The 71655-nt window shown below is 31.9% G+C and overlaps 7 protein-coding genes, 1 non-coding gene and 1 pseudogene across 11 annotated transcripts; 2 read left to right on the top strand and 7 right to left on the bottom strand.

Annotated features, from left to right (window-relative positions):
* Positions 1–3126: 3126 nt before the first annotated feature.
* LOC114416155 lies at positions 3127–7476 on the bottom strand. Its single transcript, XM_028381026.1, has 2 exons — positions 7328–7476; positions 3127–5991 (listed from the first exon to the last, which is right to left on the bottom strand). Exon 2 carries the CDS (start codon positions 5807–5809, stop codon positions 3428–3430), a length of 2382 nt encoding a protein of 793 aa, XP_028236827.1. The 5' UTR covers positions 5810–5991; positions 7328–7476; the 3' UTR covers positions 3127–3427.
* A 6189-nt stretch (positions 7477–13665) lies between these two features.
* TRNAR-UCG lies at positions 13666–13739 on the top strand. Its single transcript has one exon. It is a non-coding gene; the product is annotated as a tRNA-Arg (tRNA).
* Positions 13740–14505: 766 nt separating this feature from the next.
* Positions 14506–18601, bottom strand: LOC114416152 (protein NUCLEAR FUSION DEFECTIVE 4-like). Its single transcript, XM_028381023.1, has 3 exons — positions 18174–18601; positions 16059–17017; positions 14506–15464 (listed from the first exon to the last, which is right to left on the bottom strand). The coding sequence occupies exons 1-3, from the start codon at positions 18507–18509 to the stop codon at positions 14990–14992; spliced, it is 1770 nt and encodes a 589-aa protein (XP_028236824.1). The 5' UTR covers positions 18510–18601; the 3' UTR covers positions 14506–14989.
* A 3914-nt stretch (positions 18602–22515) lies between these two features.
* On the bottom strand, positions 22516–24213 carry LOC114416150 (thylakoid lumenal 17.9 kDa protein, chloroplastic). The gene is made up of 4 exons (XM_028381021.1): positions 23840–24213; positions 23488–23602; positions 23232–23301; positions 22516–22932 (listed from the first exon to the last, which is right to left on the bottom strand). Exons 1-4 carry the CDS (start codon positions 24100–24102, stop codon positions 22709–22711), a joined length of 672 nt encoding a protein of 223 aa, XP_028236822.1. The 5' UTR covers positions 24103–24213; the 3' UTR covers positions 22516–22708.
* Positions 24214–27478: 3265 nt separating this feature from the next.
* Positions 27479–31339, top strand: LOC114416148 (mediator of RNA polymerase II transcription subunit 30-like). Of its 2 annotated transcripts, XM_028381019.1 has the most exons (4): positions 27487–27591; positions 27739–28058; positions 30186–30275; positions 30809–31339. In XM_028381019.1, exons 2-4 carry the CDS (start codon positions 27741–27743, stop codon positions 30905–30907), a joined length of 507 nt encoding a protein of 168 aa, XP_028236820.1. In that variant the 5' UTR covers positions 27487–27591; positions 27739–27740; the 3' UTR covers positions 30908–31339. The 2 variants fall into 2 exon arrangements, with proteins under 2 accessions (XP_028236819.1, XP_028236820.1); XM_028381018.1 differs by having other exon boundaries at positions 27479–28058.
* A 1126-nt stretch (positions 31340–32465) lies between these two features.
* On the bottom strand, positions 32466–35730 carry LOC114416147 (non-specific phospholipase C6-like). Its single transcript, XM_028381017.1, has 3 exons — positions 34322–35730; positions 33623–33799; positions 32466–33153 (listed from the first exon to the last, which is right to left on the bottom strand). The coding sequence occupies exons 1-3, from the start codon at positions 35403–35405 to the stop codon at positions 32855–32857; spliced, it is 1560 nt and encodes a 519-aa protein (XP_028236818.1). The 5' UTR covers positions 35406–35730; the 3' UTR covers positions 32466–32854.
* A 5097-nt stretch (positions 35731–40827) lies between these two features.
* LOC114415841 lies at positions 40828–48635 on the bottom strand (annotated as a pseudogene).
* Positions 48365–54836, bottom strand: LOC114416141 (F-box/LRR-repeat protein At5g63520-like). The gene is made up of 10 exons (XM_028381011.1): positions 54555–54836; positions 54365–54472; positions 54191–54283; positions 53980–54114; positions 53329–53430; positions 53177–53216; positions 52571–52729; positions 50481–50656; positions 50220–50338; positions 48365–49157 (listed from the first exon to the last, which is right to left on the bottom strand). The coding sequence occupies exons 1-10, from the start codon at positions 54789–54791 to the stop codon at positions 48716–48718; spliced, it is 1611 nt and encodes a 536-aa protein (XP_028236812.1). The 5' UTR covers positions 54792–54836; the 3' UTR covers positions 48365–48715.
* A 1874-nt stretch (positions 54837–56710) lies between these two features.
* Positions 56711–61871, bottom strand: LOC114416138 (squamosa promoter-binding-like protein 13A). 3 transcript variants are annotated; one of them, XM_028381007.1, is made up of 5 exons: positions 61634–61871; positions 61426–61495; positions 60374–61316; positions 59062–59195; positions 56711–57666 (listed from the first exon to the last, which is right to left on the bottom strand). In XM_028381007.1, exons 3-5 carry the CDS (start codon positions 60835–60837, stop codon positions 57014–57016), a joined length of 1251 nt encoding a protein of 416 aa, XP_028236808.1. In that variant the 5' UTR covers positions 60838–61316; positions 61426–61495; positions 61634–61871; the 3' UTR covers positions 56711–57013. The 3 variants fall into 3 exon arrangements, with proteins under 3 accessions (XP_028236808.1, XP_028236809.1, XP_028236810.1); XM_028381008.1 differs by having other exon boundaries at positions 60374–60909; XM_028381009.1 differs by having other exon boundaries at positions 60374–60783; positions 61634–61867.
* Between the last annotated feature and the right edge of the window lie 9784 nt (positions 61872–71655).

Genomic DNA, 71655 nt, shown 5'->3' with positions numbered 1-71655 from the left:
TGCTAGTTGTTTGGCCCTCCATGCCCTGGAGCATGTTATTCCAGTTGAGTAGTTAGTCCTTATTTCACCAATAATGACCTTTATAGACATGTCAACATATGTTGTCTTCATCTTTTATACTAGGACTTTGGCTATCCAGGTAGACTTAGCACTTTTATTATTGAATACCTTACCAGAAGTGTGTTTAGGCTGTAAGGTATTAAGCCTATATGTGTTAGTCTGACCTACCTTACTCACATATACCAAATAGTCAATGCAATGCTTACATCTTGCTCTTGCCCGTCTCTCATAATTCAAATCAAACTTGATTTCTCTCCCAATTAAAACATCGTATTCTAGTATATCTTCTTTGAACTCCTTCAAAGAAGCAAACTCCAATCCCAACCTCCATTTAAATTCCTTACAAAGCAACTTGGGATTGAATCTTTCACACTTATTCTTCAAAACATCTTCATCTCAATTATCATTGCACAACTATTCACTAACATAACCATCTTCAATATCTTCTTCAGGCAAACTGGGTGACACCAAAAAACTGTTATTGATATTCAATAAATTATGTTCAGCCATCTTACCCCTACCAGTAGGCTTGTTTCCTACACCAATACCCTTGTTACCCCTCTCAGTAGCCTTTTTACCCCTTCCAGCACCCTACTTACCCCTACCGCCAACAACCTTCTTGCCATCAACATCTTTGTTCACCTGCCTAAAATGTGCATCCCTCCGCACTTCACTTGGTAGGTTTAAGTTTTCATCTATGTTGAAGTAATCATTAGATACTTCAATTACTTCAACACGTACACGTTGGTTGTTAGGTATGTCATCATTTTTATGAATAAAAACACTAGCACAAGTATCATCACTTGAATCACCTTCCTCCTTCACATTACACACCTTTTTTTAAAGTTGTCCTCTTTATTCGTTTATTTTTCATTCTACTAATTTTTGGAAGTCCCAACATATAGAAACAATGACACTTACGAAATTGTTAGTCCTAACATATTGCATCACAAGGTCTCTTTCAAAGAAACCACCATGATGGAATTTCAGTTTGAAACTTATGCATGCAACACATATAGAAACAATGTTTAACTCGATTAAACCTTAATTGAACCCGGTTAAACCATAAACCAACCCTACACAAAGCCTAAAATCATTCGGTGCGTGAACCTTCCAAAAACCCAAATGCAATTTTAAAAATTTTCAAGGACCACAAAATAGTCACCACAAAAAATAGGTAATGGGAGACAAGGGGACCACTAACAAAGAAAAAGCAAATAAACAATACCATAAAACAACATTACCTGGTACAGTTTGAAGATGACTCCTCTTTCATTTTCAAAGACAACAGGGACCACTAAACAACACAAATGCCACAACATGTACACATGAACATACGTCAATGAAGATGAAGATCAACTCAAGTTTGTGAAAGAAAGCCACTAACAAATGGACCACTACGATGAACTCACAACATACATAAACTCACTCCCTTGATAACACTCGTAATCACCCATTAAACAAAGTGAATACCATTGCCGAGAAGATGAAGTATCGTTTGCGAGGTATGAATGATTTCCAAAATGATAGAAAACTTAGTTTCATTTAAATTTCATTTTTTAAATATTTAAAAAACTTAATTAAAAAATGATGTGGAAAAAAAGCACTAACGTGGCAAGTGACTATGCGTGATGACGTGACACTCAATCAATCATGTCAACACTTAACCGATGCAACCTAACGATAGGTAATAAAATGAAACGCAAAATTTTTTCAAGTATCTGAAAAAAAAATGAATGTGGAATAATGTTTTAAAAATAATCTATATTCTAAGTATGAAAAACTTAATTAAGTCATTACTTTATTATGTAAAAGACTTATTGTAATCATGAGTAATGATTGATCTTATGATTCTTTTTCAATTGAAATCTCTTATTCTTCAATACAACCTGTTATAACTCTTTAAATGAAGAAAAGAGAAATAATTGTGAGATTTGGTATATAAGGAAAAATAACCTACAAGAATTTCTTATTTATTAACTCCATTAGTGCTCCTTTTATGCTAAAGTAAGCCAATAATTATATCCATTCATTAATGTCGTCGTACCCTTTATAATTTAGGAAACTCACCTAATTAAATCACTTAAAATACAACTTACTAAATATAAATAGTTAATATAATTATTATTAAAATATGAACTCACATTAGATATGGAGGTATAAACGGGCAACAACAAAAAAGTGAGATTGCAACCTTTTCGAGAGAGAAAAAAAAGAAGAGGTGCTTAGTTTATCGTTGCAAATGCATGAAAGAGTCATTATAAACTTTTACTCCAAAATGGGATGGATCGGGGGAGAGAGAATAATATATATGATACGTGATGTAATATAGAAAAAACATGGTAAAATTGAAATAGAAGAAAAGTTAGGCAAATGATTAGAATTTTTTAACTTCAAATTACTTGTTATAAAAGTAAACCTCGTGTTGTAAAATATAATATCAATGTTATTAAGAATATAAGAGTGTAATAACATTGAATAAAGTCACAAAATGATTATAAATTATTACAAATTCACTCATTTTATAATTTAAAATTAGTGAAGTCTGTAAAAAATTCCAAACAAACTCTTGCATATAGACACGAAACTATTTGATATACAACATATTGAATAAGTTTCTATAATCTATATAAATTCTTAAAATAGTATCTTCAATTTAACAAAATTTAATAGCCATTAGTAAATGAAAACATACTTGAAAGATTTTGAAATAGAAAAGCTTATAAATCTTTTAGCTATAGAAACTCATTTTAAAAAAATGAAAAGGATTGATCTTATGATTCTTCCTCAATTTAACAAAAAGTTCCTCACTCTCTGAAAAAAATGCATTTTAAATAGAATCTTAATATCAACTGAGTTTTTTTTTATCATTATTAAAAAACTGAATATATTATTAGTATCGTAAAGGTTTAAGACTTGTTCTAATTTGTTAGAAGAACTGAATATGCTTTTGTTCCATGAGGTTCGAGAAAAAAAATGTGCAGCTGGTGTACAATTTGACCATAGCTATGGTCAATACATGATTTTCAGTCGAAAGAATGAATCCGGAAAATGTTCTCAGTTGAATGAGGTAAACTGAATGATAATGAAGTTTATTGACTTGCAGAAACTAATAATAATAACTAGCTGCACATTGGCATTTCCAAGAGTTTTTCATACATACAACTGAAATAAAGTCCTGAGGGCAACGGCAACACTAAATGCAAAACTGTAGCCCCGCCAATATACAGCAAAAACAACAAAAAACTGTTCTAGTTTATGTTTTTGAATTGGTCATTGTAAACTATAGTTTTGTTGACTAATTAAATCTGCTATCTCTGGCTAAATGGAACACAGAATCTCTTCCAGTCATTAACATTAACATTACTTAACACTTCACAGCTCTCTTTTCACCTAGACGTCTCCGCTTATATACAAACAAGATCTCAGGCTTCCTTTTCTTCTCTCCCAGTTCTTCATTGGAACGTTCTTCCTTAGTTGTCTGGCAACTCTCAGGCTTCCTTTTCTTCTCTCCCACCAATCCTTCTTCATCAGAACCTTCTTCCTTAGTTGTCTGGCACTTCTTGATCAAACCCTCCTCCCCGGAATTCTCTTTGTGCTTCAATTCATCTTCCACAGATTTTTCAGTTGTCATTACAATTTCTTGCTCCAGATCTTCGGCTAACACCTGAAAAAGTTCCATCGGTGTAGCAGCAGGATCAAGCTCCAAGCAACCTTTTGGAGCATTCTGACCCTCTTCACCAGTAAGCAGGTATGAAGGTACCTGGTGTGAGAAACGAAACATCTCCGCCTTTGAAATATTCCTGACTTTTCTTGGATCAGCGTTCTGTCGGAATACTGTCTTGAAACCTGCAACCTTGACAAGTGGGGCAATATTCACACCTTTCTCTTCACTGTAGTCTTCAAGCACCTCCACCATGTCATATTTCTGTATGATTTCATCATCGGTAAATTCATTCCAGTCAAGGGACCAGTTCCGATACAAAGCCCATACGTCACCTTTCTTCGGATATATATGAACAATCCCTCTTGAACCTTTTGTCCATTTAACCCTGTGGGAGAAGGAATTAAGAGTGCTATAGGATACACGCTTTCCTATTCTGAAATCTCCGCTGGTCTTAGGAAAGCCAGAACTGACCCACTTTATTGGGGCCAATTCATCATTGCTTTTGGCATTCAACCAGCTAATCCTCATATTCAAAGGTTTTTTCGAGATAACATCATGGATTAAGCAAAAGTAGCGCGGCATGCCATCATCATTATCATATGCAGCCCATACCTGGTTCTCACCAAAAGCATTTTCAATTCGGTCTCCATCAAAATCATGGAAATCTGGATCAGGAACATTCATTGAGAGAGAAACAGGCAGCTCTGGCTCTGGATCAGCAGAGAAACACTTCTTGTCCACGGTCTCAGAATCACCAACTTGTGCACCAGGTTTTACACCATTTACTTCCCTTTCTTTGCCCTTCTCTCCGATTTCTGTGTCTGTATTCTTTGACTTGTCGAAATTCTTTAATGCAGAAGAAGCTTTCCATTCATCAAGCTTTATAAGAATCTCCTTCCGAGCCTTTTCCACCAATATGTTCTTTATTTGCTGCTGTGATCTGTCCCTAACACCATTGCGTTTGTGATTTCCAGCAGCATTAACCCTTCCTGACCCAAATCCATTTGCCAAGTTTATTCCTTCATTTTGAGATGCTGTTTTATTTTCCATATCCCTTCTATCACTACAAACTTTATGTTCATCAGTGGGCCTTTTTTTCCTTGGCCTGTCTCCTTTCATAATAGAAGTTGAACCAAAACGAGAGGACTGAAAAGCTGAACCAGCACCAGTTCTCTCAACAGCATGAGCTTTCCCAAAATGGGCATCTTCCCTCAAGACAGTTGCCGAATCTTCATGCCTTGTCTTCAAATTCTCAGATGGCATCCTAAAAGCACCAGGAGCTTCTGCAGCACTAGAAGCTGATGTCGGAACATGGGAAATACTGCCAGGCATAGAGAAAGGGCCTGACCCAAGTGATGAATTGACAGTAGACATAGGTGTCCGTCCTGAAAAATGATAACTTCTTTCCATTCTCGTTGAGTTGAAGTTATGCTGCTTCATCTGGGTGGATGAAACATTTCTGTATCCAGGTGGAGGCAATGTCTCGAAAGCCAAAAATGGCTTATGACAGCAGGTACATACAAGATTGCTGTTAATATAAGCATTATGGTACTCAAACTTTGTCTTGCAGAAACTGCAAAAGGTCCAAAATGTGGGTTTCAACAACACAGGATTGAAGACGTTAGTATGTAAACCATTCTGACTAGCTGGCATAGAAGGTTTCCCACCAGGATTTCCATTACCCCATAAACTGCTCTTTTGGTCATAGGTGATTCTCTTGGCTTTATCAGATAATAAACTCCAAGCCTGTGAGACAAGGTTAAATGCCCCATCTGCACCTACGGATCTATTTTTATCAGGGTGCAGAGTAAGAGCCAGTTTCCTATATCGTCTTCGAATTGTTTCTTCATCAGCCAACGGTTGCACACCAAGGATACTGTACCAATCAAGTTCTCCATTAACTCTAGCTTCGGAAGAGATATACACCTCAATAGTTGCTAGAAATTGAGGAAGACCATCAAGATTGGGATATAATTCTAGAGCCTTCATTGCGAGCATTCTTGCCCCACCAAAGTTCCTCTGTAAAAGCATCTTCTCTGCAAGTTCTTTAGCCCTTAAGGCACCAGCTTTATTACATTCCATGCTAGCCAGTATGTTTCTGCAAATACCACTAATTACTCTTCTTTATTTCCTTCCTTAGAAGTATACATCAGGGTGATACCAACAAGGAGGAAGGACCTGGCAAAAAATATTGATACCCAGAACCCGACAACTCCACATGCACAATAAAGATGATTCATTCAATTACAGAAGCCCGGTAAACCCTGTAAATAGTCCAAAATGACATAACTACATTAGCAACAAAGGAAAGAAAAAACATGCCGATAACGACAAAATGAAATCTTAGCAAAATACCGGTTAACGGAATTCTTTCCAATCAATGCTTATTACTATCAATTAATTCCACACATTTTACCTGAAGTCCTAAACAATCAGATAACTACAAATTCAGCGAACATATTTGAGTACCGAATTTCCAAAAGAATTAAAGAAGGATCACAATACCATGACATTAGATTTCTAATACATTTCCATATTCAGTCCCTTGCAACCTTCACCAACCACAATCCAGGGAACAACCAAACCATTGCTGATCATGGAAAAGGAAATTGCAAAGGAGAAAAGGAACCATGACGTAATCAAAATGCGCAAATGCCAAACCGCATTTTCTACTTTCAATCACTTCTTTCAATAATAGGGCAACAAAACAAAGCATGCTTATATCTCTTAAAAGTAAATTCTCGCTCATGCAGCTCTTCTTCAAATGAACATCTTTAACAATCAATGAATCAACCACAATAAACGACCGAAGAGGAAATTAAAAACTAAATTCAGAATTTAAGAATCTATTTGATTCTCTTTTCACCTCTAGCTTACAGAAACTATTTTCTTAAACAATTCCATACTACTCCACAATCAATTTCTCATCTAAAATCCATCTAGTTTCGAAAATTGTTTCCAAGGCAAGTTGTTTCGAAAAAGAAAAACAGAAATGTTTTCTCATGATTCTTCATTTTCAATTCATCCTGTTCAACCTCTCCTTTTAATCCTACACCCTACTTTGTGCCTTGCACCACCCTCCACAAGCAACCTTGTGTAATTGAATTTTGAAAACATTAAACAATTTTTTAATCAAACAAGCCCTAAAACTCTCATAAAAAAAGGGGCAAAACATCGCACATGCAGCCCTTCAAATGAACAAACAAGAACCTCAAAGCAGGAACAACAAAAACAGAAGAAACAAAATTTCAAAACTTTTAACACTTTCAATCACGTAAAATTCAAGGTTTCAATTTGTCCACAGAAACGGGTTGCAACACCGCACCGTCACGGTTGCGACAGACCACATTGGAGGTTCCGTTACGGTTACAACCCGAAAAAACAAAATAAAATCAAATAAACAAAAACCGTCCAAGAAACACAGAAAATCCCTTCAACATTATTATTTCCGAATGGAATCAACTACTACCACTGCAGAAACCAAAAAACGAAAGCCTAAAACACAATCACACAATCCAAAACCACATTGATATAAAAGAGAAAAAGCAAAAAAAAAAAAAAAAGAGAGAGAGAGAGAAGAATAAGGTAAAAATGCCTAACCTGAAGGAAGAAGACACACGAATGAAGAAGCGTAGCGGGAAATTGAGTTGAGAAAGCTCTCTGTATTTTTTTTTTCCTGAATGATTTGGAAAAACGGTGGCTTTAAGAGTTTGAGAGAATTGGGCTCCGATCAGAGTTTCATAGCTTACTCTGTGCGGTGCATGTTAAGGCCATCATGGTGAGAGGTTTTTATACTGTTTCTCATTCACACCTCTGATTTTTTTTTAAAAAAAAATAAGGCAAATGTTTTTTTCTTTACCTGATAGTATAATAATAAAAAAAAGCTACAGTTTTAAAAAAACTAACAAGATATATATAAAATCTTATCAGATTTTGACTACGATAATACTAACGTTACCTTGACCAAACATGGTAATTATTAGTAGTATTACCCAACATTAGTCTTATGGTAATTTTTTTTCTTACATATTGTAAATGGATATTAAAAGTTTAAAACTTTATTATGCTATTACTACGCATGGCCAGATGTCTATCAAGTTGTGTTTGTGAAACGTTGTGTTGTTTTGTGAAAGGATGCTTCAATGAACTAATTAAGTAATTGTTGTATAATTAAATTTTTTTGTCTGTACCATTAATTAAATTTCTTATATATGGTGAGGTCAATTAAAGATATTTTTATTTCTTACAATATCAAAAAAATTAATGCTTTTATTTATAGATTATCCTTATATTTTCTTTTTCTACACCCTATACTATATGAGAGTCAATTAAAGATATTTTTATTTCTTACAATATAAAAAAAATTAATGCTTTTATTTATAGATTATCCTTATATTTTATTTTTCTACACCCTATACTATATGAGACATTATACAAATATTAGAAGTTTGTCCCCTCTATCAAATGTATTATGATGGAACAATCTCGTGAGTTATTCTGAACTGTCTTACATTATTTTTTATTTTTACGGATAAAAAAAAAATGTATCATGGATTAGTGCCATTGAAGGCGCTTTTTCAGTGGAGAAGAAATGGTGCAGTATATTCATCAGTTATTTTTCATCCAGACAATATTGTTTACTGGAGTTTGTTTTTCTAACTCTTTCAGATTGCAGTTAATCCAAATGGATGGTATTCTTTTTTTTTTTTAAATGAGGGTAACTTTCATGTTTATATATATATATATATATGTGCACGCCACGCGTATTAAAGTACCTGCTATAGATGGTTGGAATCTGAGGACTTTGTTGTACACAATTCAACTTAAAATGTTATAGGGGATTTTCTTCCATAATTGGAGGCTACCTGATATGCCAAGAATCTCAAAAAAATAATGCTGTTAATTTTCCTCTATAGGATTTTGATGCATTTTACATAGATTTTACGGCATTCAAATTCATAGTAAATGCTCAGTTTGCATGATGGCAAATGGTGAACTATGAATAAGCAATTACAAAACATTGCTTAAGGTAAATCCAATGGTGCTTTCTTATGATGCCTTTAACATCGTTACTTGTATTTTCTAAACTATATGATCTTATTAATTAAGTGGTTTGTCAGCATTCCCATTCCATCAATTTTATAGATCACAATGAAAAGCTAGCTAGAAATTTGATTATATCCTACTATCTCCGGTCATATTTATAAAAAATAAATTATGATATAACTTAAAATAAATAAATCTATCAAGAACGAATTTATATGAGTTTAAAACATTAACATAACACTTATTTATTGAACACATGATCAAGAAAATACGAATTGTCTATCATAATATGATCTACATAAATTCATAAGTCAAGTCTTTTTTTGTCTTATCACATTTTTTTTCTAGAGTTTTCAATGAGACAAATTTTATATAACAATTGATAAGGTGACAACAAAATGAACTTAACATTATTTATTAGCTCTAGACACCTTTCATTGTAAACCTAGTGATTAGACTCAATATTTTTTCACATTGATCAAAATTAGGTGTTTAAAGTCTGTAAATAATTAATCACATTATTAATGAGCTTAAATATTATCAAATGAATCATAATATTAATTTATTTTTTACAAAAGTAAAATATTATAATTAATTATAACCCACAAACATATAAGAAAAAATTCTAACATATTTTACACTATATCTTATTTCTTATATATAGGATCAAAGATACGATTATCTGACATGTTCTTTATTTTCCAATCTTTACCTTCGAGTTGACATGATTCATTCTCAAAAAAAAATCATCTTAAGTAATGATTAAACCAAGAAAAGCTAGGTCTTGTCATTGAGTTTATTTGAAGCTTAATTACCAGTAATCCCTTAACTTCTCGCTTTGTCATTCAATCCTTTAACTTTTCTACTAAACCTTAAAACGAATTAACTAACACTTTTCCTAAAGTTAATTAGGGCAGAAACTGAGTTTTATAGACAATAATAAAACTTTCCACGTTGCAGTGTCCTAACTTCTAACAATATCCTCATAAGCAGGGAATAGCTTATGAAGCTTTTAATTAAAAATAAGTGAATACTCATTCAACCATATATACTGCTAGCAATAACACATGAGAATAATACAGAATCATCAGGACAAACAAGTGTCATAAAATTATGGAAAAAAAATATAATTCTTCAAGGCAAATAATAAAAACTGTAATTGTTCAGTCACCCTATTTACTGAACTCCAATATCAATGGCATTGAATAAACAATTTTTCTTTCAGCATGCAACACAAACTAGGAGTAAGTAAAACATATATAAGAGAAGGACTAATTAAGTACTACACAAGTCAGTTTCCTGAGAGACTTAATGGTTTGGCCTTTGGAGTAATTCTTAAGCTCCAAGTCCTCAGTTCTAATCTAACGTACAAGAATTTCAAAATATTTTCCTAAATTAGTTGACACCTTACGATGGTCTTGAAAAAATAATCACGAAAGTTGCAAATGCCGATCATGACTAAACTACATATACTTACGTATATGTATCTGTAAGTATCATTATATTTTGACGATATATAAATCTGATTTGACCAATACAGTAGTTACAAAAGTCAGTGTTAGTGAGAGGAATATAACCTATAAAAAGTCTTCAGTATGGCTTCCATTAAGGATGATCTTCTCCTCTCTGACATATCTCTATTTCACCCTCTTGGGCTGCTACTTGAATAAACTTACCTTACCATTGAACAATTCTCTTTTTCCTTAGAGTTTAATTATTATACACTATTAACTTAATTTTTTTACTTAATATTCAACCAATTAAAATTCATGATATGTATATGCATGATATTTAAGGAGATTATGATAAGACTTAAACTTTTTAAAAATGTGATATTTTTTCATCGGTTAAGAAATCTTTACAATGTGATTGCATACCAATTAAATCCTTTTCGTATCAATGTTGAAAGAGTATATTTCAAGACGCCCTTTTATCTTCAGCCTAAATAGGATATTTTTCCTGCCTCTTGTGTCCGTGATTCAATTAGTGACTTAAATTTAAATCCAAAGAAAAAACTAAATGCTAGGAATAACAATTTAAATTTCCGGGCCTTCAATTAGTGATTCCATAGCATGCTATATTCTTGAAATTATTTTTTGGCCTGTGGAATGGCTCACTATCATTTATGGAAAAAGGAAACAACATACTTCAATGGGCTTGGAAAGGTGATCAAAGCCATTAATATGTTTTATCTATTCTCAGAGAAAGTTACATTATAACTATATTCTTATCTATTTTAAAAAAAAAATTAAATAAATTTTTCATATTTTAAATATAGTATGTTTTTTAAAAAATTATCCAATAAATTTTGCGTTTCATTTTAATATTTGTGATCTGCATGTAACAAAGTGTGATGTCATTACGTTTAATCATCAATCCGTAACCACCTTTTTTCCACGTCATTAATTTCTGTTTTTCTACGTAAGCCTTTGCCCCGGTGAAGGTTCATGATGATCATGGTGAGATACAATAGCTTCCGACTGAACCCCCTGGTTTGGCTTTCAGGAAGGCATTTTGAACATCTAATTGGAATAGAGGCCAATCTGGATTCGCAGCAATAAAGAGCAGGAGAGGAAGAAACTTGATCTTGGCTATCGGGGCAAAGGCTTCCTCGTAATCTATCCCATATGTTTGAGTAAAGCCTTTACTAGCTTGACCTTTTCCTCCTTCACCCACGAAGCTTCCCTTCACAACCAATCCCATATCCTAGAATTCGAGATGGGGAGAGTCAAAATGATACAAATGCGCATTTCCTATCTGAATCGGATTGAACTGAACAACATAAATGATTCAAGAATACATAAATGAGATTTTCACTTTCCTTAATTTTCCACTAGTCCTCCTCTTAGTTGTTGTTCTGCAAAAACCCTAAACCCAAGCTCAGAAAACGAAGATGAGGGAGGAAGAAGTGGTGGAAAACATAACATCAATTTTGCAGAAAAAAGAAGAAGGAAAACGAAGGAGTGGAATCAGAGAATCGAAATCCTTCATCCTTCATCCCTCACCCCTCTCATCCTCTCACGGAAGCCCCTTCACTCCGAACACCAACTCCCTTTTCCTCTGCCGCCGCCACGACCTAGTCGTTGCATACGTTTGACGAGCATCATGGCTTCTTGCTCTAAATTGCTGCTCTTTTCCTCTACGCAGTCGTTTAGATTCAGAGAGATGATCCCTTCTCCACAACGTCTTTCACAGTGTTAGTGATATTCACTCGATTTAAATTTTATTTTTTAAATATTTAAAAATAAAAATTAATGATGTGAAAAAAAAAATGTGCTTACTGATTAGTGAATAAGTGTGATAACTTAGATACCATCATTACTTAACAATAAATAGTCATCATTACTTAACAATAAATAGTCTGACAATAAATATTAAGATAAAACGTAAATTTTTTTCAAATGTCTGGAAATATTAGATAATTTTTTTAAAATAAAATTATATTTCAAATATGAAAAAGTTAGTTAAACAAAAAAAATTATATTTAGAGAATTTGGTAAAAATTTGACTCATTCAAGTCTAAGGAAAGTGGATAAGTATAAATCATCACTTGTAGTAACAATGTCTCTTATGAGTGAAAATTTTCACCATTTTTTTTTACCTCTTAAAATTATTTATTTGAATTCGTAGGGTGATATAATTAATATATTTCTTGGGATGGTTTTTTTTAATTGAAGTTTTTACACAACTTGTAACTTAATGACTTGATTGAGATAATAAACAATTTGTTGAAGTACTTCCCTAACACAAAAGTGTTGAACTATGTAATTTCTGTCTTCCACTATTTTATGTGATATATCTTTTGTATTCTCATCTTTAAATTTTGGTGTGTGTAGAGTCTTCCCAAAAAAAAAAAAAAACACCTGGGGCCGTAAAATTTTCATGTTCTCACAAAATATATAACATTTTTTATAACTCATTTTTTTTTATCACATTCACTTTATTTAATATTGCTTTCTCTTTTATTTTTATCTCTCAATTGTATAAAATGCTGTAAAAATATTGAGTAAAGATAGAATTTCTCAAATGCTAATCAATTTACCAAACAATTCTTTACAATATGTTCATTTTCCATGTAAAATTGTCTTTTGAGCCATCTACTATGCATGGTGATTCAGCAAACGGTTTTTTTTTTTTTTTTACCGATACATCAGTATTTTTATTTATTTTTTTACTTTTTTTCCTCCCAATAGCATTACTACCCTCCACTTTTTCATGTAAAATTGTCTTTTTGTGCCATCGGCTATGCATGCTCTCAATTAGCAAACGGTTTCTCTTCAACCAATTCATCAGTTTTTTTTTTAATTATTTTTTCTCAAAAGACAGGAATATCAAATGTTGTATCACACAAGATAATTGTGACTGAGCAAGATAAACTTCCAATGCATGAACTAGCCATGATAAAATGCAATTGATATCTAGTGCATGAAAATAATTAGTTTTCAATATCTAACTATATCAAAATTTAAACAGAAAAATTTCCAACGGCTAAAGCACTAGAATTTTCATAGTTTAATACATATTTCACATTCACAAGGGTAAAGAGGGATTTACTAATTTACAATTTATCCAAACCCCAATTTATCTTGCAAGAGAGACCGATTTATTGGGATTGACTTATGCTAATTATGAAAGTCCATTAACCACTAAATGATTGTTAATTTTCTTTCGGTTTTTTTTTTTTGTTGAAACTTAGGATTGGTCTGTTCCATCAGCCAATCATTGAATGCTTATTAGTTTTTATGTCTTTCTTTTTATTGATCAGAGCAGTGATAGTTAATATAGGATATGTTAATTCTACATATTAACATTGCAAGAACACCATTTAAATAGAATAAAATATAAAATTTATTTTATATAATATTATATAAGAGATACAAGGTAACATTAAAGACCGCATAGCGCAGTGGATTAGCGCGTCTGACTTCGGATCAGAAGGTCGTGGGTTCGACTCCCACTGTGGTCGTTTTTTTCTTTAAGGGGAGTTTTTCAGAACAAATCGTCTAAATAAATTCTCTTATATTTTACTATTTTATTTACATTAATGCTATCATTTTCTATAATTTTTGCGTTAGTCCAATTAGTCGTTTAGTCTTTAAGAAGAATGTATCAAATGTGTTTCAATATACGTGCAAACTTTATACGCTTTTTTTTTTCATTTTTTTTTACTTTCTCAGTCAATAATAAAAAGTAAAAAATACTTCACATACTAATTAATTTCACTTGGTAAAAAAATGACCAAGTCATTATAAAAAAAAAGGTATTTATATAAGTTAAGATCAGCTCTATTTCCCTTGTTTCTAGTTACATACGTTTGGTATAGGGAGTGCACATGTTGTTCACCTCAGTCGTCATGTCGAGAAGAAATCAAGATTGAGAGTCTTGTTGGATACAAGGCTAAAAGTTTCTTTTGGGAGCTTTTTAACTAAAAAAAAAACTATATTTTCAATAGAGAAACCCTAAAAAACACTTATATCATATTGATACTGACCCTGAATTAATATGGGGAGGAGGACACACGGAAGCACGTGTTCTGTCTTACAGAGTATATGGTGTTGAGTTCCATTCTTTGTTTACTGCAGTTTTGTTATGTCTGTAACTTGTTACCTTCTTATAATTTGCCTTTTAAATTAGCTCTCATAAATCTTGTGCAAAGATAATGTATAACAATTTGTACACCCATGCAGAAACCAAGGAAGGATAAACATACAAATTTGAACGTAGATTTAAGATCCAATAAACAAATGCCCTTACATACACGGGAACACACATAACATATTTCATAACAAGTCTTCCTTCCCAAGCATGTATAAAATCAACAAGGGAGCGGAGTATGAAAAAAGATTACAAACAGAGAAGTGCTAGTAACAAATTTTCTAGCACTGTCTTTCTCATGCCCTCTTTTATCCGTTAAAATTCATGTGATTCTTACTCATTTATAAATAGGACCTATCAAATAAAAATGAAACTCATATATCTAATAGGATACACATGAATTTCACCTAACAAAAAAAGTAATAAAAAATTGTACTACTAGCATTTCTCTAACAAATATTAAACTTAAGAGCCCAAAAGAGAGATAAGAGAGGCAGAGTATATGCACACAACAATTCAACACAATATTCAAACCGTAGTGATACTCTCCAGTCTCCATTGATTCCCTTGATAACTGGAAGATGTAACTGATACAAGTTTTCCTATGCTTGCTCCCACTTTTTAAGTTTGAGACTCTTCATAAAGCTGTGCATAGAATTTCCTTGTTCTGTGAGCAACGATCAAGCTCAAAGATGCTGCACATAAGCAAACTACTGCTAAAATTCCAAATGTGATGGAGAAGCAAATGTTTCCCTCACAAAGAAGCAAGTCATTGTTATTTCCAGTGAGCATTCGGTGTTTCACTTGCTGCTCCGCGTAATAGTCGTATATTGTGCTTGCTACAAATCCAGATAGAAAGAGAGAGCCTGCTGGGCTAGCCATGGTGAGAAAATTGTAGAGAGTTCCAAAGTTTTTTAGGCCAAATAGCTCTGAAGCTGCTGCTAAAGCAATTGACCAGTGGGCACCATACCCAAAACCATTGGATATGGCCACCGCATAAACTTGACCAGCCAAACCAAATACATAGTAGCAAAGTCCCAAAGACATCCCTGCTTGAATCACTGCCAATGCAGCAAGTCTTGGGTACCCAAAACTCCTGTTTAAAAAATCACGCAATAAGACACACGTGGATTATGTGTTTCAAGGTGGGAGATTCTAACATAAACACAAGTAATTCCCACTTTAGTCCATGGAATTTAATTTCTAAAATGTCATTTGTAGAATTGAGATTCAAGATAAAAGTGTAGATATGAATAATAGAAGAAAAACAAGTATAAATAAATATAATAGATGATATGATGCGACGAGAAAAGAAAGAGAAATAAAAGGTGTTCATAATTTCATAGACCATTCTTGTCAAGATAAATATCCTTTTGTAAATTCAGAAAATTACAAATTTGAGGGGATAAAAATAGGAAAAATTATTAGGTAATTTCATACAGCCACATGTCTATGATCCCAGACTTCCAGCCAATCTCTATATGACATGTATTCAAGTTTGTCAGGTACGAGAGAAAGAATTGATAACACCCAATTACATGTCATATGAAAATTAGTTGAACTTAGATCACCTAAAAATTGGTTTTGTAAAGAACTAAAATAAGTACTTAGTATTTAAAGTTTCAACAGCTAAAATGGGTTATATTCTTGGAAGATACACTAGATTTCTAAAGAAGAGTAGAGATTGTACCTTACTATAACCTCTGAGAAGTAGCCGCCACCAACACGACCAAGGAAGTTGGATATGCTGATAACCGACACATAAACATTGACATTGTTGTCTCCCAATGATTGACAAATCTGACCCATGTTATTTATGATTGTCAAGCCCGATCCACAGCCCATGACAAGAGAGAAGAACATGACCCAAAAATCGGCCTTGGCCATTGCTTGTGACAAGGTGAAATCCTCTCCTCTATGTGGCCCATTTCTTCGCTTGATTTTCTTCACAGCTTTGGTAACAGCTTGCCACAGTCTAGCTTGACACTGAAAAACATCCCTTGGCCCTTCTGACGACAGAGGAAGCACCTCTAGCTTCGAAGGACTCTTCTCGTTTTCGACGTGTTTGATTACTTTGGTAGTGCTAGAACTACTCTCCCCAACAAAGTGCTTATTAGGCTTAGTTGCTTCAAGCATTGGTGGCTCCAAGAGGGATTCTTGGTCAGCACTTTTTTGGGGTCCAGAGAAGAAAACCAATAGAATGGGAACTATGATAGGAAGCAATATGAGAATGATCAAAATAACTGCAAACAATGTGATGGTGCTTTGGTCCAAATCAAACATGTTTTCCAGCAACAAAACTCCCATCAAGTAAGCAGCCAAGAGAAGGCAAATGCTGTAGATAAATGTGAAGCCAGTCCCATCGGAGGCTCTAGATTGTCGATAACTCTCGACCGGTCTTATGATGAACATGAAGGCTAATGAAACCATTGCAGGTCCAACTGCTATGATGAAAATGAGAGAGGCCTGGTCAGGGAGTTGGGCCATGGCTATTAGTTGCGTCCAAATTGCGCCACTTAGGCCAACGAAGCCCTTCAATATCCCCACCACGGGGCCTCTGCTCTCGGGGAAACTTTGCACGCAAGAAACTAGTGCTGCTGTGTTGTAATATGTTGAACCGTTTTGTCCCACAAAGATTAGAATGCATAGCTGAAAATCAGAGCCTGGTTAATACATGTAATTTTACCAGCATATTGAGCTGAAGTTTCTCCATGTGTGTGTGAGGACACGCAGCACAACCCAACATGTAATCAATCATGTTGAAAACAATTCAAGCAAGGAGAAGTGGATTTTAAGTTGTGATTCGTTTGATATATAGTCGTGTTAAGCATAGAGGCTGAATTAGAAATAATTGTCACTTATAAGAACAAAAGAATATAGTATTGTCACTGTAGGTATGTCTCTTTTTTAGTTTAATTCATATGTACTCATTATGTTATAGTTAATAGATAAGATAATTTAACAAAAGTAACACTGAGTGAAGATTAAATTAAAAATAATTGTATATATAAAGACTAAATTAAAAAATTATTATAAACACACGAAAAACATATTTTATTCTTCCCTTTAAGGTTTATCCAAACACTCGAAAGTCTTAATCATAAAACCTTTTTCATATAATACGTGTATCGGTGTATGTGGTACTCCTGTCTTTTGTAAGATTTTTTTAAAAAAATTGTTTGTCTTTTTATAAGATTCTCTTTTAATTGTTTGTTGTATTATTTTTTTAAAATACCTTTAATTAATGAACAATTTTTTTTTTGCCACAAAATAAAAAATGCTGGAATTTAATTAGATAAGCCTTTTTTTATGAAAACCAGATAAACCTTTTCTTTCTCTTATTAGGATGGGTAGTTATTAGAGTTGGAAAAGAATGCTTAGAAACATAACATGTTAGTCGACATCTAGTGAGAGTGATTAAAGGAAAAAAAATGATAGGTATTATAGTTAATAGGTAGAAAGAAATAAAGATAATTGACGAGTGTAGATAGGTGTTTAAAAAGATTGGGTGTTGAAATATCTAACTTAGTTTCACATGTTGATGTTGATTTAAGGTAAAAAATTAATTGTGATTAGAAATTAATTATGAAGGGACTAAAGCAAAAGTCAACAGGGGAAAGAATCGTATATTTCTGGAAAGAAGACCACTGATCCAAAACTGTTCACGATCTACCAAGCAGTAACTAGTTTTGATGTAGAGAGAGACAAATATGTTTCAGAAACAGAAGAGAAACACGTCCTTAATAAAAGTAAACAGAACATAGAAAAAAGTGATGAGAGAGATTGGTTGTTGAATTGAACATACCAGCCACAAAGGCAAAGCGGGGAACTGGTGAGTGACGATGAGCCAAACAAGGCCATAGCCGACAACATTCTGGACAACTCCGACAAGTATAAGAGCCCAAATAGGGGAAGACTGGCTGATTTTGCCTGCAAGAAGACCAACGTTGTCACCCAGATCCTTAGCCACGCTCAAGAACGCCACCTGCTTCTGGTTGAAACCCATGCTGCTCTTTATCACCGGCGATATGCTCCCGAACATGTAAGATGTCCCCGCAAACGACATGTCCCACATCGCGCACACAAACACCACCCATCTGTGCCCCACGAACCCCTTCAGTTTCTCATTCACCCAAACCATCTCCACCTGATTGATTGAATTCTAACTTTAGGAAAATTAAGGATTCTATAATATGTAACTTGGTTTTGAAGAAGAAGAAGAAGGTGAGATACGAGAGAGTGGTTGTTGCTTATTGCTTATCAATTGCACCTCATATTGACCTATAATAGGTACAGTCAATTATCTTGAAGTGGTGCCTGGTTACCAATTTGTAACCTCACACTTGTTTCGTCGCGTCACGTCACGTGCTGCCCTACCTTACCCCCATTGAAAATGACATTGTACAAGGAACATTATTCCTTATTTTGAAAAAACTGATAAATATATTAAAAATAAAAAAAAATTAAAAAAATTAAAAGTAACATTTTAAAAAATTTTACTTTAAATAATATTTTTAAAATGATAGGAGTTATGAAAAATTCATTAAAAAAAATTATTTATCAAACAATTAAATAAATTTTAAAATCAATAAAAGATTTAAAATTAATTAAAATGTTTTATCGAATATAAACTTAGACAACTTATATCACATATATTTTTTCACTGAAATTTTTTTATTTAAATCAGATAAAGTCACTATAAATAATATAATTCTCCCTCGAAATATTCAGGAGGAGGAGGAGGAGGAATCTCTGTTAATTGATGCATGTATTAGACACTTTATTATTTTAAACGTAAAAGGGAAAAAAAATTGTGTCGGCCTGCTATTTGAAAAAAATCTTTAACACTTTAAACTTTTAAGTCGTGTTTTTATTTAAATATTTGTGGTCGTTAATTAGATTTGAACTATGAAATAATAATTATGATGTTCTTGAATTCAGTGTCCTTACAACACGTGTAGTGTTTGTTCTTTTTGTATGTGAAAGTTTTTGAGCCGGTAAATTTTTCTAGTAAGAATGAAAACTGGCTTAGAAAATCTTAGTTTTATAATAAAATATTACTAATGCACAAGTAACCGGGAAAATACCGTTTCAACTTTCAAAAACAGGAAAAATAGTGTCTTGCTGACATTAAAGGAGAATTTGATAACTGTTTTAAACACAAAAAAAAAAAAACTCGAAATAATTGAATCAATTTAACAAAAAAATTAATGAAAAATAGAAGAAATTAATAGAATGATCATTTTTTTACTTAATCTAAAAAAATAAAATTAGGTGATGGAAAAATTTAGAGACCAAAATCATACAGAGTTTAAAATACGTAATAAAATATTTATTTATTAAGTTATAAAATAAAATGATATTACAACTAGAATAAAAATCGTAGACAAATATCGACATTGAAATTACTTTCAAGCCATTGGATATTTTCCGGTCTATATCGATACCAGTGGTGGCCGTTTTCCTTCGCTTTCTACCATGAAAAAAATATGATACGTAGAGTCGAAGATATGGCGTTGGAATTTCAAAAATATCAACTCTTTTAGGTTCAAAATAGATTCATAATGAGATTCAAAGTTATTAACGTGGGGCCATAAAATGACTACTTATAAAAAAAATAATCTAACTTAATTCGTATGAAAAAAGTGTTTTGAAAACAGGTAACCCTGGCATATGTAAGAGTATTTACAAAATAATTACTGGATGACTTACTTGAAATTAGGTAATATAACTTAATAAATTTTTATCATAGCAGATAATTTGACAGTTCATTATTTATCTAAGTAAGTTATTTATAAAAATAATTGTTGTTTAATTTATTCTTATAAATTAAAAAATTATTTTTTAATTATAAAATTTAATGTAACTCAAGTTAAATATTTATTCTAACAACTTTAATATTAGAGTAAATTTTTGTATAAAATTTTAAAATCTATGTGATAAGTAACTTATTTAAGTAATTATACCTTATAGATACTTTAATATTTGACTGATGACTGATATTGATTTGCGCATTAAAAAGACATATTTAAACGGAAAACTACCAAATACTAAATGCATACTCCTGCTTCGTTTCTCATTTCTACGTAATAATTTTGAATCATCATTTTAAAAAGACAGAGAAACTTTGTATGAATTTTTCTTTTACATAATTAAGTATTTTCTCATTTTGTGAAACTTATCTTTGAAATTTATATATCAGATTAAATTAATATTTTTAATTAATTCTTAATGTCTTTAAAGAATAATAAAAAAAAATTCATACTTATTAAACTTTGAAGTTTAATAAGTATGTTTTTCTTAAAAAATATAACAAAACATAAGAAACCCAAAGCCCCAAAACTCAAAAACGGCAATTGTTTCCTGCATGCACCTGCACAGTTGCTTTCTGCACCTATTCCGGAATTCCAGAATGTAATTTTACATTTCAAAATAAGTGTTTCGAAAGCTTAAAAAGATGCAGGGAGCAACATTGAAGGTGCACGAAGCAATTGCCCTCAAAAACCTCTAACAAAAGCTACACCAGTCGAGTTTGCCAGAAGGCAAATAGCTAGAAAATATAGAGGGAAATTAAATACACGATCCACCACACACCATTAGATTAGATAGCCCACAATAATGTTACTGTCCTTTGTTTTCGGTCTCAAATCTCAATTCATGTCATTTAAATACCACAATTTTTTTTACTTAATACTTATATTAAATATTAAATGAAATACTCATAAGAAAACTATTATCATGGAAATTCAACCAACTTCAAATAGTTTCAGGTCAATTAATCAAATGAGGATATAAGAAGTAAGAACCACTCCCAAGTTGAAGCTAAAATGTTAGAGCTGAAATTCAGCATAAATCATATACTTCAAAGAATCGAATAATGAAAGAATAAGTACTCTCCAGGTGAAGTTAACATCAGATTCTTGAAGGAGCCAAATTATAAGATGCCATGTTATTTAAATATTTTACATCTACAAAAACTAATAGCCAGTGAATGTCAGGTGCAGGAACAAAACTCAAGAAGAGTAAGAGGGAGTATAAGAGAAAGAGGAAGATCCCGTTCATTTGAAGGAGAAATGGAAGAACAACAATTTAATAATCAATAAAATTAGCTTATGCATAAACTAATTTGTAGAAGCTCTCTCATATAGGTTGAAAGCTGAAACTAAACATAGCCTCAAACTAAGGGGGAGGGTGTACCATTCTTGAGCTCAACAAGCTTGCACGTGTAACTCAACATCTCAAAGGAGTCTGACAAACAATAACTCATTTAATAAAATAGATCTTAAGCATAAAAAGAACATTAACATTTTAACATGAAAAATCCTCCAATACCAAGAGAAACAAGACAAATTCTGAAAAATATTTCACTATATTAATACTCTTTCACATAAGAAATACAAAATAGGAAAATGTTAACCAGCTCTTAGGATATTGTTTAAGAAATTAAAAAGAGAAAGGTTTTTATTAAAATGCGTAAAATTGTGCTTTCTATGACTTTTTTTTATATTCTCCTATAATTTCTACAATCAATATTTTCTTCTTTTAATTCTTTAACCAATGCCTTAAGGACATTGGTTAGCAAGACCCTACAAAATATAGTGTTTCTTAAGGAGACCCACTTCCATCCAAATACTAGAAGTCATAGAAATGATACTCAAGCTGGTTTATTTTTCTCACACACTCAAGATTTACTTAATACTCTATTTTTCACACTTTTAGAAGCTTTCACTTCTCTCAAAAAGTCTTGTTTTTTGTTTCAGCTTCTGGTGCCTTTTCATCTCCCAGAGGCACTATAGAGGCAGAATGCAAATGTGAAAGCATCAAAAAGTTGTTGCACCATGTTTTCAATTCAGTGCAATTTTTCAAACACATGCACCCCTAAGCCTATATAGCTTTTAACCTCTCTCTGAAACTTCCTTCACAGGAGGAGAAATTTCCACCATTTACAGTGCTCTGAGTTTAATGCTTTTACTTTTGGCTGGACACAACAACCATTATTGCTATATTTTCCGACTTTTCTCATAGAGTCTTTTTTACCTTAAGTAAATTTGGTGAATAAACATATCTTTAGTATATTTCCCAGCTGCTCTAAGGCAATTACCACACAATTAGGCTAGGCGAAATGCAGCAAAAGCTAACACAAATGGTTGTAGAAACTAACTGATAGAATAATTGATAAAAAAAATCTACAATGGTGAGTCTAAGATTATTGAGCATTAAAATATTAAGTTGCAAAAGCCATAAAATTGCACATAATGAGGCAAAATATAACATTAAAGGAATTAAGGATTCAGACAGGCACCAATCAAAGAACTAAACCAACGAAAGAACGAAACAACACTATTCCTCCATGGAATCAAAACTTGGAGCATACCATCCCAACTGGTCATTGATTTGCTTCAGTCTTGCTTCTTGACCCTTTGAATCTCCGAATGCAGTAGTGAAAGGGTACACATAAGTTACTTTCATTGCCACACACCTGTATGCAACCACATCACCTTTCACCAGAAACTCAAGAATATCTCTACCAAATCCTCCATCAACTTCAGCTTGTAGATATTGACCTGCATATTAATTTTAGTAAAGTGAAGGTATGCCCTGCGGCATGCAAGATAGCACTTTTGTTAATCTCTTCAACAATTGGCCTGACTTGGATACAATAATCTAAAATCTAACATCTAAGAACTAAGATCTAATCCCTCCTGATTCTAGTTCCACAATCTGATAAAAATGCAGCTCTCCCTTTTCTTCTATATTTATTATTTAGTTGGCATCCCTATAAGTTCCTATTCTGTTTCTAGTTTGCTATAATTCTAAATTGATCTAAACCTGAATAAAGCAGGTTACACTAAGCTTGTATTACCATCTGGAGTATCTTCCACAGGCTGAAATTTCACATTTTTCTGGGTCTTCAGGATTGCTTCACGTAGTTTCTGGAAAATGATAGTAATAATAATAAGGATAATAATATAAAGTTAGAAAACATAGGAAATGCACATAAGGAATGGCTATACACAACTCACATACAAACTAGCACACCAAGAAAATTATAAACAGTCAAAATAGAGATAATGAAAATAGAGGACACTTTTGACTGTTTTAAGGAATGCTTTAGAAACCTGAATAGCATCATCCGAGGAATTTGAGGGAATAAGCCAAGGAAACGAAAAAGATGATGACTTGGGATTTGTTGATATACAACCTGGATTGATTGATGGGCAAGGTCTAATTTTTCTGCAAGAGAAGTGGTACACAGAAAATATTGTTAATAATAAACAGTTGTATTATTATCAACCATGCAATCCATTTCTATAAGAAGCAACATTATATGTGATACAACATTATATAAAGTCACTATATGCTCCCAAAATAAGCATAATTCTGAGGCTGAGAACATGTATTCTAGTAAATGTGAATTCTAAATTTGAGGCCAAAGGGGCAAGCCATGAAGAATGTCTACAATTTACATACCCATTTTCAAGTCCAAGCTCCAAATTCTTGGATTGAGAAAAGGGAGTGGTGAGGGAGATTGGAGGGGGTTGAGAATTGAGGGATGGGATTGCATGAGATGGTAAAGGAGAGGCTAAGGTTACAGCAAGGGCCAAAGAGAGGAGATTAGGTAGGACCCTCTGTCCAAGTACAAGGTTTGGAGTGTGAGTAGTTTTCAGTTTAGGAGCTGTGTTTATGTAAGAAGAAGAAGCAAGAGGAGGTAGAAGACTACTCATCAGACTCATTCTCCACCCTCTGTAACCTTTGCTCCATCATTTTCTCTTTCTAGTTTTACTTCCCAAGCAGCACCAAAGTTAATTCCAGCCTTTGGAAGTTGATCCTTTCTCAGAGGTTCATAGTTCCGGAAAGAGTAATAAAAAACTATGAAAAAATTGAATTTTAATTCCTTATATAAAATTTAGGTTTCAGTTTAATCCAGGTTTAAAAAGTAGTAGTATCATTTTAATCTCTTATCATATCTCTCTTAAAAAAAATTATTCATGAGTTAACTAAATTGTATAATAAACTAATAAAAAACCAATTTGATCTAGAAAAAAAAACTTTAACGAATCAAAATAAAACTTATAGGACCAAATTAAGGTATTTTAAGAGATAAAGGATGGAGTAATAAAATTGATTGGATAGTAAAAAAGAAAAAAAAGTGAAGAAAAAACCATGGATTCAATTTTTTTAAAAAATTAACAATTAATAATTAGTTGATAAAAAATAAATAAATAAAGGATAGAAGAGAAAAAATTGTTTAAGTTGTAATTAATGTTTCAACTTTGACCCTCAACAATTTTCAAATGATCTTATCAAAGACAAAGGATAATTTTTAGGAATTAATTATTTTTCTGTACCTGAGACGAAATGTATTAGCATTATATTCTCTAACATTTTTATTTTTCAATAATAATAAAAAGATTAAATTATAATTTGTTTTATTTTTAGTTTTTCAAATCCATAATTTTGATCTCTTAGATTTTAATTGTACAATTTAATCTCTTTCATCTTATAAATTGATGATTTTGATTCTCCTGGTACAGTACAGTGTTAACAAGTAATTCTATTTAATTGGGCTATTAAGTTAATTATAAATTAATCAAAACTATTAATTAAATAAAAAATTATTAATCCTAATTTTTTATAACATTTTTTTCTTCTCTGCAAATATCTCTTCTACCTCCACTATCACACACAACTCCATTGTCAATAACATTGTATTAGAGTTAATATTCTTTTATTAGAGTTTTTAAGGATTTCTAATTTTATTTAATTTATAAATAATTTAATATCTCTAATAATCATAATTATAAATTAATAATATATCTGGAGACCAAAATTATGAATTTATAAAATTAGGATAACTAAATGTTACATTAAAAATTAAAAGGACAAAAATCATGAATTTAAAAAATTATGAGGATCAAAAGTGTAATTTAATCTAAAAAAATCTCTGATATTTTTTTTAATATTGATTAAAATTTATTGAAAACTAATAAAAATAGGAGACTTGTTAAATGAGAAGTAAAACTCATCAAAATAAATGATTTCTAATAAAATTCAACCAATACTATAATATATGGTCAAAATAATGTATTGCTTACTTGAAATAAAAAATACGAAAAAAGAATAAAATAAAAGACAAAATTGATTGTTTACTAATATATATTGTCTCTATTTTTATATATAAGAAATAAATACACAATTCATCAAAACCAATAAAAATAATTAATTTGGTTAATTTTAATTAATAATATAATAAATTTAAATTTTATTTCAAAAATACCCGTTGACTCAAATGGATTAAGTGGTAATTATATTTAATGTAATTACTTATTATTCAACGGATAATTTTTTTCACCAATAAGTATGATTTATTTCATTAGTAGTCTTTACAATAAATAAAAATAAAAAAGAAAATTAACAATTGATGCATTTAAAGATTATCATATATTTCTAATATTTAGGAAAAAATATTCTCATTTATTTCTTTTACACAAGAACGGTGGTATTATTAAATGTCTATTTTTTAGTGCAATAATAAGAAGGTAAAATTGCAAAATTGGTCCCCCACTTTATTTCTAATTACGAATTTAGTCCTCTTATAATTTAATTCACAAATTTGGTCTCCCAGTTTTATAAATCCCTGCAAAATTGGTCTTAGAAGCTCGATTTAGACGTTGACCGTTAACCTCAGACGTTGATTGCCGCGTGTCAAAGTCTGAGTGGTTTCCCATAAAAGCTTCATTTTTTGTAGGTAAAATTGCACTTTTTGTCCTTCAGTTTTACTCCAATATCGATTTTGGTCCCCCTATAGTTTAATTAACACATTTGGTCCCCTAGTTTTATAAATCTCTTTATAAATTATTCCAGCAAAATTGGTCTTTTGAATGGTTTAGCCACTAGTGCTAAAAACATGGTAGGTAGGCATGGCAACGAGGCCCGAACCCGTGGGGCCCGCCCCAATTTTGACGGGGAAAATCCGAGTTGACCGAGGTCGGGGTCAGGTTTTCCCCGATAGCCAAATTCGGGTTCGGGGTCGGGGATGAAATTCTCAATACTCGTCCCGAATCCGTCTCTGAACCCGCCCCGCTAATAATTAATATATATAACACATTGAAATATGAAACTATTAGATTGAATTTTATGTTAGTGTTGAATTGAATTTTATGTTTTATTTAAAATTATATTTTTTATTTTATGAAAAATTATATTTTTTTAATAAAATTTTATAAAAATGTCGGGGACGGGGCGGGCAGGGAAAACTCGACCCTTGTCGGGGATGGGGTGTATTTACACCCCCGTTGGTTTCGGGGGCGGGGGCGGGGAGGGAAATGGGGAGTCGGGGGCAGGGGTGGGGTAAACAAAACCCGACCCCGACCCGCCCCGTTGCCATGCCTAATGGTAGGTCTTGATAAATCTTGCACTTCTTTTTCATTGCAAGTTTTTCACTTACTTGGAACCGAGAAAAAAATCACTCTTTGTCTCTCTCTCACTTCCGGGGTTGTTCAACTTGAAAAAGTAGCGCATGAATTCCAACCTGGGTCTGAAAAGGTTATGTAATAATTCCTTCTTTTTTTTCTTATTTTTTTGCTCCCCCATGCGATAGTATGTGTATACGATTGCTTAAGTGACCTATGTATGACAATGATATTTTTGTTTGAAATTTGAAATACAACTTCTCCCGTAATGAAATTTGGCTGAATTTATAAAGAAATTTATAAAACTGGGGGACCAAATGTGTGAATTAAATTATAAGGGAACCAAAATCGAAATTGGAGTAAAACTGGAGGACCAAAAGTGCAATTTTACCTATAAAAAGTGAAGTCTTTACAGGAAACCACTCAGATGTTGACATGTGATATTGACACGTGACAGTCAACGTCTGAGGTTAACGGTCAACGTCCAAATTGGACTTTCAGGACCAATTTTACAAGGATTTATAAAGCTGTGAGACTAAATTTGTAAATTAAATTATAGGGGGACCAAACCTGAAATTAAAGATAAACTGAAAGACTAAAAGTGCAATTTTACCTAATAAAATTCAACGCATATTTTCACATATATATATATATATATATATATATATATACTTTATCTTCATAGCTTTTTAAGGAAAAAGAAAATATAAGAATAAAGAAAATTGTGTATGAGTAAAATTTGAAGAAATTGGATATGTCCGAGTGGCTAAGGAGGCAGACTTGAAATCTGCCGAGTTTCAGCCGCAGCAGGTTCGAGTCCCGCTGTTTTCTTTGTTGTGAGCTGTGAGCTTGAGTGTGTTTTGTTCTATCGCTGGCCTCTTTGGCAGTATTTTCAATCCTTAAATAAAATGTTAGGGTTTTACGATTTCTGAATCTCAACGACGTTTTGGCGCTCAGAAATGGAAGAACAACAATCCAAAACGACGCAAGAGTTGGCGATGGAAGGGCAGAAGTACTTGGAAGAAACCATAGAGAATGCTTTCCAGATCCTTTCTTCCATGAACGACGAGCTCTGCAACCCCGTTTTGTGGTCCACCTCTCCCTCCGCCTCCTCCTCCCCCAACGCCGACGCCACTTCCGAAAACTCCAACCACCACGCCGACGCCACCACCGCCGCTGCTGGCGGCGGAGGCGCCCTCGAACAGGCCCGATCCCGATACAAGAAGGCAGTCGCCGCGCTTCGCACCATTCTCACTGCCATTCCTAACTCCCAGAAGGTAGTACCTAATTTCGCTCCTTTTCTTTCTGTTGCTTTGCTCTGAAATGTGTTCAGTTTGGTTAAATGTTTCATTAGTCAATTGTTTTCGCTGATTGGTGGATTTTGTGAACTCTTGGTAGGTTAGTATCTGCCAAAAATAAATGCAATAAACTGCTTTGAACTGTGAGAGGGTGAGAAATAAATGGTGCAAAAATGTGATGTTATATAAAAGGATGATGATCCGATGGATTGGATTGTAAATCGGTGTAGTGACTACTGTAGTCCAACTCTCTTTGGATTCAGATCCGAAAAGATTTCAAAAATCTAGTACTAGAAATGGAGGAAATTTCCTTCAGTATGAAATACTTGAGTTTAACTCAAATACTTCACTTATTAGTAACTATGAGATCGAATTTCTTTACTGACTGTATTTAGTTTACTTATTAAATGCGAAGAACGATGTCAATAAATGATTCTTTTTATCATTTTTGCATATTCTAGCAGCTTTTGATCAGTGAAAGGCATGTAATTTCTTGAATAGTGTTCCTGATTTTTGTACTCAAAGACAGATGCATTAACACAAATTTTTATTAAATTGGGTACCCTGTCATAAGATATTTGTTTTGACTTTTGTGCCTAGTAGATTTGTTTTGAATCTCAGTGTCGCAGCTCTATCCCACTGCAATCCATGCTATTTCTGCCGCAAAAGTGGCTGCAACATTGAAGCATTCTTCAATGGTGAGCACTGTAGTGGCACCCTGCTGCTCTGTGTCGCAACTGCACTATTGCACCACCATAACACACTATTGAAAACTCAACTTTTGATATTTAGGATGTGTTGTGGCTGTCAATTGTTCATGCGCATATTCATTGGATACATTAAAAACTAAGATCTTCCACCTTGAAATTGGTACCTATCACTTTTTGATTATTCTAACATTCATTGATGCCAAGGCAGCACCTTGTTGGCACCAGGGGTTTAAACTGAAATGTTGGTGTTTATAGCAAAGGACAATAGGCAGGCAGTATTGGGAGGAGTCCACCACCTCGAATGGAAATCTGAAACGGCTTAAGATCAGAGTTCAGAAACATAATCCTAAAAAATGAAGTGTCCTTCAATATGTAGTGGCCAAAATGTAAGAAACTCCTGTCAACTATAGGTCAATTGCAGAAACGTCATTTAGTGTGTGTTTTGGGGCTATCACATGTTTCAAAACATGTTGAACATGAATCCATGTCTCACTGTGGATTCACATTCAATGTGCTCCAACGGTAATACAAATATACCTATTGTCATTCAATAATCAGCAACTCAACTACTTCAACTTACCAAATCATGCCTATTGACTCCATACAGGGTGATTTCTGCATATGCACAAGAGATTAAATTTTCGCCACAGTTTTGTAAGTTTTGCTGGTTAAATTGCCGAGTGTTGAACCATACAAGTTTAACTCATGGTGCTTCACTAATATAATGAAAAGTATGAAAACTCCAATGCATACACCCTTGTAAGTGTTCCAGAGCTGACTACAGCTTTAAGTGGCTTAGTTAATAACTTTTGCCCATCTATTTGACCATGTTTAATTACTTAAAAAACCCTGGAATAGTAAATAACTAGTTATTATTTTGCTAACCAGATTTTTAGCTAATGGATTGTGAATTTTCAATTTTAATTCCTTCGATATCTCTCATAGAAGGTAAAAGATTATACAAACTCTCTATTCTAAGGTTCAATTGGATGTCATTTAAAAAATATGGGCAAAAAAAATCAGGGTTGAGCTTTATATGAAAAACTTAATTATAAACACATCCTTGAAATATTACAGTTATAAGGGGATATCAAAATGACTTGGATAAATCACTTTCTATAAATTCATAATTTGCCAAATATGATTCTACTATATTGTGGCACCATCAACTGGAATTTGAAGTTATTGATGATTGTTGTAAAAGAAAATGACTCATAAAGGATATTGATAGACAAGCTCTCCCTAATGTAGACTGTAAATTGATGCTTAAAGGATATTGGTAGACACTTTCACATATTCTTTTTCATTTCTGTACATCTTTTTGTGAGCTTTACAACTAAATTTTGTCAAGTGAAGCTTTTGTTTCCGGGTTAAACTAATGTGGTTAGTATTGCAGGCAAATGCATTCAATGCCAGTTCAGCTGCTAGCCCTGCTGATGAAGCTGAAATTGATAAGTTGGAGGAGCGAGCCTCTTCTCTAAGAAGGGTAGGTTTGAACCAGGCTTTAATAAATCATAAATGTTGTTTTTCTCTACCTCTATTCTTTGGTGATGTTCTTTACAAAGTCTGAGATTTGAAATTCTCGATTAGGCTCAGACTTTAGTTTGTTCGAATTCATAAACACTTACTTTTGCATCATGTTATGTCAAGATACAGTTAACGGAATCTAATGAGTAATGACATTCTTATTATGGGTTTTTGGTTTTTAGCCTGTTTCTGAAACAATTTATGACCCATTGGTATTAGCTTTTAAAAAATAATTATACGATACAATTCTATATTTAGCTTCTTAGAAAACAGTAAAATAGGTTTTTAGGTTTTTTTCTTTTTTTTAAATGTCATTTTTTTATATAAATTTTTTAAACTTATTGATTAGAAAAACACTTTATCTTAAGAAAAAAAGGTACCCATGGGTCTTTAGGCAACAATATTTAGGTTCTGGACTGAAATGGTTGATAGGCTATCTTCTTTTTTTAATTATATCAGTGGTAAACATTGAACTTCTGCTTATAAATGTAGGAGCTTGCCAACAAGAACTTGCACCTAAAGACACTCATAGATCAACTGCGTGATCTTATCACTGATATATCAACATGGCATAGTCCTTTTTCAACCTGAAGTTTGGGACGAGTACTTAAATTTGTAGAGTGGTACCAAAAAATGGAAACCTGATTCAGAGTACAGTAAATGGTAATAATGCTTGATATTTTTCCACCTGAAGTTGCATCAGTGGATCTCAAGTTCTCAATACATTCTCATCCTATGGTTTCAGACCTCTAACGATGAGAGGTTATCTGAAAATGGTTATCCAATGTCTTGTATTTTGTAGATTTTTGTCACATAAATTTTATAAAATAGCAATCTGCCAATATCTAACAACTATTTGATGGAATCATTCATTTGATTGTCAGAAATTGTAACTAACAACTGTCTTTTGAAGTTTAGAGAAGGGTGCCTGTATTTGGTCTGAAGATGAAACTTGATCCTATTTACCAAATTTTGCAACTTATAGCTTGTTCCTTAGCTGAATACACTGCATTTTATGTTTCAGATCTATTTATTTGATTTTGAGGAATATTTGAGAATGGAATGAGAAGGTGGTTACATAGTTTAATGTGAAAAGTATATTCCACTTCTTTATTTAAAAGTTAAAGATTGAAAATGATAAGGAAATGGATCAGTATCTTGTTTTTCAAGATATTTTTAAAACTTTGTCTGCCAATTGAAAGCAGAAAAAGATAGGAACGGGGAGTGGATCCTCCGCTCTTCCTTCCAATTTAAAAATGAAAAAGAGAGTCCAGTTGTCCAGGACTGACTGGAAAAAGCATCAATTCCTTGCAATTTTCTTTACTTCCCAATTCTAAAATTTACAAATTTCCAAACGTGCCCGCTTGCTTTTCAATGTTCTGTGGCAGGAGTTCCGGTCATGATCTGGTGTCATTTTTCATTGTAATTCTGCATGTTGTAGAACTAGTATTCTTCGTGCGACCTTTCACATTTTAAGGATAACTATCCCCTGCCTGGTGGATTGAGTATACTGCAAATACTCCCTTTTTACCATGGACTATATTTCCTCTCTATGTTGGAAGTGGGGTTTGTAAACAGTTATTGACTATAGTGGGATATTGGCTTAAGATGTATAACTCCAGAAGCAAACATAATCTTTCCTTTCTGCATATTCTTTATAAGCTGATATGAGTGGCTGGAAATTTTGAATTGGTATCTGTCTACTTGAGTACTTGTCGTTGAATTTCGAATTTGATTATGGTGTCATTTTGTTCATGCACACCTGTTCCTTTTCCTCTTAAGTCGCCTCCTTGAGCGAGACAATACATTTAAGTAATCCCCGCTGCGTTAGGAATAATTTTACCATTGAGCTTTTAGAAATGCAACACTGGTGCCAAGAACCATTATTTTTTTTTTTATAATTTTGTCCAATACTTTTGTTGGATTTGATTCGTGGTTCATGCAGACTGTAATATGCCAGATCAAATAAATTTATAAAAAAAAATCTTCACACAACAATCAGTTGAACCTGTGACATCACATTTCAGTTGGTGAAACAAGTAATGCTTTTCCTTTGTCTATCCTTCCAGAATGGCCACCACCAAATTTATTACAATTTACACAGTAAAACAATGAATCAAATGATTTACCATAAAGAAACAAAATGTTATGTAGCAAACTCGATTCAGTTTCATTCAAGAAATTCAAATAAGAATACAAGCAATTCAAAACAAAATTATGGAGCTGCATTTATAATGTGTTTGTACTTTGTACAACAGCATTGGAGTTTTCCATTTCGAAATTACTCACTAGCCAAACATCATTCTCTCTTTTTTTTTTTTTTTAATTTCCTTATATTCTTTCAAACAGAGACCTTGAGAAACCTCCCGTCCTTGCACGGCCTTCTATCAAACACGCCATTCTACTGCATTTCACTTTCACAAACCTAACAAAATCTAGCACAAGAATGATCAGATAACCTAAAAACTATAATAGTTAGATACAGAGATAGGCACACAACTTTCTTTGCTCTTGTCTGTTTATGAGTTTTGTTTTGTATTAATTATGAACTGAAGATCTAGTAGTGAGAGAGGATCTCATATCCACAATAGCAGACTCATCAGCCCCTAGCTTGATGGCCTCCTTGCTGGCTCTTATGAATCTTGAAACAGCTCCTCGCACGTACTCGTGAGCTTCCTTCACACTCATCTTCTTGCTCATTTCATCAGGGAAACTGCTCAAAAAATGGTCCCCATTAAGAACAGCTGCCAATTGAACTACCTCTCTCTGAAACTCAGAAAGGCCAGCATTTTCTTTTGCTTCAGTGCTCCTTAGAGGTGTCACGTCTGGCATAGTCACTGGAATACACATATAAACCTGCCTCAATACTTTGTTACACATTATAAGCTTTTTATAGGGTAAGTTTCATAGCCCAAGTTGATGAATGGTGTGTTTGGTTTCTTTTTTCAAAGACTATAAAATGCCATTAAACAAGGTTACTCAGAAAGTAGTAGAGGGTGGTGCAAACCACAAAGCATAGTAAAACTGAAAGAGAGGTTGAACAAAATGAAAAGAGAAGATAACAAAACATCTTTCAACTGTTTTTGAAAAAAATAGATTTTAGATGAGAAATTGATTGATGATTAGAGTGAAATTGTTTTAGAAATCAGTTTTTAAAACTTAAAAGCGAGAAGGGAATCTAACATGCTCAAAGCCTCCCGTCTCCCTTTTTTTTTTGGTTCAGGCTATTCCTCTATGTTGTAATTCTATTTAAATGTATTATTATTGATGAATTCAACTAATTGACATAGGGAGGGCATTGAATACCTGGGCAATCTGTTCTGGGTGAACTTAACTCCCCAACAACATGCTCAAATGTCCCAGCCCATGCATCTCTGTGAGTCAGAAAGTTAGAGGAAAGGTTGAAAATCATCTTTATGGTTGCAGGAATAGAAGAGTGCTCAAATTCTGAGTTTTCAGCCGGTCCTTTGGCGCCACTTATCACTGAGAAACCAGACCAAGTAGTAAAATAAAATTAGTAGGCATGTCAAACCAATCAAAAGAAGGCTGAAGCTTCAGAATCTAACAAATGCACTCAATAAGATTAGGTAAACCAAAGCCATTATAACCACATTGCTCAAAATCAATGTGTAGTTTACATACTAAATTTGACAAGAAGACAACAATCCTTAATCCTTACTCTACTCAAAACACAAGGAAAAGGACAAACAAGGTCTTGTAGTTGTAGGCTCTAGAAAAGAAAAATCAACCAACTAAATGCATCTCAAAGTCAAGGCTATCTTGTCAAAGTGATGGCACCGGAATACCCATAGGCAGAAAGGACAATGATTGTCCCAGAAAAGTTAATGTAGTATCCAGTAGAATAAAAACATGCCATAGCCTCATGATAGAAGAAGTATTAGACACAATTGTCTGACATCTCTACCATAAAAAAATAGGCATAATTGTTTTAACCAAAGAGTAGAGAAGCTAAAAAAGGATAAACAATGCAGATTTTGAGCTTACCAGTCCCTTTCTTGATCCAAGGAGAGACCATAATAGTTGGCACCCGAACCCCTAACCTATCAAACTTGAAGAAATAGGGAGCAGGTCCGGTGTTCCCATCTGGATTAGGAATGTTGACAAAAGGGGTCTTCACATGATCAAAAAATCCACCATGTTCATCATATGTAATGACAAAAAGCGTTTCATTCCATTGAGGACTTGCTCTTAGAGCCTCATAAACCTCCTTAACCAGCATTTGCCCATGTGCAACATCATGAGACGGGTGATCATCGTTTGCCGGTATGCCCTTCAAATCAAAGTACCTAGGCTCAATCACAGTCAAGGGTGGAAGCTTCCCATCTCTAGCATCCCTCTTGAACTTCAAATCATACTGATGGAACTTCCATATGTACTTCAATTTCCTAAGATTCCTATAGAACAGAGTTGTTGGTATGTTCTGAAAGTAAATCCCAAAGTCTAGGCCATTCTCATGCATTGAATCAAAGATTGTTTTTTGAGGATACCCTTTCGCTAACTGCCTCTTGATATGACTTGTTGAGCCATGAGAGGTTGCTGAGTACACAAAAAGCCTATTGGGTTGTGTTGGACCCGGAATTGAAGAAAACCACCTATCAAAAACAGCAAATTCCTTAACCAAAGCAGCATAAACCGGCACAGAGTCCGGTTTAAACCCTTTCATGACAGTCTCAGAGAGGTTCGGAGAAGACATGGACAATGCTTGTTCCACAAATCCATTCATGGAAGGAATTGAACCGGAACCGGAACTGGAACCGAATACCTGTTGCAACACATCCTCGAACGAGTGGCCCGGATCCGGATCCACGAACTCTGCATCATCAGTGAAGCAAATTGAATCTTTTCTTGGACTTTTGGTGGAAACCGGGTTGCATTCATCTCCTGTGACCCCATTGATTAGTGTGTTGATACTCTCTTTCATCCAACCCAGCATGTGGTCAAAGGAACGGTTCTCCATGACCAGAACAACAACGGTTTTTATTGGTTGCTGTTGTTCTTGTGCCGTTGCAAAAACACAAAGGAACACAAATAGAAGGAGAATGAAGGATCTGGGTTTGCTACTTCCCATTCTTTCAACCAAAGATGGGGTCTTTCACCAAATGGGTATGGTAATCCAAAAGGCTTTTTGACACTAAATGTAGAATGAACAAGTGAGTGGTGAATATGGAATTAGGCTTTTAACACTGAATGTGGAAGCAGTGCACACTGGCAGCAAGATATTATGTGCTGTTTCAGGGAAAGTTTTCAGTTACTGTGTTGGAGTTTAGATAGATTCATGTTCATATATAGATAGTGGTAGCTGAACACAGAAGAAGAAGAAGAAGAAGAAAGAGAAGGTTCTGGTTGTGGGTTTTGTGCTTTGCCTCACTCATTCATTCACTCAAAAAGTAACGCAATTAATGGAATGTGAATGGAAAGTGTCGTTTTGTGATTATTTTGCGTTCTTACGTGCTCCTTTTTCGCGCGGTCAGTTTATTTTTTCTTTTTTGGGGATCAGTTTTCAGTTTTCAGTTTTTTTGAGTTACTTGATTACTTCCACTTTCGGCACTAGTGAGTGAGTAGTGAGACTAAATAGGAATTTCTCTCTATAATAAACTCGTGAAATTTCTTGCTTGTTTTTAGATTTTTTTAAAGTAAATATAAAAAAATGAGAAGTTAAAGTAATAAGGGAGATAATAAAGATTGAATAGAAAATAAAAATAATTATAAAATGTAGATAAATTATAAAATAGGCTCACACAAAAAAGTGAATATAGAATAGTGGGAGAGGAGGGTACATTGTCAATTAAGGGGAAAAATGTCTTAAAAAATATGGAAATAAATCAGGATATTAAGTTTTATTAATCCATATATATATATATAATTTAAACATAAGTATTAAATGCTGACTTTAATTTTAGTTTCATATTTATTACATTTATCATGTCTATTTAACTTTTTAAATTAATTGTTACATTTAATAAAAAGTTATTAAATGTGTTATAATTAACGAATATAATATTTAATCATATCATTGAATTTAATTATATTCGTATTTAATAAATATAATATTATTAAAATATAAATATTATAATTAATTAATTTTAATTATATACTGTATTTTTTGTTACTATTTTATAATTAAGTATGAATTATTTATTGACTTTGTCAATAATTAATTTGTAGCGAAAAATATAATTAAAATATTTATGAAATAAAATGAAAATGTTTGAGTTAGAATAGAGTGTAGAAAATGTGAAATCACATGTGATCCACACTATTTCCTCTTCACCCTCTCTATTTTTTCAACCAAACAAAAGCATTAGCGATGTTTCATTTTTTAATCACGTTTTTTTATTAAATTTAAACTCAAAATTTAATTATATATAAGTTTAGTTTCACTCAAATCAATTTAATATTATTAAAAAATTTATCCATAAAAATCAAGTTAAGTTTACATCAACTTATGCATTTTAAGTGAGTTAGACTTACTTGATCAATATTGATAATTTATACTATCTTTAAAGATATTAAAAATATAATATATCTTACTTCATAATTCATATATTTAATAGTTTGACTACATTTTGTAAAAAAAATAAAATAGTTTAGCTACATTTTATATTTAATAAATAGAATAATTAATGTTATTGACTTAATGTTTAGTCGTTTTGTCTATAATATATATATATACATATACTGAATTGTCTATAATATATTAAAAATAATATTTATTAAATGTAATGAATGTTACATGCATGTTTTAATATATTAAAAAATTATTATTCTTAACTGTTTAAAAAAATTATTTGATAAAATATATTAATTTTTAACCTTTGTAATCTGTCTGCATATTATATTTAATAAAATTAATATTTAATTCCATTGAACACTCAATTTAACTTATAATATTAATTATGATATTTATTAAATTAGAATAAAACATAATTGTTATTAAAATTATTGCCTAAAAATATATACAATAAAACGTAATAGTATATATAAAAGATAAGTAAAATTGACTCTCGAATAAAATGAACCACTATGTTTATTAAATATAATATCTAATTTTTTTTATTAAGTATAGAAATTAACAGATAATCTATTATATATGTTTATCAATTTATTATTACATTAATATATATTTGAATTCTTTAATATGTATTCAATATACTCAATTGAAATATTGTGGTAATATAGAAGTTTCTCATACTGTGTTTATCAAATAATAGATTATAATATAATTAAAATAACTAATTTGCGTAATAATTATTTTTAAAACATATTTGAATTGATTTCAAATTAATTAAATAACAATAGAAAAATCTTTCAACTAATACTGCATTAAAATTAAAACTATAAAATAAAATACCCACATTCTATTTGGCTTTACTTAATATTAATATATATCTCTTTTTTTCCTTTTCAATTTTAAATACGAGAGAGAAAGAAAAAAAATCAACCTAACATAAAAAAATCTAAATAATTCAGTAAAAAAAATCTAAATAATAAATTAGTGATGTTAATTTTCTATTTCATTTCATTTAATTCAATTTCATTCAACTTTAAACATTCAAACATAAGCTCAAAAATAATCCTAGCACCACGTATTGCGTCATTTTTTTTTAATAGTTTACACAAGTTACAGCGGCACGAGCTCTTCGACTATCGTAGTGGGATCACAGATTCATAAGATGTCCACTTCTGTATACTTTTTATTTATTTTATGAAGTAATGAACAATTCTATTATATAGCCTTTATTATTTGTTTCTTGTACAGAATCATCTCGATGTGATTACGCCTAAACTCCAATACAACGATGATGCTGGTTTTAGTTTTCGTAATCACGAAAAATGCTGATCGTTTACAAAAGTTTGAGTTATAGTATATCATTATGACATGGCCAATTAATAATTGTCATAGGTTGAACTTGGTTAGGGCTTCATAGGCACTAAATGGCTGTGCTGCTATTTGATAATTTTAACTGTTTAAGAGTCTTAATGTTATATTCTTTTTTTTAATCTTTGTCAACTGTTTAATATTATACTGTACGTATAAAGTATTAAATGAAAAAGTGAATGGATTTAACATTCTAAAAATATTTTTAATTTTTCATTTTAATAAGTAAGAAAGTTTATACAAAATAAACATTACAATAGAATTTAGTATTATTTTAATTAAATTTAAATAATCTATTTATTTCCTGACGTTTACATAATGCATGTGATTGGATTGGAGAAGAATTTTGTCACGTACTTGAAGTTACATAGAGAGAGTTGGGTTCACGAGACCAATGGTAAAATTGGAGGAATCCAAAGGACATGAATCTTTGTATGGCACTATGGCTATTTATATATTTTGGCTCGGAATACTTTAATCTTCTTTGTCTTTTCAACCTATATTTTCTTGTGAGAAAAATATTTCTTTTAGCTCCTTCTATAAAATACATAAATTCGTATCCAATACCAAGTAACGAAATTATATTGTATTACTACTTAAGGACCAAACATATATATTATAGGCATGTACAAACAAGTGAAATTAATTATATAGTTGAAAAACAAAGTTGTGTCTCGTGATGAAGGAAGAGAAATCCTGCTGAGCTGGTATAGCAAATAAGTGTGAACGCCGAAATCAACCTGAAACTTATCACCATGGATTAATGATAAAATAAGTAAGCCACTAAAATAACGAAATTTTATTCCTTTCCCGTATAATGATATCACATTATATATTAATCGAATAATTTTATCTTAACACTAAAATAAAATATTAATTTGAATATACATACCGCTTTCTAAATTTTCCCAACATGTTTGTAGTATCTATTTAAAATAAAAACAAGGCTTTGGAAAGTGGAAACATCCACGCGTTTAAGGGCACAAGGGAAGATGTTGTGTTGTATAGACTTCAGGGATGCTAACATTTTTATGTTGTCCCCGATGCAAATGAAGAGAAACGTGTAATTTTATTTTATTTATTTTTAATTTGAATGCAAATTTTGATATCATTTGGGCAACTAATGAAAATCAATTCCATATGGAAATATATTAAGATGTAAATTGTTGTGATCCGTGAAACGAGAAACTAACAAAAGAAAATGGCATTTTTCATACTTAACGACCAAGGCTATGTGATGCTGTCTGTCGGTGCAAGTTTGTGGTCAAAGAGAGCACAGCAAAGTGATAGTACTGCCACATGCTTTAAACTTTTTTTCTTTCTTCTATATTCTTTTTTAAGACAAGATATTATCAAACACTAAATATAAGTAATTTTTCAAAAGAGATTCGTGTTGCATTACAATATCTTTTGTTAGATTCAATCCACTAACGCTTTTTTCTTTGTTACGATATTAAAGATGTGGAATATATCAATTGGAGAATTTAATTAGTTTAAATTTTAGTAGTGTTTTCTTTTCTAAGTATATTTTTTCTCTACAAAAATTATAGTCTAAAACTTATAACCACAATTTATACCAAAGTAACGCTTTACCTTTTACTTTTGAATAGCTTTTAATTAAGAAAAAAAAAAGTAGAAGAAAAAGGGAAGAGGCATTTTCTTTTTCCAATGCAGAGACATGTTTAACCTTACGAAGTAATGACGGGAAATTGGGCCCTAAAACCGATAAAAATGGTTATTACATTTACAGGGTCAGATGGGCCAGACACTATTTTCCGATCAAGCGTTACAGACCTTTTGATGTCAGGTCAGTTTGCACGGTCACGAAACGTTCCTCCCACTCTCTGCCTCCTACCCAAGAATAAAAAAGTCCCTCTATTTTTTATTATAATGTTTTAAACTAATTCACAAATATTTAAAATTTTTATGAAATTAGCTAGTGTTCTAATATTTATAACAATTTAAAAATTTTCAATATTGATTTAATTGAAAAAATCGCCAATTTTGTTAATTTCTCTAATCATCTTTCTAATTTTTAATTGATTTCAATATACTAGTAACCATTGACATAATTTATAATCATTCACAAATTATAGAACAAGTAATTAAATATGATATCATTAGTGAGTAATGTTATATCCCTCTACTTATTTCTCCTACAAATTTCCCAACTACCTTTAATACTAAATATTGAATAAAAAGTAAATAAATCTAATGTCTTAAAAATATAAAACACATTCATTATTTACCTAACTTACCATAAAAGGATAGTAGGAGGATTTGTAAGAAAATGATGCAGGAGAATTTAGAATTATTCATTAGAGATTACGGATAAATTTTGAAAACAATATTTAATGTTTTATAAAAAAAAAATTAGAGAGGAATAATAAAAAAATTAAACGAAACTTAACAGAAAACAACAGATTTGTCACAAAAAAAAAAAAAACAACATAGAGGAAGTATTCCCTTAAAAATAAAAACAGAGAGCAAGTATTGAAGTAATACTAACTAATAAATATTTCCTGAGCACGATTGCAGATACTCCCAAGTCCTACCATAGATGTTGGCCAATTTTGGTGCTTTCGAACTAGTCTCAGATAACTTCACTCAATAAAAATAATCAACTCATGCACATTAATTTTTCACTTCACCAGATACAATTATAAAATCCTTTTTTCGTAAGCAAGAAATCAAATACTTAAATAATTTTACACTCGTTTTGTACTCTGCATTCTATTACACATTATTCCAGTTGGTTGTTAATAACACAGCATCACACCATACACATCACTCAAATCTCATTGATAAACTATAAACACTGTGATCACATAAGATCATTAACCCAATAAACTCAATCCTGGTCGATTGATTTTATCAACTCATGATGTCAAGAAAAATGGACAGAGCTTTTGTTATTGTACACAGTCTCCAGGGTTGATGAGGCTGCAAATCCTAAAATTACAAGTATACAAGCAGCAAGCAAGGGATGACCATCCCAATTTTCTGAAAGCACAAAACCAACATGAAGAAAAAAAATGCTTTAACCTTTTCCTCGTATATATAAATGTACAAAATTGAAGTACGTTAATATGCCCAGGCCAGCAACAAGTGCAGCACTGTATGCTGAGGCCCATGCATCTGAATAAGCATAACTTCCTGAACGAGAACCTTTGACTATACCGCCTAGTCTAAATGCAATTTCAATCCCCTACAACATTCATCAAGTCCAAGTCAAACTCCTTTTAAGCATATGTATTCCTATAAATATCTTAACCATAAATGACAAGTCCAAGATCTACGGCAGCTTTCTTAGTAAACAAAAGTTTTAAGGGGAGGAAAGGCTATTCCATTCCATGGTAGGGCATTGCCATAAGCCTCAACGAGGGCTAATAGTGATACACTTCCATAAAAAATAAAACCTACCAAGGGGGACTGTTGGCAGTGGGAGTAGACCTATTACGCCAACTTTGTTCCCTTCCCACTTTTTGTAAATAAGACCATTATTGGATTAAGCTTTTAACTAATAGTTTAAGCTTTTAGAATGACTGGTGTTTGACTTTGACATGGTATTATAGCCTCTTAATAAAATTAAATTTCAGCATAAGGTATGATAGATTTGTGCTTACATAAAAGTTCTAGGGTTTGCTATTCCCTTTTGATATTTGGATCATATATAAAATAACTTTAACGTTTAATTAAAAAATTTGGTCCATAGCACCTGATATCATTTTTCTTTAGTCCCTATGTGAAAAAACATATTTTAGTCCTAATTGGAAAATAGTTCTTGAATTGATCCTACCACCAAAGTTATAATAATAGTATTATATTTGGTCCCTATACTTGAAATTTTTTCATTTTAGTCCCTATATGAAATTTTTTTACACTTCATTCATAGGTAAACAGAATCCTATATTTTGGTCCCTACACTTCACCTATCATTTTTTTTTAACTTTTGTCCTTATATAAAAAAATCATAGCACTTATGAGTTTAATATAGGGTAGGGACTAATTTGAAAACAACTTTTCATATAGGGAGTAAAATGTAGAGTCTTTTTAATGTAGGGATTAAAACAAAGAAAAATAGTAACTAAATTTATAACTGAAACCTAAAATTAAAAAAATAAATAAAGACCCATCATCTTTCTCTAAACAAAGATTTCCCTCATATCTATAAATCTATACCCTCTTTCAAGATTAAAAAAAGGTAAAAGAAAACCTCCCTTCAGGACTCCAGACCTGCAGACAAATCTACCATACCTTCAAATCAGCTGTCCTTGCATGATCCACAGCTGGTGCAAGATCACTGTCTGAAGCCAATACAACTTTATCATGATCTTCGTCTTCATACAATGGCAAATATGGCCAGCTTTCCTTAGAAGAGGGTAACATATACACTCAACCTCAAGAATATAAAATATAATGTCTTGAAAAGTACCAGAATTTGGGGTATGTTGTTAGGATCAATATCATCACCAAGCCTCTGAAGGACTGAAGTTATAACCTCTGTCATGCTCCAGGTATCTAAACTTGCAAGCAACCATACAAACCACTCAACTGATAGTTTTCTAACATAATTTTCTTGAAATAAGCAAATTGCAGGCAAGAATAAGTAACTCAGAAAGAATGTAGGAATGCCCTTATTCAAAAGAAAAACTTGAGCAAACAAGTTTTCCTATAAGTTAATACTACATCCCTACCTATCAATGAACATGCAACACAATCATATTCAAGATAAACTTATGAAAGGATAGATATGAGCATATATTGAAACCATCAGTTATAGTACACTGTCGCAGATAGAATGAAAGTGCAGATAAAAATCTGATTGGTAACACGTGATAGTTTACATACCACATATGAATCTGTGCATTCAGCCCTTCTTATCTTGTATTTTGAAGTTAAATGTATTGGGCATGCTTGACAAAAAATAAGGAATGGATCTCCCAGTTTATCCTCCCTCAGAAGCCACTCTCAAGGAACCGTCACTGGTGCATAATCAATAGTGTGTAACAATATTAAAAAATTGGAAATATTTCTCCAAACAACTTAAATGTATATAACCTTCGAGTATCGTCGTCATCATCATTTGGGGTTAAGGCCATGGCTGAATACCAAAATCTTAGCATCAAGGTGGTGGCAGCTTCATTATTCCCAACCTAATTATTGGAAGAAAATGACACTATCATTATTTCCAACCTAGTTGTACCAATCACAATGTTTTTTTACATTTGTTGGTCTTATTCCATCAGGAACTGCAGATGTTTTGGTCCATCACATTTCATCTTCCTTTCTCTTATCTTCCAATCCTACACTCTTATGAAAATTTTATAAATGAAAGAATGAAGATGTAAATTAGTTACCATAGATTAATCATTTGTAGCTAGTGAAAAGCTTTCAGATTCTTAAATTCCCAAGCAGCTAAAATAAATGGGGGAGGACCAAAGACAAAACTAGCATTTAACAGGTTCAGAACAAAATGCAGATTCTAGAACAACTCATAATTTATGTTGAGACTTGATATCTAATCAATTCACGAACAGTGCATTCAAGCCTACATTTAACAATATCAATAAAACCAAATCAAGAACACATTACAATATTTTTCTGACAAGAATCATTCTAACTAAAGGCTGTCATGAATAAAGCCATTTATCCCATTTTCATGCAACAAGGATTAATAATCTAATCAACATTAGTAGTGGGTAAACACAGTCCAAGATAAATGATGTACCTGATTCACTGTCGCCACAGCAGCATGAGTGACATGAATCACATCAACCACAGCAACTACACTGCCATCTGTTTTCAACCACCTAACCCAAATCAGAAAAAATATTGATGCATATAGCTCTTCAATCTTCCTCATCCCATATATATTATATTACCTCTATCAACCGCAGGAAGATGCAAAAATTTTCCATCATGCATAGTGTGAAGTGCATCAACAATGGGTGTATCAATTACTACGCATACTGAATTGGGAGTCATGACCTGCATATTTATCAAATAAGAGCAACAAGAAAAGGAAGAATCTCAGAATTGCCAATTTTTCAGGTAACACGATAGATACATACAACCTTAAATAAAAACATAAGTAAACAGTTTCTTCTCAACAATGTAAAAATAAAAACAAAGCACCTTCTCAACAGGGGTTGATTCTGGAGAAAGATTTTGTGCAATTACACGCAACAAAATATCCTTTGAACTGAAATTTGTAAGCAGACATAAAAATTAGTCTAAGCATAGATAATGACAATTAGGGGAAGGAAAAAACTTTTCAGAAAAAGAGGACTATTGGTAATGTCAATGACTACAAACATACATAAAGATGCCAAGAGGTTTGTCATTAACTGTCACAACTGCACAACTTGCACGAAATTCAACCATTTTCTTTCTTGTTGTCAGAATGGAATCTGTTGGTGATACTGTTACAAGTCTAAAAAGTGCAATTATCTATTAAAATAACTTGGATTGTAACCAAACATGCAGACAAATTAAAATTTATGTAATCTTTTAAACTCAAACAAAAGAAGGTATTACCTACTTTGAATTCTCAGGAATGATCGTAGACAATGACAGCTTAAATATTTGCTACCGAAGAGACTCAATGAATGATGTATTGGAGTCTGTGCAAAGGCCAAATTAGCATGAAATAGAGCCTGATATTAAAAACTGTGAACCTAACTATGCTGATAATGTTTTCCCAGTACACCATCATACAAATCAAAGAGCAAAGCATGAAAAAGGAAACAGTCTACAAAGCAGAACCTGATGTTCCCCAGTGTTTTTCAACTCCTTCAACAGCTGCTGCAATTGCTTATCCTTTCTCAGCAGCCCTTTCCATACGGGCAATGGCATCATGCAAACATATATCAGCCATGTATTCAAAAGGTAAGATACAGAATAGTAACTAACTTGAAAAGTTGAATGTTTCTCTATATACACTACCAACCTTGCACCATCTTTTGGAGGGCTTCTGCAGCTAGAGTTTCAGAAAGGACAAATACCGGATTCCTAGTCATAACTTTGGAAACTGGTGTCTCTTCAAGATTAATCTCTTTGGCAATAACTCTTGCTGCTATATCCTGTATTTAATCACAAAATAGAACATGAAAGCTATGTAAGTTAAAACCACAGAAATCCAGGCAACGACTCAACTTTCTTTTCTTTCTTGTTAAAGGGTGAGAAAACAAGTATCGGACATACCTTGTGTGTGAGGATTCCACAGAGCAAAGCATTAGAATCAGTTAGTAATAGAGCATCCCCTCTACGGGCAACCATCCGATGGCAAGCTTCATAGACAGTTGTTGTTTCAGGTACTGTCAGGGCCTTTGTAAGTCACAATGATTTCACTGTCCGCTCTCCTGCCAATGCCCTGATCCAATTTCATGCACAAACAAGGCAACATCCCATTATTTAAATTGATAAAACTTCCACCGACTTATCTTCTCTTCTTAGATACTTAAGCAGGAGCTATCACATTTTTTCTTAAAAATTACTCAATTTGAGTGCATTTAACAACTCATGAAATGAATTCCAGTTTCTCTAGTCAACCTTTTAGACATCAACTGGTCTGTTACAAAATATGCAATTAAAGAATGCAGATTCTGATATATATATAGCCCTGTCATGGTCACATACCTCTGCAACTGACAACTGAATCAAAATTATAAGGGGGAAGAGAAGAAACTTTTGTATGGACACATTCTATATTCACTTAGTGGGCTCAACAGTTCATATTGTGCAGTCCAGAAACACAAAGTAATCGCGGACTATGTCCATAGAAGAATTTCTTGAGGTAGAAGACTAAACCTCAAGGCATATATCTACTTAGTAAAAAGAATAAACTATTCCAGAATTCCCTGTGTTTATACTTTCTTACGCCTGCTTAGACTTTAGAAAAATGATAAGTAAAAAAGTGTTTCAATCAAGTAAAGTTGACAGTAGAATCATAGAAACCAACCCCAAACCAATACACCATCAAAGTCAAAGTCCTTTATTAGCATCATTGTAAACCAACCACTCAGCCAACCAGGCAAGACTTTGCAAAGCCACATTTGTTTGACGTAAGACACTATGAAATTGAAAATACCGAGTTTTACAATCATGGCACCACATAACCCAAATAGGTGCTCGGAAAAGGGAAGACCACAACAATAATAGCTTCTGCTACAATATTTCAAATTATTATAAGTACCAGCACAAGGTAACTTTTCTGTTAAGATTACATTTAGCACTTTAAAGAGAGAAAAAAAATGAGCAGATGAAATCAACAAAAATATACTAGATAAAAGGATTCCGGTTCTTAAAAATACAGTCAAATATAAGGAGTTTGAGAATTTAAAAAAGGTTTGAACGAATCGATTAATTTGGCCACTGGAGCACAAGAATAGATTAATACAGCGGCGGCAGATATGAACAGCCAAGAGTCAAAGATAGAGAGATAAAGTGAATAAGAAAGAACTCAAGAAGGAACAGACAAAGGTCGGGAAGACGAAATTGATTTTCGAGGCGCCCCTGATTCCGAGACTCTCCTCGTCGACGACGGAAATACTCCTTCGAGAGGCACCGCTTTGACTTGCCATCTTCCCTCTCTCTACTGCTCCAATATCGCTGCAAGTGCAACCAAACCAGCTTCAAACTCACATCAAATACCACACTCACAAACACAGAAAAAAAAACTAAAAATCGAAAGTGTAATAGAGAGTCGTACAAGCTAGAAACAGCTCCGAATGAAAACAGATTGATTGAGTTCGGAAGGTGAAGTGGAATTGGAGGGGGAGCAGGGTGGCGGCGGCCGTGAATATTGCCGGCCGGCGAGCAGGAAGGAGGAGGAAAGGAGAGAGAAGATGAAGAAAAAAGAGTGGGAGATGGGATTGAGCCAATAGGAGGCGTGCACGTCAGTGATTCGTTTTTTTGTTGGAATAGGTAATAAGTTAATGAGTAATAATAACCTCTATTCTCCATAGTCATAGGTGCCATGAATTATTCACGTGTCACTGTGAAATGTATGTGACTAGTTTCAGGAATAACACTTTGATTATTATCATGACAAAATAATCCCCTATATAGTATATGTCGGGGAGGGAGACGGCTATTATCTGAATGATATGATTCAGTTATGTTATGTACGTAAGGTAATTCTATATATATATTTTTTCCATTACATTAGTAAATACGATTTTGTTAATTATTAGTGCTGATTTGAGAGTAGGAAGGAATATAAACCAGTCAAATAAGTTTAACTTTAATTTATGAAAAAAAATAATATTGTTATTTAGGTTTGACTGGTATATTTAAATAGGTCAAAAGCAAAGTTTGAATTTGATTTGGTTATAAATTTTGAGGTCCCTTTATATATAATTTTGATAATTTTTTATTTTATTTATCTTAAAATTATTTATTTATTAATTTAATGCTTAACAAACAAATTTATATAAGAAAAAAAGGGCTTAATTATATATTAGTTCCCGATTATAATTAGAAGTTGTTGGTTCTTTCAATTATTAAAAAATTCAATCAAATTTTCTAATTATTTTTAAACACTACAATCATACTTTTTCCTTCACAAAAATATATATTTTTACATCAATTATCAATATTTAATATAAAACAATAAACTTTTATATTGATGGTTAAGATAACCAATATGTATTTATACAACTTTCTTCAATCAAACCAATAATAATGTCAAAAATGATACGATTGTAATATTTTTAAATAATTAGAATATTTTTAAACAATTAGAGGACTTGATAAAATATTCCTGAAAATTTATAAAGGTACCTTATGTTGGTGATAAAATATTTGATTAAGAAAATGGTAATTTTTAAAGAAAAACTATAATTATTGATTTAAAATATGTCTCTTAAAAAATTATTATTACATGTATATATAATAATAATAATAATAATAATAATAATAATAATAAACAAAGTTATCACTTTTCAAGTAAAATATAATAAATAAAATTACAATTATTAAGATGACATAATAGGACCTTTTATAGAGACTTCTGCGTATCACGCCCATGGAAGACTTATCCTAAAGGAGAGAATGTAAAGAAGAATGTTTAAGGTCTTTGAAAAAACCAAGCGCGTTTGTTTATCCCCTTTGGTTGAAAACCAACTCGGAGGAGTATGTTCATATTCATAATTCCGAGTGCTTCAATACATTAAACCCGTTTGACAGTTAAGACCAAACCGTTTACAAAGCACTCAGCAATCCCTAGTAACAAGGCTCCCAGAAGAAACAGTAACCTAAATTACATCCTGTGAAGCTTCATATTACCAGAACTTCAGCTTCAGAAGGTGTGAAGTCAGTTTTACAATAAACAAAAACTTCATATAGCACAACAAAAATTCCATAATCATCAAATACTATAAAATATCTCGTACACCAAAAGATACTCAGATCCATGTGCACGGCAGAGGGTAAAAAAAGGCATCCGACTTAATAAGAAATTTACATTTTGAAAAGAAAAAAAATATGAACGGCATCTAATCTTCCACAGAGGGAGGAGTATATGACATTGCTAAGTAGACAGTGCTGTAAACATGCAGACAGCAACTAATGGGGCTTGCTCCTTCACATTGACCAATCACAGTGGTACAAGGACGCACCATTTCTCCACCACAAAATATTCCAGACACTGGCACTCCTGGAAAATTCTCTAGGAAAGGAGAGCTGTCAACATTGTGACGTCCAAAGAAGGATTCACCACGGCCGTAACAAGCAAAAACAATACCCCCAAAAACATTGGTAGCGTTGTCTCCATCACCCTTGGAACTCTTGGAATTTTTTTCCAGATGAATACTCTTGAGGGCATCATGGACCTTGGTTAATGAAGCTAAGGCAGTATTAGGATCTGAATAGTAGAACTGAAAGATATCTCCTGTTTTTATGCCAATGCCATCAACATATAGATACTCTTCATCACCTCTGTCCAAAACATGAAAACTTAGCCTTTTCTTTGAAGAACATGGTTGTTTACAATAACCTGCTTGCTTATAATAAAATGGGGGAAGTGTAGGGGTCACATAAGAGGAAAAAATCACACCAATGGTGACAATTTCGCCAGAGGCTCTGGTAAACCTTAGTTTTAAAGTCCTGGGATTATGCAAGTAGACCAATAATTTTACAAGAAATTAGGGAAACGAAACGATTATCTAATGGGCCATGTCCAAGCCACAAGTAAAGAAACCAATATAAACAGTTTAAATGGCTGTCAGAAAAGCTAATACCAATTTCATTTCAAATGTCATGCATCTTTCTCCTTGTTTCTGTCTGGGCACCATTTTCTCAAAAAGTAATTTCAAAAGAATTATTTAAATAACAAAATAATACCATCTATCACAAAAATAGCTTATACTTTTAATTATCTTCAAAAGTCTTGTGTGTGTCTATATTTCATTCTGGACAGAATCAACGTCACATAGGATAGTATAAAAAGAATGTAGGAAATCATGCATACATGCATGTCTTTTTTCAAAGAATTTGTGTTCAGAGTAACAATTACAATTGTAAATACACCAAACAACAATGATAGCTTCTAGTTCCATACACTCAACATCCAATCTGAAGTACAATGATACAATTATACACTTTGCCAATCCTGCCATGGTTTATCAACATAGCACATGATTCCCTTAAAGGATAAACCGAATTTTTAAGACTGATATTAAAAATTCAACAATTCACCAAATTTGTAAATTTAGACTACAATACCTTTTAGTTGATTGATCTGCTTATAAGCAACTGTAATTCATCACCTATTATTTAAACTAGCTAAACCAAAATTATTATCAGCTGTTGAAAATGACAAAGTGGATGGAATAATGGGATTATTAATTATAAGCTATAGCACACTAAAAGGTAGTTGTAGCAAAATATCTTCCTACCAATTCAGTCTTTTTAATAAAATTCTTCAAACGAATCCAGAGAATGAGAGAAAAATTAACATTGGAAGCAGAACATCTACACAGGAACAGTTTTATATCATACCCCACAACTCCATGATATGCAATACAAGTTCTTGGCATTGGCTTCTCTGCTCCAGTGGATAATTTCCTATGTTTAATTACCCCAATGTACAAATCAGGAGACTCAATATGATTGTCCAGCTGCCACATTTTTTAAAGTTAAGAAAATAAAAACCATATATAGGAAAAAATGGATTTGACTAGTTCTTAATAATTTTAAAAAAAAAATCCTTGACAAAATGAATTTGTAATTTTGCCCAAAAATATGTAAATAGTTGCACACCAAATTGTTGATATCAAGTAGAATACTCTGACCGTCAAGATTTTCCTGTTGCCCTTCCCTCCTAGCAGTTAGCCATGTTGAACAATCAGCACTGTTTGATTTAACTGAGGCTGCCTTGTATCTGGGACCCACAGTGGAAACACCATTTGACAATGCAACATGAAACCTAATAGTTCCTGTAGCAAAATCAATCCATAACACAGATGATTAACTTGTAAAAAACTGCAATAAACAAATTAAAATAAAATAAAAGACTTGTAAGTGTAATATCATGCCATGCAACTCTGGAAACAACCAGGATAGTAAAATAATATACAAGACAGACTATTATTCAACTTGTTCACACAAAAAAGGCAGCACAAAGAAGAGAAGGAGGCATGAAAAAAAAAATCAGGGTCATAGACAGTAGCTTTTTAGACTAGTGGCACCTCTCCTATGATGCATGGAAACTCCAAAATTGGTGACATATTTGTATCCAATATTGATATTGATACTTGTATCAGTTGTATGATATGCCAGCAATTGTATTTTGACATGGCTCTCTCTTGTGTATATGAATACCCACAAATTATCTCTCTCAAAGCATATTATGACACTTATAATCTTGACCAGCTCATAATCAATGCACAAAACAACTGGGGGAATTTAATTTGTTTTTCAGACACATTTGGGTAAACAATTTAGTTAAGCTTTTATACAATAAGATCTTGTCTTTAGTGGGACAAGAGTGTTCAGTTCAGCTTATTTTGGAGAAATAATCACTTGTTTTTGCCAACTTCCTCAGACAAAATGGCCATACTCCTAACAATAACTGATTAATAGTAGTTATTGATTCTACAACAGCGAAAGTCTTATCCCACTAAGTGAAGTTAGCTACATGAATCACAAGACACCATTGGGTTCAATTAAAAACCAAATTCACGAAAGTCTTATCCCACTAAGTGAGGTTAGCTACATGAATCACATGAACCACAAATCCATCTTAACATTCTCATTTCTCCTATCCCCCACCTTTTTTTCTCTAGTCCCACTGAAGCCCAACATTCACTACCGTAGAGTATTAGCATCTATTATGAGTGATCCATGCTTGGGATTAGAATAAGTTTTATGCTGACTGCTAAGGGCCTAAACCAAGCCTCCTCCTTTATCCAGGTTTGGGACTAAGAGACCATATGCAGAGTTAGTTAGTTAGTGAATATACTCTTGACTCTTACATTCTGACAATTACTGTCATAACTGCCACTCCTAAAAATTATTTCCCTTTTGGCAGTTATTACATTCTATACCCATGCTTGTAGTAAACTCTCCAAATGGGTGGTTTGTTTGTACTTGCATTATCCGCTTGCCTTTCATTTCCAGTCATGTCAAGGCCTCGGTATCAATCAACAACCAAGCCTTTTCCCACTGGGTGAGGTCTATTACATGGCAAACAATGTCATAATGTTATGTCGTAAATCATGTCTATAGACAAATTATTAACTTCAAAATCCTTCTTAATTGTTTTGCCAATAACTTATTTCTCAATCTCCCTCTACATCTTGTAGCTAAGCTGGGATATCTTCCATCTAATCTACTCTTGTTGGGGCTTCTACAGTTCTTATACTATGCATATCATATTGTATTGGATACTTGCATGCACCCGTACCTATGCAACAAAGCACTTCCCCAAGTAACCAATGTCTGTGGTGTTTGAGGGGGTTCAATTTCACACCAAGGTCCCAATAGCACCCCCTCCCCCAAGCAATAAATAAACCAAACTGTAGTTTTTAAAGATAACAAACAATAAAAGCAATTGCATTATTAGTCTCTATCCGCTTTCGAGAGAGCAAAATAAAAGATATTTACAGACATGTCTAATCAAACTTGAAGGGAATCCTCACTTATCTTTTTTTAAAATTTATTTGATTAACAATACATTTTTCTCCAGCATAAATTATATATATTCATGAAAGTACAACAGTTGTCACCCCTGAGATCCTTTGAGGAATAAAAGGCAATACATTCCTCAACAATGAAATAGGGTAGTATGCATTGTAGCAGTTACATGAATGTCATGTTGCAAGGGCTACCAAAAAGATAACAAGACGTACCCAAAGACCTGTCCCTGTCCTGAGCAAATACAAGAGCAACAGCTTCTATGTTTCCTTTTTTACTACAAATGATTCTAGAATCATTCCCACTTTTGTGTACAAAGTCAAAAGAGCCTCTCTCATCACCCACAATGACCATGTCCATAGGCATGGCATGATCTGAAATAAAACAAAACATCATTTTTGAAAGAAAAAAAATGAAAAAAAGCACAAGTCTGTGGTAATTGGGTGTAAATTGAAGTCATGCTCTCAATTGCAGTACAATACAGTTGCCCCATCTAAATTCAAGTATCAAATTGCCATTATGTATCCCATAGACATTTTGAAACAAAATATTTTAGTGAAAGCAGGCAGTGATATCTTTAAGTAAAATAAAACACTGTGTATATAAACCCTAAGAAATCATTTCCTTCCTTACTCTTTTATCACACACTAAAAATGAGGAGATAATCAGATAAACGACATAGTCTACCAAGCAAAACCCCAATTTCCTCCTAATTTTTTCCTGATAAAGTAAAGAGTAAATGAGAATATGAAGCAAAAACATACTTAAGAAACACAATAACAACAGGTATAACAGAATATATGCATATAAGTATCACTCACCCAATTTCTCCAGAACCAATTTCATGTCACAGCTTGCTTCCTATGGAGCCAAATCAGAGTGTTAGAAACAGAACCAAGAATGAAAAAAATAATAAAAAATAATAATAAAATAAAATCAAAATTAGTAAATAAGTGTCCAGCTATGAACTTACTCCAAACAATATAATCCCAACAGGGAAAGGGCTACTGGAGACAGAGGCTGAATATTCCTTAATATCCTTTATGAAATTGTCAACCCATGTTGCTTGCGATGTCTGATGTCAAAAATATGGAAAAGCATAAAGCAAAGCCTTATTTTAATTTAACTATTCAATATAGATTGTATCAACATAGTCAAAAGATGCAAAAAGAGTGCAACTAAGGAGCTGAGGTGAGGCAAGTGCAGTGCCTCTTGCTGGTTGGGCTACACACTACTAGTGCCTAGCATGCCTTTCTGGTTCAGAGTTCGAAAAAGCATGACTATAGCATCTCATTTACAAATATGAAAAACCCAAAAAATAGTTGGCCATCTAATATGCTAACTGTGATGCTAAAAGAGGATCAAATAGGCATAATGTTAGTTTTGGGACTCCTCTGTTTTGTAAATTGTGTAGTTAATAATGCGGAAAATCAATGCAAGACAGCCAAATATTTACTGTTACATTAATTTTATATTCTTTAACACCTTTCTTCAGTGAGCCATCTCTAGCTTGGTTGTACAAGTATTCATTTTCAAAATGTCTAACTATCTATTTTCATATTACATATTCATTTTCAGAGAATGCACAAGTCCAAATTCTCAGAGGGAATCTACTATACACTACCTTTGTTGGCCGTCGCAACGGCAATGCTTCAACTTTCAATCCAGGCAAGTACCCAACAGTCAAAACTAAGCCTTCGTTTATAAACCTCGTATATGATTCCTCGCCAAAGCCGCTAAAAAGGGCACCCCATTTGACCTACATAAACCACCCTGCGTTTACTCGAGTTCAGCAAATCTCTACCCCAAAAACAAAACAAACATCAAAACCCAACCTCTTTAAACTCATCGGTTACAGCATCCCTTCCCATAATACCATTCGCCACGGTAACAATAACAGGAATATTGAACCCCAACGACTTTCTAATCTGAAACATAAGCATTAAGTCAATTGCATAATACACAACCTAAAAAAATAATTAAAAGAGGTGTTAGGTGCTAATTCTTACAAGGCACAGAGTCTTGGCAGTGTTGAATCCAGTTCCGATATTGGCAATAGCAAAATGGGGTCGAATTGGCTCCGAGAGAACCTTGTGAACAACCTCGTTGACAGCATCCTGTTCGAGTGCACAACGTTAACCGGCGTCGTTCATTACCGAACCCTAAACGCGTGAAATTTTAGATAGAAAGAGGACTTACGGGGAGCGAAGGGTTGAGAGAGATCGCCGAAGAGAGCTTGGGGCGAGAGAGGATGCGACTGCAGAGAGAGTTCCATGATTTGCTGACGCAAGCTGCGGAAGCGAAGTGTAGAGAAGGAAGCCTCGCTAGAATGTTCTGAAGAAGGTCCTCGTTCAGCATGCTCAGGCTTGTGTTCGCATCAGTTGAAGCTTTCACCATCGTGCTCGATTTTCTTCGCGACGACGATGGCTTCTCCATTGCGGTTCTGCGCCAACATCACGCTCCAACAAAACGCAACGGGGAGGAAACGGCAGAACGTTTCGCAATGGGCTATATCTTGGGCCTTGGCCCAACAGAAATCTATCACTAATACCACCGTGGGCTCTTTTTTTCTTTTCCTTGGATATTGCTTCCTGCACTTCCCAGTTCTTGTATGTACTCTTGTTTTGACTTCCGGAATGAGTGAATGACCAGCCCAGAAAGAAAAAAAAATTCTGAAAAGAGTGCAAGAAAAAACTTGGGAAGCACACCTTTTTTCCTTTCTTCACTACTACCACCTTTTAGCCCTTCACTTTTTTCGGTTTATTTGTTCTTCAATAGTGTCCCTTTAGGTTCTTATCCCTTCTCCAATACATTTCTCCCTTTCAAACGAATTTGTTAGAACCATCTTTTGTAATAGTGTCCAAACTATTAGAGTTTCTTTAGAGAAAGTATGATTTTACTCATATTTGTTGCCTTAATTAAGCAAACTTCTTTGCACAACACTGAATTACTCATATTCGTTTTAGGTTGTTTTGGATCGTCATCATTTGACTTAGGTTGCTAGTAGATAAGTATTGATCCTAAAGGAAAGAAAGAATAGTCCAAGGCTCTGCCATGTTTATTTTGTAATAGGAGGATTTTTTTTGTGTTGTAACTAGTCTTAGGATAGTTAATATGAGTAACATATGTAACTGAGTTGCTATTATTTATTTGTTGTGCATTATTAGTAAGGTGCTGGTTGGCATTTTCAATTAATGATATTTTGAAGAAAAAAAAATTATTTTTTATGGATTTTAATCTAAGATTATTAAATAGTTATTATAAAAATAAGTAAACTTTTAAATAATTATTACAAAGTTAATAAAAATTTATCATGTATATTAATTTGTAATTTGATGACAATATAAAAGGTATTAATATGATTAAATTCTTATTTTTATGGTGCCAATTTTTCGTGGAAAAAAATCATTTTTGCCCTCTTGTTTATTTTAATCATTTCCATTTTTATTATGCATGTGTTTCAAATGTTACAGAAAATGAAACACACTTTAGTTTTAAAGAAAGACTACAATAATCAACAACGCATGTCACACCCTCACGGGTTTCACCTATTTTATATAGGAAAAGAAAAACGTATGTTCATTCAAACATGTGATTACTTACACATATAAATATCGTTAATTAAATGAACATGACTGTATAGAATAATTAATAATTGATAATTAATTATTGATGTGTGGTTAATAGTATCTTGAGATTATTTATATGTCTAATGGTGGTTAACTTTGTCTCAAGTGATTAATAGTACCATCACATTATTAACTACTACATATGCAAGTATGATTAACTTTATCTTACAATAATGTTTGTTTTTTTATGTTACATTATCACGTTATGCCATGTAAATTAATTTTGTTAAATAATTAAAGAAGTAAAAATGGAGGGACCTAATTTTAAATGAGAAAATTTGAGGAGTCCAATTGACACAATCAAAACTTGAGAGTCTAAGATCATATAATTGGGATATGGACAAAAAATATACAATTTTAAGCCCAAGTAATATTAAACACAAAATAACGAAATATTTAATTTGCAACTTCATATTATTAAAATTAAACTTCACTTATGAATATCATTACTCATAACTCATGCCATATAAAATTCACATTAACACGAAATCAAATCAAATAGTTGATAACATTTAAGTTCAACCAAACACAATAATATCTATTCACAATTGCAATTAGAAACTACAAATATAACTAATATAATTATCAGCCATCATAATACTAGATTAGAACAAAAAGAGGTCGGACTTAATAAAAAAGAAACTTAATCAAGTAGATGAATTGGATGAAAATAAGAATCGGATTTAACATTACCAAGCCCATAACCTAATAAGAGGTTGGACTTGATTGGAACTTACCATGTAAATTACTAAATTTTGTCAGTTACCATCTAACATTATTCCCATTAGAGGTGTACACATATAGACTTTCCTTTTACAACTCCCATATATTATGAATCTTATGTAAAATTATTGAGTTTTTTTTTCTCTCCTGAAGATACAAATAGAAATACCATGAGATTGTTCATAGGCATCGCATTGCCTTCATTATAAAGGGAGGGTGAAATCAGAATTAATTGACTAGTCCTTGGGGGGAAAAGAATTCATTAGGGGAATGAACAAAGAAAGTGTGAATAATTAATCCTTATCTCTATTCCCATTGAAAGGGAAACAGTTGAGGGGCTGCTTCATTGCAGTGGGATCCATGATGATCAGAAGCCAAGCTATACATGGAGGAACAATGATCCACAGACTCTAAGCTGTTGTTGTTATTATCCTGCAAGCTAAGGCCTAAGGGCTGCATCATGAGGGACATTGAGGGAGGAGGAGGCTGCTGTACCATTTGGTTCAAACCATTCCCTCCTGGTGTGTGCGTCTGTGATGATGACAGAAGAGAGAGAGCACAAGGAATAGTGTCATGCAGCGAGTTGTTATTATTATTACTTGCTGTTGTTGTTGTTGTTGTTGTTAAGCTTTCACAGAACATTTTGCTTTTCGCTCCTCCGCCGCAGGTTTCTGATAGAGGGCCGGTCCTGAGAAGCGTGTGGCAGATGGAAGGGGATGGGAAAGGTGGCGGGTTTTGGTTGCTGAGTGTGGAGGGATGATGGTTGCTGTGTAAGAATGCTACTTGCTTCCCTTCTTTGTGAGAAGATCCGAGAAAAAGGTCTTGTTGGTGGTGGTGGTGGTTGTGGTTGTGCAACCTAGCATCTGCAGAGGAAGTCACAAGTGCACCACTCCAATCTGGGCTAACCATGGCAGTGGAAGCATATACGTGTGGACCTGAGAAGGGTAGCAATTGGGTGCCTGAAACATTGAATTTCTGAAGTGTTAATATACTTAAAAAAAAACAACTTTAAAATAAATAAATGTTTTTTAATCATAATTATCTTTTTCTTTTTTTTTCTGTTATTTTTGGATCTCTTGTTCTTGTAATATATTTATCAAAATTTTTCTTATTAACATGAATTTTTTCTGGGTGTTTGTGAGATAAGATTTATTTCTTAAAAAAGTTTTAAATATAAACAGTTTAAACAAACACATAAGAAAGACAAAAATCTGCTTATTTATTTAAAAAAACATTTATTTTAAAAAATAAATTTAAACTAAATGACCCAAGCTTAAACAAACTGGCCCTTTATCTCAAGGAAGGATTAGCAAAAATGTGAAAATATAGTGTCATTATATGTGTCTGCGTGTTTACCAGAGTCATCAGGAATACATCATAGTATCGTATGGGAACAGGAAATCTTTCTTAAGGTGACTCTGGTATGATGTCCATAAATGGGATTGAGAACACAATAAGCAAGGGTTAAAAAAATATTATTTGACTTCTTTAAATGAGAAAAGTGCATTTTATAGAATAAAATATATGATAACCATTAGTTAGAAAGTCAACTAATAAGATTGTAATTAACTTTATATTTTATTGCTGTCACATAAAAAAAAAAACTTTATATTTTATTATATATGTATTTAATTTTATCATAATATCCACCAAGAATTTTTTTAGTGAACTTTTTATTTTCTAAAGTGCAGTTTCTCATTTTAAAGGTGCCAAATCCTTTAATATCCTGCAGCTGTGATGCTGTCAAGAGTGTTGTCTACAAATTTTGCAAACCGAGATACTAGATGCCTCAAAATTAAGATATTAATTTCAGCAATAGGTAATGAATAATTTCTTATGGATGACAGTCTAGATTCCTCTCTCAAAAGGAGAATCTTCTAAACAAACTCATTTTAACTCTTGAAATTGTAAGTATTAATTACGTTAATCTTTTTATTAATTACTTTAATATTGTCCCTTTTTTGTGAATACTTATTTATAAAACAGACAACAAAAATAAGAATTTTGTGAAGTCAAAGATTAAAATGATTGGTGCATAGACTCTAAAGCAAATGGGAGTTTACTCAAAATGTTTTTCTTTTTCAATTGGTCTATATAGTGACATACTATTTTAGTGGCCACTAGATTGTCATGAGAGTGGACATAAAATGGACCAAATCAGCCATATCAGGTATGTGGGAAGCGCACTCATATAGCTAAGTGCATTGTTTCCACATGAAATTTCTTACTCTTTTGAGACTCAAAAGTACCTATCTTTAGCTAATGCCTGCATGAAATGCGGGCATATATGCACATGGGTCCATTCAGATTATAATGTGGTAGAAGTTAGAACTAGAACCAGAAGCTATACTAACCTTGGTAATTCGACAAAAAACTACCAGGTCGCGAGAGAGGTTCTGGCTGGGGCTTTCTTCTCCTTCTATTGTGTCCATCTAAACGTTTTCTGCAGCTTCTTTTTCTTTCATCAAATTGCTCCAGCGAATGGAACCTACCAAAAGGAAAAGTTTCAGGATATTCAAGCAAATAAAACCAAATTCACAACACCAATTAGAGGTGAAAAATATTTACCATGGATTTACCATAAGTACAAGCAATATACACAGGGTATATTAACAGAACAATACAGGCAAGTCATTCTCTCAGATTATATGTCAACTTCTGTAATTGTGTTCCATGCACTCGGATATTTTCAACTTCTCCATATATATATAGCAGTTATTATAGGAAAATTATTAGGTGCTTCGGAACCATCATGGTCCCTATTAAGTTTCATATATACATGTTACGTAAAGATTAGTCAAGACCATAAACATGTGATGTTCCTTAACTATCTAATAATATCCTGTAGAGCAAAGGGAACTGGTTTTAACTTTTAAATACGTGTATATCCGTGGAGTATAAACATAAACACAAGGGTTTAGAACTATATAGAATACTATTTGTAAAGTGAATTAATCATAAACTAGTTTTGTTTTGGCATGAGACTGATGTGATCGGAAAAAAAAATAAAGTGAGAAGAGGTTTCGTAGGTGTTGAGATTCTTTTTGGTTTAAGAAATTAGCTAATGGAGAATCTTTTTCAAATACTCTTGCTCGCACTACATTCTCTTTCCTTGATTTGATTAGGTTAATCTTGTTTCCATGTTTTAATTTTTTAATAAAATAATAAAAAGAAAAATTTCCATATTTAGAAAATTCACAGTAAGGAAGTAAACACTAGAGTGTAAAAAAATTGCTACTTCTAAAGAACGCTAAGTCAAGATGCTAATTTGGAGCAGAAACCAAAATAAAGTAATATGGTCGCGTATGAGTACTAGTGAAGCTAACATGAATAATAATGGATACGGATGCAATGCAAACGACACAAATTCAATGTCCATAAGGTACAATGAAAAGAAAAGCGACGGGGGGGGGGGGGGGGGGGGGGTGGGGGCAAAAACAAAAAAAAGAAGCAATAATTAAGAGGACAAACTACAACTTACAAGCAATCTAGAACTCAATTTCAAACAAACAAAAGAACAAAACTCTCATTAATAGGAGGAGTTATGAGATTGGTTGGGTGGTTAAAAAAAAAAAAAAAAAGGTCACATGTTCAATCCCTCCTACTAATAAAAAACTAACCATTAACATAATAAAAAAAAATGATACAATATGATATGATGCAAACCTGCTACATTGTTGGCAGAACCTTTGCTTGAGGCCAGCAATTGTGACCTCTGGGGTCTTGGAATGGAGTTCACACACCTTATGGCGCCTATGGTAATCTCTACAATTGCTAAGATCTGAATTGCACCCATCAACAAGGCATGACACTGTGAGTGATGTGCTGCTTATGGTTCTAGCTCTCTTAGAAGACCCTGAAGGTGAAGATGCCATTTTGGAAACTCCTGCAGAAGCAGCAGCACCACTAGCAGCAGCAGCATCTTTGGACTTGTTGGCTAGTGCTGATTCAGTGCCAGAATTCCCCACATGATGATGACCAAGCTTCAAGTCAACAGAAAACTCCCCTTTCATTCTATAAACTCCAAATCTGTTTTGCTCCTCCTTTGTTCCTATGTTTGGTTGTAAGGTTGTTGCCTTATCCACATGATCCACCAAATCCCAAGAAGGTGCTTTCAAATTCCAGTCCATAACAAAAAAAATAAAATAAAGAATAACAAAATTCAACTTCCCCCTCCCCACTTCTACTTCTTCAAAGTCCTTCTATGTGTTATACCATATGGTTCACAATTGCATGGAGAGCAACAAAAAATTAAGCAGTGAGCAAGGCATGAGCTTGTATTAAATATTGCACATATATAAATAGTGAGACACTAAGGGGAATTAACCAAACTTAAATTAACATGCCAAGTGAAAAAAAGAATGGGTAAAAGTCCAATTGAACAATAATAGAAAGTGATAGATGATAGAGGAGGAGGAAAAATCACGAAAAAAACTAGACAGACACAAACAGGCAATTATAAGACAAAACACATTGGACAAGCTTTTGTCCGTACTAGGAAGAAAGCAGCATCAGAGGGTTAAATCAAAAATATTATGCATAATTAAATAAAAGTCTTGACTTCCTACAGTGAGTCAAGTATAGGAAGAGCTTCCAAGGAAAACGGAACCTGATTAAAATTCACAAGGTTACCAAACAAAGCACAATGAAGCAACTGCAAGCATAAAAATATAAAATAATAAAATAAAGACTCATTGAAAGAAGGGAAGAGAGAGTACTTGCACTTGCAGTTGAAGAGAATAGCCGCAGTATGATGCTCACTTCTTCCTTCACCGACCACTCGTTTGCCTGACATGGATTCCATGAGTACCCAATGGAGCAATAGTATAAATTTAGAGAAAAAAATATAATTTTTTTATTAATTAAATGAGGGAGAGAGTATATGTATTGTAAGTTAGGTGAGAGGGAATCCCCAAAAAACCATACCTGTTAGCCACTTAAAGAATATGAAGTCATGGATTTGTGCACACAGTAGAGTGGATAATGTATTGAAAGTTGATACTTCAAGAAGGAGGAGAGAGAGAGGGAGAGAGAGGGGGGAAGACACCAATGAAGAGGCAAAAAGGTTTGGATGATATGCTCCAAGTTACAACAAGTTCAACCCATTTAATAATTTAATATTTTTATTTTGCCAAATATAGGGGCTTCCTCCCCTTCCCAGTGTGGTGTAGTAGGTTGAGAGAGAAAAAAAAAGAAAGAAAGGAAGATGGATAATAAGGACAGGCTGTTGGTTGCTTTCAACTTTTATGAGTCAGGAAAAAGAAGTACAAAGAATGGATGCTCAAGACAAGGCATGTGGCATTATGTTTCACATTTCATGGCATGTCTTTCCCCCGGCTCTCTCTTTTCTTTCTTTCTTCTAATTTACCTGTGGAATCACAAAATCAAATATAACCACGCCCCCAACAACTCTTATTTTCATCTATATGTACATTATTTTGATTTTATTATTAGTTAATGTAATATTTTTAATTCATTTTTCTCATGGGGACGACGGGACATCCCAAGTTTTATATGAATTAATATATACAAATGATTGGATAATGATTTAATAGATCCAATAATAATTAAAATAAATTATGATAATACATCTATATCATCTTAAAATAATTTAACCTACAAAATTAACATATAAGATGAGATTTATTTCACTTATTTTATATATTATTTTGGTCCCACTGCTAATTCACGTGGAATTTCCAACAATGAGAATAAAGGAATAATATATAAATAGATGCATGTTACAAATATATATAGTAAGATGTAATTTTGTTTGTATTAGATAAAATTATTATAATTAATAATAAGATTTTCTTTCTATGTAATTGAACACAAGTTAAAAAAGTTTTTTGGAAAAACTTTGGTATTGAAAATATAATTTTTTTTCAATAAAAACATTATCAAATGTTCTTTTTTAACTTTGTATGGGAACACATACTCATATTTAATGTAACTATAGTAAAAACAGTCCAAATTTGAAATCATATATGGTCCGAGCGCGTCTACAATTGAAACAACTGAAATATTGTTCTAAACCTTAAGAATTATGATGGATGGATTAAAAGGGTAGTGATTAGAGCGAATGGTGGTAAAAATTTATAAATTTGTGTAGTCCTGTCTAATGGTTGTGATGGAGTGGAGTTTCTTGGCAGAAGGCTAATGATGACTCTTGTGGTGGGTCCTTGTAGTAGACGTCCACTATTAATTTTGAGGGCTCCAGGGTTTTTATACTTTGCTGATTTAGGCCACAACAACTATGCGACCCCATGAAACGTTCATATGCCCAAACGCCTAGAGCATGTGATCATTTTTACCCCTTATGTCTTCAATGTGCACTCTATTTACGATGTTGATGTCAATTGTGTGTGTGTGTGTGTGGGGACTGTAACATTTATGATTTTGAGAGGATTCATGTTGCGTGCAATGTATACAGTACATCATCATCATCACCAGATAGATTTAGATCGTTATTTTTTAGTCAAATGTTTTAATTTATACACCATGCTTTCTTTCTTTCTTGGTTTTTCCAAGTGGGATTTTTTTCTATAGACATGGTTGAAAATCTTGTTCTTTAATAACGTTCCAAGGTCACGTAACATCACTATTGACTCGGATTTGGATTTCATACTATTATGCAGTTGCAAATGTGGATCTTCTGATGAATCAGATGAACAGTATTTTAAAGTTAAATTTACTGAAATTATTTATAAATTATCAGATCTTCATGAGGCCGTTCTTATTGTGCGATTGCGTGGTGCATGTTTTCTCTGACCGTTGGGAATCCGAATTCCTGTTGGCTGGCAGATATATTAGTGTATCAGTGCAAAAATAGGCTCTCTATGTTTGGACTTAATTAAAAGTTAGTTGGATGTTACTTGTTTTGAAATATATAATTGTTATTGAAAGTTAAAATAAAATACCAAACTAGTTTATAATAATTGATCCGAAAAAATAGGGCATCAAATAATGTTATTTTTTTTATAATAGTTATATACCATAGATTATACATATGTGATGTGTGTCTTCCGTGTACTAAATTATTTATTTATTAAATCATTAATGCGTTATAGTCAAAAAGTAATATCTTTCTATTGAGTCTGCATCATTCTATTAACTTGTAGGTTGTTAGAACGCTATCATTAAACCATTTCTGTTTTAGGATCGAGAAATCTTAAATCTTAAACTCATTCACATTTGAAAGTTTATAATTTAGCGGTTGGATTTGGATACGAATTCTAGTCTGGGATGTCACACACGATGTCATATATGTCACTTGGTGGCAAAAATTAAAATGAAAAGAAGTGTAGAGTGAGTAACTGAGTATGACTAATCTTTACATATTTGGAACATGAAGGTCCTCCTAGAGAGGACTTGCCTTACGGCTAACTAAAGTGGAAGAGGTTTCAGATTGGATCTGCACCACGTCCACTGTTCACACGAGGAATGTCTCTAAAATTTTATGTGTAGTTTATTAGTCACCTCAAATTATATATTTAAATTCCTAAAAATTAGTCAAGAGTGATTATTAAAAATAGTATTTTTTTAAAAAAAAAATTGATGAACTAGAATGATAAATTTAAATTTGAGAAATTACCAAAAAGATAAAATCAAATATAATAAATAAAAACATATTTAAGCCTTAAATGAGTAATGAAAGTGCATTGCTAACAAGAAAGAGTTAGGTATGAATGACATGGAGAGAGTAAGATCAGTAATCAAGTGGAGTTGAAGGATAAAAAAATTTAAAGAAAAAAGTAAAAACCCAAAGAATAATGCTATATGTTATTATTTTAAATTATTAATGTTTTTATAAAATATTAAACATATTGAAAATGATAAATTACTAGAGATAAAAAAAAGTTAAATTAAATCATTTAATTGATATCAAAAGCATAAGAGATTATATCAAATACATGTTAAGAGTGTATTTGAATTTTAAATATTACTACTGAAATCATAAGAAGGGGTTTTTAGGTGGGTGTCAGAGGAGAGTGAAGTTCACCTATTTATAAAGTGAGGAGAGTGGATGAAGTCTTACACTTTTATACATAGAGAGATCTATTTTCTCTCTATTAGATATGCATTTCATGCAATATTGTTTCTCACACCAGACAAAAATGATTTTTCAAATATATTCATTTATTATAAATTTTAATTACAATATGATTTATATACTTTAAATACTTATTACTATGAAGTATGAACTAGTATTTTAGTTAGTATGTACAGTTTAATATTTATTTTTATGTAATTAAAAATTATTAAAAATATTTTAATTTATATTATGACTAAATTTCATGATAAATAAGATTTTAATTGACTTGCGTTACATTTTCAATGTAACTAATCAAAAATTATTTTTGAGATAACTTTTAAGGTAATTATTATTAAAGTTAATATTTTTTATATAATTTTTAAGGTAATTATTATTTAAGTTAATAAATCTACCACAAATAATAATTTATGATTAAATAACATTTATGATTGAATAACATTGTAAAAAGCATTTATACAAAGTGTATTTTAATTGAATTCATTAAATAAAATATTTAAATATATAAATTGTTTTTAGATTTACAAATAACAAATTATGTTGTGATATACAATTATTTTAGACTAAGAAAAGTATATTAAAAGAGTAAAGCAATAAAAAAATTAGATATATAAATAAAGGTAAAGAGAGCAACTTGAGATGGTTGAAATTTAATATAATAAAACATGATTAATTAACGATCTAAAACTTTTTCAGTACTTTTTCCCTCTGATTTCTTTTTAAAGACCACATATACCTTCTAAGGCAAGTAGAATGATATTAAACGAATAAAATCATTATAATTAAAAAATATTGTAATAAATATGTTGAAATATAATGCAGCTATATATTAAAATACTAATTAAATTTGATATAATTATTATTACGTGATATAGTAAAAATATCTTTCTAATTTCTTAAAAAAAAGTATCTTTCTAATATTTTTCAGCACCAAGTCACCACATTATTATGAGTGGTTCAGGAAGCTTGATTTGGTAGGAAAAGAATAATATGCATTATGCAAGGTATAACACAGATGAACGTAAACACGTTGCTTGCCACACTATTCCGGATGAACTATATCTTCGATTTTTCGATCATACACTTTACTATAATATAATTGCCATTACGCACGTTTAGATTCTATTAAATACTGTGCATTAAGAAAAGGGCACTACAAGAAAGCATGAGTTCCATAATATATATGGCATTGCGCACGTTTAGATTCAATACATCCCTTATTGTAGCTTAGCTCAGTCAGGTAATTGTTTACATTTCTTAAATAATAAATCTATTTATTTATTTTTATAATATAAATTAAAATACATAATTTAAAATATTATCACCTTAATTATTTTCAATATTTTATTTTTAAATACAACTATAGATCAACTAAGGGTGATTGGTTCATTAACCAATGATCTTAGATTTGAGTCTTGAATATGCAGTTATTTAAATGTTAAATAGACCAAAAATATTTTATTTTTAAATCTTTATTTTACATATTATCTTTGTAATTAACTAAAAAAATCTATCTCTTAATCATTTCTAATTATCTTCCTTTTATTTTTAAGAAGATATAGTCAATAATTAAAAACAACTTTATAACAATACAAATTATTCGTTGTAAGTATAAAATATAATTTATATATTCAGAGATTTATTTATTATAATTTTTAACTATAATATAATGCTAATTTTGATCATTCTAATATAATGTATATATTCAAAGGCATTTATTTATTATGAATTTTAATTATATAAAATATATTTAATATGTGCAATACACAAATTAAAGTATTAGTTACATTTTATCTCTTTAAAATTTTACAATTTTCTAATTTTTTTTCTATTTTTTTATTACTAAATATTTCTAAACTCTGAATTGAACTAAAAACAAAAAAAAAACTTTAAGTGTATGTTAGGCATTTTATTTCATGTAGTTTGTAGCTAGCTTTTTTTTATTAGTTATTAGTTGAAAAACTTGTTTAATTTTATTAATATGTTCTATTTGATAAACAAAAAATTTATAATAGTTTGTTGTATTTTTTATATTTAACTTCAAGTAATATTTTTTAAATGTTAATTTCTAAATTTATATAATTTTTTCCCTTTTTTTTTACAATTATCAATATAATTCTTGTAACTTTGTATAATGTGTCTATTTAGAAAAGAGAGAAATCTTTTAAGTCCTTATATCCTGGTAATGATTAGGATATAATTAATATAAATAAGGTACCATGGGCTTCACTTTTGCAATCTAATGTATACTTAAGTTTGTGCTTCCAGATTTTGCAAATTTGAAGAATTAAAAAATTAAATTTTAATTTAACAGACTAAAAACACAGACCTCAGATTTAAGAATTTAAAATATATTTAAGTCAATATTATCCTATATATCGCATGGGTGTACTGTACACACAATAATTCAACTCAAAAGCATCATCCATAACTAAGAAAATAACACCCGTTTCACCCAAATCTATAAAACTAGGAAACCCAAAAGAGAACAAGTGAATAATTAATTGCACAAACAAAAAACTACGGGAAGTCAAAATCCATGGACATAGTGCAAGACGAAGTCCAATATTGCAAAACTCTTGATCATTGTTTTTTGGGCCATTTGATTTAAGTTTAGGTGGGTGAAATTTAAGTTGGACACAACGACAGTTGGTATCTATAAAATTACCAACGATTAGGAAAAGAATTAGCCACGAAATAAGTCTAGGGCTTGGTTATCGGTTTTTATCGACGAAAGATTCAAACAATAAGGTTAGGTACAGGTAATTTTTTTCTTAAATACTATTATGGTCCCTATTTTTATAGGTGATTTTGATTTTGGTCATTTAATTTTTTTTCTTTTGATTTCAGTTTCCTATAAAATTTAATATTTTTTTGTGTTGTAGTTCATGTTAGCAAGTAATAACAATAACATTAGCCAATGACATAATAATACGATTTGTTATGTCAGTAAAAAATCTAACATAATAATTATGTGTAATTTTTTTAGTAAATTATATTTTTAAAATATTTTTTTATTCAAAACAATTAATAACATCATATTAATTATTGAGGGGTTTAAAAATAGAATTTACTAAAAAAATAACACATGACTATCCCATCAGTCTCCTAAATAACATGATAAGCTATTAGATTGTGAACTTCGATGTTATGTATATCATTAATTAATTTTGTTACTCAATAATAAAGACTAAAACCAAAATATTAAATTTTATAAGAAGGAAAATCAAAAGAACATTTTTACTCAAATCAAAATCATCCTATTTTTCTAGAACAAATATCAAATTTAAGCTTTTATTTTTTTATCTTGAGTATTTACTGAATTTTTTAATAATTAATTTTTATCAAAAAATCTGATAGACTATATTTAATAAAACAATTTCTATCAATTATATTTTTTATTCATAAGATTTAAATCTAAAATATTATTTAAGAAAACAAAGTCAAATTCTATTTAAATAAATCTAAAATATTACTCTTGGACAACAATAATAATAGATCTAATGAATATGAGTTCTTGAATTGAAGAACCATTTTCTAATAACATGTTATTCATACATGTATTTTATTTAATATATTAAATTTGAAAAAATAAACCAATACTACAATTATAGCCTTCGCACTTCTCTTGGCACTAGACTAAAATAACAATTATTCACAAAAAATTACTAAAATAATAATTAGACCTGAAAGATAAGTATTTACACGTTTTATAATCAAATACATATGATAATCCAAGTATGAATACCTAAACACCCATAAATTATAGCAATAATATTAATAGCTATCCAAATGTGAGGCTGGAGACAGTTATTAACTGTCCAAACTTGAGATTAGAGACAAATAATGTTTTTTTTTTTTTGCTTCTAGATGTAGAAGCGAGAATAATGTCCAATAACGTCCAATCAAACCATGTTCATTGTCATGCTTATAGGTGAATTGGTACTGAAAAAAAAAAAAAAAAAGACTCGAAAGGGTAAAGTTGTCTTAGCAGATGAAAGATAGACAAGACCTTTAATAAACCTGCAACAACCATTTAGTATAGTGTAGCAGCTGCGTATGGACTTGCCATTTTGCGGTAGGTCCAAGCTGGTCGTACGTAAGTACTTGTTTAATGTAATTGTAACTTATGAAGCACAAATATCTAGTCTCTTGTTGTATTTGGTGTTTGACACGTATCTATATCAATGTATGATACCGATACAACATTCATATTATATTTTATGTTTTGAACATTATAAATATTCACGTGTTCATGTCCATATTATATCCGATGATCTCTGTGTGAATGTTATTGCCTCATAGATTGTAACTATAAACTAAAAAGAGAATGGTGAAATCTCTTTCTCTCTCAGCGTATCCATAATAATAGGCCACGTGTTCCCTTTTACTTCCATTACCTAGCTACCACCACCATGTCCATATGAATGGTACGGACAAAATTCCCCATTTTATGCTCTTTGCAAAAAAAAAAAACTTAACCAAATGTATGTCGGCGCCTTCCACATTAGGCAATTGTACATTAATGGTTGCTTCATTCAATACTTAGTTTTTTAATTAACAATTATTGATGCGACTTAGTTAAGAGAAAAATAGGGTAGCGAAAATTAGGTGGGGATTTTTTTATATAGAATATACCTTTTTTTTTATTTAGTTGTAAATAAATAAAATAAAAGTAAATTTTATGTAACTATTTAGAATAATAAATTTAGTCATTTATTCATTTACTAACTAGAAGAATTTATCGTATCTTATACTAATGTAATAGACAAAGATGAATTTTGTAAAAAAAAAGATTTGACTTTTTTTAGAATAAATTATTTAGAAATATAATTTTGACATGTTATATTTTTATTTTCATAATTAAATAAATTTCGTTAAATAAAAAACATAAAATTAATAGTATTTTTTAAAAAAATTAACAATAAGAATGAATATTAAAAACATTAGATATTTGGGAATTCCACCATATAAATATATAGTAAAATTAAATTACCTTGTTAAAAATTAACATATTGGTTTAATTTAAAAATTTAAATTAAATTTCGAACAATTATTCATCTCATGTTATTGTCTTCTTTGAATGTATCTCAGAAATAAATATTTGAAGAAAGGGATGTCAAAAAATTCTATTATAACAATGATTTTAACACACACATATAAAAGTTTTTACAAAAATAATAACACTCTTATACTTTGAGAAACAAAATACTCTATAGTAAGCGTAATAAACTTTACATAAATAATAATATAATATTGCTATATGCAAACATGTATATGTATTATTTGAAACGTTGAAATCTATTGGACACATTGAAATTTATACAAAAATGAAACGCGCATATTTTTTTTTACCAAATGAAACACATATTTATTATTTGAAACATTGAAATTTATTGGACGTGCGCACACACGTTATTTGAAACGTTAATATTTATTAAATGATCGAAGATTAAAGATAACAAAAATATATAATTTACAAATATCCCCTCACATACACATATTATTTGAAATGCTAAAATTTATTGTGTGAAGATTAAAAATGAAAAATATATGTATTTGTGAATATCTGCACACACATATTATTTGAAACGTTGAAATTTAATGGATAAAAATTAGGGATGACAAAAATATATGTTTTCACGAATATCCATAGGCACGCATATTTTTTAGATATTGAAATTTATTGGATGAAGATTAGGGATAACAAAAATATATGTATTCACAAATGTTTATGTGGATAAAATTCATAATGAATTAAAAATAAATAATTAAATAGATAATCACAAATAGCAACACAAATTTTTTAAAACGTTGAAATTTATTGGGTGAATATTAGGGATGACAAAAATCTCTATATTTGTGAACATCAATGGATTAATGAGTACCCATAGATAACTTACATAGATATTTTTACTATCTATATATTAACAGGACTAGAGCGAGAATCTAGGTACTTGTGCTTGTAGATATCCACTATTATCTGTTATGGTAAAATTACTTAAATATATAATACTACACAGAATTTGAACAAATTTTCATTGTTAATTTATTTTAATTATTATATATACACAAGAAGTTTGTATGTCTTTTTTAGTTTTCTTGCCTTTAAACCATTTTTAAAAATGTCAGAATAAATAAAACTTATTATTAAATTGTTTTTTAATGTATCTTTTTAGTTTTGTTTGGTAAATATTTTTGGATATCGATAAATATCCATGGATTTGCAGATAGCCAGATATTAAACAAATTTGTAGGTATCTGCTTCACAGATAATACTATTAAGTCAATACTTAAAAACTTAGAAGACATTCTATATAAAACATATTTAAGTTTATAAAAAATATTCATGACCTTCACATATACTTTTAATTTAGCTTATTTTAATATGTTTTACAACTAAACTTATACAAATAAGCCTTTATATATGTGTTAATTTTCATTAATAAATGAATATTTGATTAAATTAGCTACATTTATGTAAAAAAAAATTATTAAATGGTTCAAAACTACACTGTGATTCATGATCCTAACCAGTAATTATGTATCTCACTCCATAAAAGTAGGTGTTGGTGGCGTACATCCATGCGTTGTTGCTGGAAGTTGATGTTGGGTATTTGCAGTGAATTTCTCGTGAAGATTTTATAGATGCTAGAACTCATTGCTATCGTGGAATTAAGCCGAGGTAGTAGTAGCTTACAGCGGTGAAATGGGTATCATCTCGCTCTGAACTTGGATAATGTCATTTTCGAAACAGATTGTAAACAAGTATCAGACGTACGGCATCAATAGGAAACACTTAATGAACAATGAATTTGGAGACACTCTCAAATGTTGCTTTGATATATATTCAGCATAATTTAGTCAACTATCATACACAGTTTGTTCATAGATA

Source organism: Glycine soja, chromosome 6 (assembly GCF_004193775.1).
Source record: "Glycine soja cultivar W05 chromosome 6, ASM419377v2, whole genome shotgun sequence".
Lineage (NCBI taxonomy): Eukaryota > Viridiplantae > Streptophyta > Magnoliopsida > Fabales > Fabaceae > Glycine > Glycine soja.
This window is presented reverse-complemented; position numbering and strand designations above follow the sequence as displayed.

Coding starts and splice junctions, on each gene's coding strand:
- LOC114416147 (XM_028381017.1), bottom strand. CDS start 35,405: ATGGGAAGTAGCAAACCCAGATCCTTCATTCTCCTTCTATTTGTGTTC. Junction 33,800..34,321: donor TTGGATCAAGAAAGGGACTG/GTAAGCTCAAAA, acceptor CTGGTTTCTCAG/TGATAAGTGGCGCCAAAGGA. Junction 33,154..33,622: donor ACCCAGAACAGATTGCCCAG/GTATTCAATGCC, acceptor TGTGTATTCCAG/TGACTATGCCAGACGTGACA.
- LOC114416141 (XM_028381011.1), bottom strand. CDS start 54,791: ATGGAGAAGCCATCGTCGTCGCGAAGAAAATCGAGCACGATGGTGAAA. Junction 54,284..54,364: donor CTGCCAAGACTCTGTGCCTT/GTAAGAATTAGC, acceptor CTTATGTTTCAG/ATTAGAAAGTCGTTGGGGTT. Junction 54,115..54,190: donor TAACCGATGAGTTTAAAGAG/GTTGGGTTTTGA, acceptor TGGTTTATGTAG/GTCAAATGGGGTGCCCTTTT.
- LOC114416148 (XM_028381018.1), top strand. CDS start 27,741: ATGGAAGAACAACAATCCAAAACGACGCAAGAGTTGGCGATGGAAGGG. Junction 28,059..30,185: donor CCATTCCTAACTCCCAGAAG/GTAGTACCTAAT, acceptor TTAGTATTGCAG/GCAAATGCATTCAATGCCAG. Junction 30,276..30,808: donor GAGCCTCTTCTCTAAGAAGG/GTAGGTTTGAAC, acceptor TTATAAATGTAG/GAGCTTGCCAACAAGAACTT.
- LOC114416138 (XM_028381007.1), bottom strand. CDS start 60,837: ATGGACTGGAATTTGAAAGCACCTTCTTGGGATTTGGTGGATCATGTG. Junction 59,196..60,373: donor TTCTGCCAACAATGTAGCAG/GTTTGCATCATA, acceptor TCCTTTTGGTAG/GTTCCATTCGCTGGAGCAAT. Junction 57,667..59,061: donor TTTTTTGTCGAATTACCAAG/GTTAGTATAGCT, acceptor TCAATGTTTCAG/GCACCCAATTGCTACCCTTC.
- LOC114416155 (XM_028381026.1), bottom strand. CDS start 5,809: ATGGAATGTAATAAAGCTGGTGCCTTAAGGGCTAAAGAACTTGCAGAG.
- LOC114416152 (XM_028381023.1), bottom strand. CDS start 18,509: ATGGTTTGGGTGAATGAGAAACTGAAGGGGTTCGTGGGGCACAGATGG. Junction 17,018..18,173: donor CCGCTTTGCCTTTGTGGCTG/GTATGTTCAATT, acceptor TCTGATTTTCAG/CTATGCATTCTAATCTTTGT. Junction 15,465..16,058: donor TTCTCAGAGGTTATAGTAAG/GTACAATCTCTA, acceptor TTTTTTAAACAG/GAGTTTTGGGTACCCAAGAC.
- LOC114416150 (XM_028381021.1), bottom strand. CDS start 24,102: ATGAGTCTGATGAGTAGTCTTCTACCTCCTCTTGCTTCTTCTTCTTAC. Junction 23,603..23,839: donor GAGCTTGGACTTGAAAATGG/GTATGTAAATTG, acceptor CTTCTCTTGCAG/AAAAATTAGACCTTGCCCAT. Junction 22,933..23,231: donor TGTGGAAGATACTCCAGATG/GTAATACAAGCT, acceptor ATTAATATGCAG/GTCAATATCTACAAGCTGAA.